Source organism: Choloepus didactylus, chromosome X (assembly GCF_015220235.1).
Source record: "Choloepus didactylus isolate mChoDid1 chromosome X, mChoDid1.pri, whole genome shotgun sequence".
NCBI lineage: Eukaryota > Metazoa > Chordata > Mammalia > Pilosa > Megalonychidae > Choloepus > Choloepus didactylus.
Genome location: NC_051334.1, coordinates 21,863,566 through 21,935,654, shown reverse-complemented (window position 1 = coordinate 21,935,654; position 72,089 = coordinate 21,863,566). Strand labels below are relative to the sequence as shown.

The following is a 72,089-nucleotide window of genomic DNA, read 5'->3' as shown; positions in this document are numbered from 1 at the left end:
GCAACCAGTCTTCTTGTTTCTTCTGTTAATCCCCTCCAGTCTTGCAGCTAGCACAGTCCCTTTAAAATACAACACATCTTTTGACTTTCCCAATCCAGACTCTTCAATGCCCTTCCATCACACCTAGAGCGAAACTTGAAGTTCTTACCAAGGTCTCTATGACTTCATTTTCTACTACTTTTCTAAACCATTCTCACTGTGTTCGGGTGCTTTGGCCTCCTTGCAGTTCTCAAATACATCAAGAATGCTCCCACCTCAGGAATGTTTGCTCTTGCTGTTCCCTCTTCTTTGAATGCTCTTCCCACAGATATCCCCATGGTTCATTCCCTCACTTCCTTCAGGTCTCTGCTTAAATGACATTTTCTCAGAGAAGGCTAGCTTGACTACCCTGTCTAAAATAGCTGTCTACCTTCTCCCAAATCTGATCTCTCTGTATTCTCTCAACCTGCTTTATTTTTCTTTTTTGGCACTTATCATTGCCTGACATTATATATACTTATTTGTTTATTTGTTGTTGCCCTTTTCCTACCCAGAATGTAATTTCTAGAGGGAGAGGAGTTTGACTATTATGTCCACTGTTGAAGCTCCAGAGCTGAGACCATTTGCCTGGCACATAGTAGGTACTCAATAAATATTGATTGAATTAATGAATAAAAGGCATTGTGCTATGTGATCTGAGGAACATAAAAGTAAGACATGGAATTAGTGATGTGCTGATAAATGTTCAATAGCCTGCTTTCTGAACATAGGGGAGTGGGGTAGGGAATACCCTGATTTGTAATGTTTATGACTTCCATGGTATAAATTCACCCACCACGACCCATTTCAAGCTACCAATGTGACATCATTTAACTCCGAGTTGGAAAAAGGAACATTTGGTTCTTGAGAGATGGTATAACCAGCACACTGCTATATGGAATTTATTGGGAGAGATAAGGTCTGTCCACAAAGACCCATAATACAAGATAAAAAAGAATAAGAGTTAAAAGAAAACTGTGAGTTAAAAGGTATGAGAATTCAAAGGAGAGAGACTATTTCTTCCTGGGTGTTTTAAGGTGTCTGCACTTTGGTAGAGCCAACACAGATCCTAGGACTGGTCTTCAACTTGCTGAGGAGCTTCAGTTTTCCAGTTTACCCTGTAATGGTAGGGCACTTGGAAATTGGCTTTAAATAACTGTATTAGTTAGGATATTTTTGACTTTTAGTAACAGAGAACACAATTCAAAATGGCATAAGTAATAAGAAAGTTTATTATATCTTATTTTAAGAAATCCAGAGGTAGGGACTCAGAGTTAGGTAATTTGGTAGCACAAACAATGTCATGAGGGATCTGCGTTTTTCATCTTTCTGCCCTTCATCCTCAAGATGCCAGCTTTTTCCTTCAGGCTTGCTCTCTTCATGGTATTGAGATGACTGCTGCAATTTCTGGGATCATATCCAGACATAATACCCAGTGGAAGAGAGACCCTTACTGAATCATCTTTTTTCTTTTTGAATATTTATTATGAAAATGTTTAATCGCATAGAAAAGGAGAGAGAACAATATAAAAATACTCATACCAATCATGTAAATGTAATCATTTACATTTTGACATATTTGCTGCTTCTGTTTTTTTCTGAAGTATTCTAAAGACATCATGAAATTTCTTTAGTATGCATCTTGTTCTAGTTTGCTAATGCTGCAGAATGCAAAACACCAGAGATGGACTGGCTTTTATAAAAAGGGGGTTTATTTGGCTATACAGTTATAGTCTTAAGGCCATAAAGTGTCCAAGGTAACACATCAGTAATCAGGTACCTTCACTGGAGGATGGCAAATGGCGTCCGGAAAACCTCTGTTAGCTGGGAAGGCATGTGGCTGGCGTCTGCTCCAAAGTTCTGGTTTCAAAATGGCTTTCTCCCAGGACATTCCTCTCAAGCAAGCTTGCTCTTCTTCAAAACATCACTCACAGCTGCACTCCGTCTTCTCTCCTTGAGCCAGCTCATTTATATGGCTCCACTGATCAAGGCCCACCCCGAATGGGTGGGGCCACACCTCCATGGGAGTATCCCACCAGAGTCACCTCCCACAGCTGGGTGGGGCACATCTCCATGCAAACAACCTAATCCAAACATTCCAACTTAATCCCCACTATTCTGTCTGCCCCACAAGATTGCATCAAAGAATATGGCTTTTTCTGGGGGACATAATACATCCAAACTGGCACACATCTCTAAACTATTAAGGATATTTCCTCAACTAATCACAGTTATTATTATCAGAACTAAAAATTGATTCTTATTCCTTAATATTATCTATTAATCCACTCCATGTTTGTATTTCACAATTTTCCCAAAATGTCTTTTGTGGCTGGTTTATTCAGATCAGAATCCAGTCAAGGATTATTCATTGCATCTTGTTGTGTCTTCTAAACCTCTTTTAATTTTGATTCTAGAGCATTACCTTTCTCCTTTTTCCCTGTGAAATGAAATATTGAAGGGCCCAGTCCAGTTGTGCAGTAGACTGTCCCAAATTTAGGCTTTGTCTGGTTCTTTTTTTGAAGTGTTTTCCTGTTCCCCATAGTTCCTGTAGTGTGGATATAAGATCTACAGAGTTGTAAAGATTCAGATTAAGTATTTCTGGAAGAAACACTTTATAGGTGATTGTGCTGGTTTGAATCTATTATGTCCCCCACAAAAGCCATATTCTTTAATGCAATCTTGTGGGGGCAGACTTATTAGTCTTTTGATTAGGGTGGGGCCTTTTGTTTAGGTTGTTTCTGTGGAGATGTGACTTACCCAACTTTAAGTGAAAACTTTTGATTAGATCATTTCCATGGAGGTGTGACTCTACCCATCCAGTGAGTAGTTCACTGGAATACTTTAAGAGAGCTCATGGAGAGAAGGAGCTCAGAGAAATTGAGAGAGACATTTTGAAGGGAAGCTAAGATATGTAATTGAGAGTTTGCCACCAGAAGAAGCTAAGAACTGACACAGGCCCAGACACTTGGAGATGCAGACAGAAAGATGTTTGGAGATGCTAAGGTAAGAGATGAAGCCCAGAGTTTGCCCTGGAGAATCTAAGAGAGGATCTCCAGACACTTAGATGCACAGGAGCTGAAGAAGCTAAGAGAGACAGAAACCCAGGGACATTTTGGAGAAAGCCGTTTTGAAGCCAGAACCTGGGAGCAAAGGACCAGCAGACACCAGCCATGTGCCTTCCCAGTTGACAGGCTGACAAAGGTGTTCCAGATGCCATTGGCCTTTATTCAGTGAAGGTATCCTCTTGTTGATGCCTTACTTTGGACATTTTTATGGCCTTAGAACTGTAGATTTGTAACCCAACAAATCCTCCTTATAAAAGCAAATCCATTCCTGGTATTTTGCATATCAGCAGCTTTAGCAAACTGGAACAGTGATGCTGTTTACTTATTGCATCACATTAAGAGGCATGTAATATCTGATTGCCCCATTTTTAATGATGCTAAAATCAATCACTGGTTAAGGGGATATCAGCTCAATCTGTCCCCCATAAAAACAATTTATAATAAAAGTTTTCTCCTTGCAACTAGTAAATAATTTGGGGGTTGATACTTTGGTACTGGATGTAACTATCTAGTTCCCCCATTAACCTTTTAACCAAATGTCTTTAGCTTCCACAGGAGAAGTTGCCTGAATTAGTTGTCCTTAGAGTTTACAAAATGATATTTTTTGCTGAAATTCTTCTGGGAAAAGGAGCTATAAACTAGGGCTACTTATTATGTTACACTGAAGTAACATTTCTACTAGAATGGGAAGATAAATTTTACCTCTCAACCTTTAATTACCAATTTTCAGGTTTAGGTTTTGGTGTAACAGTCAGCTCCAGTGGTGACAATTAGTTTGTTTGCTTGTTTTTGCTTTCATTTTATATAAAGTATTATTTTGAACTCATGAATTTTTGTATATTTGAAGTGCTTCAGTAATAGCCCTTATTCTTTCAATACTCAAAACAGTTGCTACTGTTTCCTTTTGATGACTCCATTCATCTTTGAAAGCTTCTTTCCTTTCTTAACTAGTACCTTCTCTGTCCCAGACCTGATATCAGCCATTTCTTCAAGGAGCTCTAGTCAGTGTGTTTCTCTTTAAGAATGAAAAAAATTTTCCCAACCCCCCAGACCCCCTGGCACACTGCCCCCTTTCATCTCATCAGTCAGAACTGTATCCCATACCCATTCCTAAACCACTCCCTGGCTAGAGGAATAGGATTCCTGTGTTTCATTTAGTGAAGCATATGGCCATGTAGAGGAGGATTTTAGAGGTTCCATTAAAAGGTTAAAGGCAAGATGGACAAGGTGGAGTAAATATTTGCTGGGTAGAAAATCCAGCATCTGTTACACTAGTAAAAGTCATATGTTGTCAGTTTATCGATTTACATTTAGAGCTCTCTCAGTAATTTATACAGAGGATGTCCATCCAGGAGGCTATGTCACATGCTTGCTTGGTAAGCAGTAGAAATTGGATAGACTTAGGGAATACTTCCATTAGGTTTTGTAGCTGGAATAAGTTGCCAGAGCATTTTGGTCTATACAGCTATGACAGGTTAACAGAATCAGGGCATTCTCTTGTCTGAAATATTTCTGATAAACACTGACATTTACTGTCCGACACTTTGGAATAAGGCAATTGTGGATTGGAATGCCAGCTCCGCCACCTACTAGCTGTTCATTACCTAATTTTTCTAAGGCTCAGTTTCTACATCTATTATGTAATTAAACTCATTTCATGGAGTAGTTTGAAGTTCAAATGATATGACATATAAGCCACCTAACCTGATGCATACATAATATTTAAAGGGTTTGTTTTCATCATATCACCCTTCATTCTTTCCCTTCCAAATATTCCTTTTCAATTATCACCATTTTCTGGCTTTATACACTTCCTCATTTGAGAGAAGTTGATTTAAAAGACTATAGGTGGAGGAGAGGGAAGATGTGGCATAGAGAGGAGTGGAAGCTAAGTAGTCCCCCTGGAGCAACTGAAAAAAACCAGAAACAACTAGTGAATGATCCAGAATAACTGCGGGAGGGGTGGGGCAAATGAGACCGTCCACTCATCATACACCAACTGAATTGGGAGGAATGTCCAAGATCACAGCATAAAATCTGTAAGTAAAACCTGCGGATCCAAGTCATGAGACCCCCTCCCCCATAGCCCAAGCTGCAAAGCCTTGTGGTGCCAGAGAGAGGCTCTCTCCCAACAAGCAAATATAGCTCAGCTGAGCTCCAACTGGGGTTTTAAGTAGCAAGTGTGAACTGCTCACTTTGGGTACAAATCCCCAAAAAATAGACAGAGGCTTTGGGTGACGACTGGCCTCGGAGGGACGGAGGATTGCCTTGGACTAGGTTTGAAGGGGACTATCTGTTTCTTTTTCGGCTCAGTGGAGAAAGCCCCAGCCATTTTCAGTTCCCAGTTCTGTGACTCAGAGAAGGGTGGAGATAACACAAGCAGAGAGAGAGACCATTGAAATGCTAATGACCTCCCTGAGAGGTCTGTCTTCTCCAAGAGGAAAGAGGTGGGGCCCTTTCCATTCAGAACCAGATGCCAGAGCCTGGGGGAACATGGCCATACCTCCTCACACCAGTCAAGAATTACAGGCTAAAAAGGAGAATAAAATGCACAACTTGCAGCCATGTCCCCGGCGGGCGGGGGCACTCCTGCCCAGGGCTGAACCCACAGCACAGAGCCATGCCAAGAAACCCAGTGTAACAGGGAGTCTTTCCCACAGCACCTCTCAGATGCCACAATATCGGCTGTGGACAGTGGCCTTGAATACACCCACAGCTGATTGTCCTGGAGCTGGGAGGGCAGAGCTGTGCAGAAGGGGGAAGTTAACGTGTCCCATTCAACCATCTTTGAAGTGGGCTGGGAATGCCCTTGCACAGCCCGGCATCCCAGGGCTTCCCTGGAGGCCGGTGCGCACTTGTGACATAGCACAGCCCTCCCTTCCTCAGCAGAGGTCCTGGAAGAGCACAGCAGGGAAGGGGGAACCACTCAGAAATCCCAGGGAAACTATGCCAATACCAAGGACTTTTGGGTCAGCAGCAGAGAACAGCCTTAGATCTCTGGGAACACCTGGGAGGTTTGATGATTAAAGCTGCCCTTCCTCCCTAACTGCTCAGATGCACACTCCTCATTTGGGGTGGATGGCACTGATAGCACACCCAAATTAAGTGCACCGAGTGGACCCCATGGGAGTCAGATCCCCACACACCACAAAGACAGGGTTGGGGAGAGCTGACTTGAGGGGAACTGGTGACTCATGGATGCCATCTGCTGGTTGGTTGGAGAGAGTGTATGCCACCAAGCTGCAATTCTGGCAAGTTAAAGATGAAGTAAAGCAAATGCCAAGAGGCCAAAAACAACAGAAAATCTTAAAGCTTATCATAAAACCAGACGATACGGAGAACCCAAACCTGAACACCCAAATCAAAAGATCAGAAGACACACAGTAGTTGGCGCAATTAATCAAAGAACTACAGACAGGCAACGAGAGCATGGCACAGGATATAAAGGATGTGAAGAAGAGCATGGCACAAGATATAAAAGACATAAAGAAGACCCTGGAAGACCATAAAGAAGATATTGCAGGAGTAAATAAAAAGAATAGATCTTAGGGAAATAAAAGAAACTGTTGGCCAAATTAAAAAGACTGTGGATACTCATAATACAAGATTAGAGGAAGTTGAACAACGACTCAGCATCCTCAATGACCACAGAATGGAAAATGAAAGAACAAAAGAAAGAATGGGGAAAAAATTGAAAAAATTGAAATGGATCTCAGGGATATGATAGATAAAATAAAACGTCCAAATTTAAGACTCATTGGTGTCCCAGAAGTGGAAGAAAGGGGTAAAGGTCTAGAAAGAGTATTCGAAGAAATTTTTGGGGAAAACTTCCCAAACCTTCTACACAATATAAATACACAAAGCATAAATGCCCAGCGAACTCCAAATAGAATAAATCCAAATAAACCCACCACAAGACATATTCTGATCAGACTGTCAAATACTGAAGAGAAGGAGCAAGTTCTGAAAGCAGCAAGAGAATAGCTACTCACCACATACAAAGGAAACAACATAAGACTAAGTTGTGACTACTTAGCAGCCACCATGGAGGCGAGATGGCAGTGGCATGACATATTTAAAATTCTGAGAGAGAAAAATTTCCAACCAAGAATACTTTATCCAGCAAAACTCTCCTTCATATTTGAGGGAGAGCTTAAATTTTTCACAGACAAACAAATGCTGAGAGAGTTTGCCAATAAAAGACCTGCCCTACTTCAGATACTAAAGGGAGCCCTACCGACAGAGACACAAAGAAAGTAGAGAGAGATGTAGAGAATTTTAACAGACATATATAGAACCTTACATCCCAAATCACCAGGACACACATTTTTCTCTAGTGATCATAGATCTTTCTCCAGAATAGATCATATGCTGGGACATAAAACAAGCCTCAAAAAATTAAAAAAATTGAATATATTCAAAGCACATTCTCTGACCACAATGGAATACAAATAGAAGTCAATAATTTTTGATTTGTAACTCCACTATTTACTTCCTACATGATATAAAATACACAAACTCTAATGACAAATCAGTGGTTTTGGACTCAATGTAAAATATGTAATTTTTGACAAGAACTACATAAAAGTGGGGGAATGAGGGCATATAGGAACATAGTTTATGTGTCATATTGAAGTTAAGTTGGTATCAAAGAAAAACAAGATTTAAGATGTTAAATTTAAGCCCCACGGTAAACACAAAGAAAGTATCAGAGAATATGACCATAGAGATGAAAAGTAGAGTAGGGGTTCTGAGAAGTGGGGGAAGAGGCAATGGGGAGTTAAGAAATGAGAGTAGGGTTTCTGTTTGGGATGAAGGGAAACTTCTAGAAATGGATGGTGGGAAGGTGATAGCATTGCAACATTCTAAATGTGATTAATCCCACTAATGGAATGCTAGGGAGGGGGTGGAATGGGAAGATCTAGGCTATATATATGTTTCCACAATTGAAAAAAAAAAGACATTCTAAATAGATGACAATTAAATGCCAAGGATGATCCTGGATGGGATCTGTGATCCTGGATGGGATCTGAGGATGGAGGAGAGGAGGCTCAAAGAGACACAGATGGGACATAAGAAAAAAAAGGAAATACAGAATGTAAGCTTTATATCAATGTTGAATTTCTTGAACTTCTTAGCTGTGCTTAATGAAGTTGCATAAAAGAATGTTCTTGTCCATGGTAAAGGTATATGTGAATTATATTGCTTGTTCTAAGATATGTGCAGCTTGCTCTCATGTGTTCAGAGGACAGAGCAATAGATGATGGTTGATAGGGAGGGAGGGAGGGAGAGAGGGAGGGAAAGAAAGAAATGGTGGTGTGACAGGATGTTAAAGGTGGTGGATCCGGGTATCAGGGGAGGGAGGTCAGGGTATGATGGAGTTCTATGTATGGGGTTTGTACTGTTTTTCCAACTGTTCCTGTAAGATTAAATTTATTTCAAAATAACATTCATTAAATTAAAAAAAGACTATAGGTTTTCTCTCAGTAGTTATAGTTTAGATTTCTTTTTTTAATAATTCAATTTTATTGAGATATAGTCACATACCATGCAGTCATACAAAGCATACAATCAGTTGTTCACAGTATCACCATGTAGTTGTGCATCTATCACCAAAATTAATTTTTGAACATTTTCATTACCACACACACAAAAGTAGTAAGAATAAAAATTGAAGTGAAAAAGAACAATTAAAGTAAAAAAGAACACTGGGTCCTTTTTTTTTTTTTTTTTTTTTTGCCCCAATTTTTCTACTCATCCATCCATACACTGAACAAAGGGGAGTGTGATCCACATGGCTTTCCCAATCACATTGTCACCCCCGTAAGCTACATTTTTATACATTCTTCTTCAAGATTCAAGGGTTCTGGGTCATAGTTTGATAGTTTCAGGTATTTACTGCTAGCTACTCCAATTCACTAGAACCTAAAAAGGTTTGTCTGAATTGTGCGTAAGAGTGCCCACCAGAGTGACCTCTCGGCTCCTTTTGGAATCTGTCTGCCACTGAAGCTTATTTCATTTACTTTCACATCCCCCTTTTGCTCAAGAAGATGTTCTCCATCCCACGATGCCGGATCCAGATTCCTCCCTGGGAGTCATATTCCATGTTGCCAGGGGTATTTACACTGGGCAGTGATTTCATCTGTCAAGTTGGCTTAGCTAGAGAGAGAGAGGGCCACATGTAAGCGAAGTTTAGATTTCACTTTAAGGAAGAATCCAAGTGTCTGTTCGAGATTTAGAAAATCTCATTTTTCAGCAGTCAGTGTCTTTAGAAGTTATCTTTTAGATGAATTATCTATTGGAGGGGCATCTATCCTTTACATGCTGACTCTTGTTAACTGTTATTTCAGAGGGGATATTTTCCAACCTTTTACCAAATTCAGCACACTTGTTGGGGCCGCGTTCTTTATATGTGCTGATTACAAATGACTCCCAGAAAGAGGTCTCTAACAACTCAACAGATGATCAGATGCGACATAAGAAGCAACCTAGAGCTCTCTCCACTTAATGCATTTGGTAATTGCCTTTCACAGCTTTAGACATTCCTGGGGAAGTGAATGCACAATCAACCTTGATTATCTGAAGCTAGTTATAGTTCCATCAACTTGGCCCCTGTCCCTTTTTCCCTTTTTCTACTCTTACCTGCTGATTGACCAGTTCACTGTTCATTAACAGTTTTTAGAAAGATGGGCAGAGAAGAAAAAGGTTGCTACATTTTAATCAGCCTATGTAGGTAAAAAAAATCAGCTCATGTAAATCAGTTTTATCAAAGTGGAAGAGAGGGATGAAACTTCTTAAGAGAACAGTACAATGCTGTTTTTGGTGTATTATTTGTTGATTTGATATTATTAATGACTCTCCAGCCCCTTTGTGATCATGTCAAATGGAGAACTGGTGCTACATTTATTTAAAGATATTATTATATAGAATGATACTATTTTTTTTGCAAATAAAATATATGTCTATGTATTTAGAAAGGGGTTGAATATACATAAAAATTTAATGGTGGATTTCTCTGGTGATGTTACTTTTATTTTCTCTTTTCATTTTTCAAATTATCTACAATGAGCCACTATTACTATTATAATAAAAAGTAAAGATATTATGACAGTTGTATCAAAGTGCACTTTGAAAGGTGAAGAACAAATGGGTATAATGATTTAATTTTTGCTAAGTGCATGTTAACTACTACTTGAAGCTTTTATAAGATTAACTAGGCAATGTTCCTTTAGGAAGCCTGTTAAATTTTGTGGAACAGACACAAGCTGAAGGACTAGGGTAGACGAGGATCTTTGATCATCTAGTATTTGGCTCAAAAGTGTTCTTTTAGATTTAACTCTTTGTCAATAAGTCTGAGGCCTTTGAACCCCATGGGCTTCAATTTGCTTTCACACCACCCTTTATAGGAAACAAGGTTTGGGAACTTTACGGTTTCATGTTCTTCTCTGGCTACTTATTTGCTATTTAGATCCAGACTTTGAGGATCCTGTTTCTTTCCTATCTTACCCTGGCTTCCTGACTTGAAGTAGATTGTGAGGCAGAGATTCCAGTGCAAGTGGTTAATTTGGAAGATGATCCCAGGCAGCGCTGGCAGAGGAGTGGGGAAGTGAGTTAGGGAAGGGAAGAGTGTGTTATCAAGCAAGTTAGCACCATGAGTAACTTGAGCATAATTCCACTGAGGACACTGGGAACCAGTGTTGACTGTGGGTTTCAGAGCCAACCCATCCAGTCATCAGTTGAAGGCTGCTCCTGGCAGCATCAATTTCCTGGCTTGTCCAGCATGTTGTAGGTGAAAAACTGGGCTCTGGTGGCCAGAGAAAGCCCTCTGGCAGAGAGATACAGGTGCTGGCAGTTGGCAGTGGGCTAGGTGTTCACCATACTAGTAAGGCTTAAGGGGCTTTAACATACCTGCCATACATCTTCATAGGACATCGTTGTGATGTCACAGTACTTGTGCATATGGGAACAAAAGCAATTGAGTGTTTCCTCCTAAGGATACAAGGATTGTGTTACAAAATGCAAGTGTATATTTTGTAACAAATGCCAATAGAAGTTGCACCATTGAGAAAATCACAATTATAGGCAGAAGAGACTCAATCCTACTGGGGGTCTTTGGGAGATAATATAGAACATGCTTCAGAATAATCCCACCAAAGGGACGAGGAAGCTGGGATGTTTATCCTCCAAATTCCATCATTATTAGCTGAGAACTACTCTTTGGGTAATTCCCTGGCACTTCCAGCCTATCCCTCACAGAGACTAAGAGAAAGCCTCAGGTGGAGTGCTGCAGGTGCTGACAGGAGAAGGCAGTAGGCATGTCTGGGAATGGTGAGAGCCAGAGGCAGTAGGGACAAGGCACTGACTGTGTCTGCTATACCTGCTGTGTCCTGGACAGCAGTTATGAATGTGGTCTCTGTGGTGGGTGGAGGAGGTGTTCTTTTTGTCTGATTTGCAGTGAGCATTGGGGCTTAAGACAGGCACTCTGGTAACTTTTGTGGCTGAGCTAACACAGGGACCATGGCAGGAGGGTAGCAGAGAAGATGAGTGCAGAGCCCACACAGGGTGTCCCTTAGAAACACCTTGACTTTGCAGAGGAGTTAGAAAGAGATTAGACAGCTACAACTTTGGGAAAAGGATATCAGTTACCTTTATTATGGTCTGCTTTTTTGTCCAAAGGCTGTTGTAGCCAGGACAGTCAAGGTTCCAGTAGAATTTTAGTGCTGGAAGGAGCATTAAGCATCAACCTCCCCTGTACAGAGTCCTGCTTCTTTTTCTCCATCTGTTGTGTGGGTTGTGAGTTGTTTGGTTCCAGCTGTACCCCACCCATGCCAAATGGGGCTGAGGCTGGGGCAGAGTTTGAGGATGATGTAGGAATGAGTAAGAACCCTTACATAGTAAAAGCTATGGACCAATTTCAGGGTAGAACATCTGTAGGACAACCTGACCTTTAACATTGCTAAGATTTACTCCTTTTCACATATCTACAGTGTGTGATACTAAAAACATGCCCTTTTCCTAGCCTCTTCCTACTATTATAGCCTCAGTATGGATCAGAATCCTGGAAGGGAAGTGGAAGGGTGTATGTGTGTGTGTGTGTGTGTGTGTGTGTGTGTGTGCGCATGTGTGTGTATGTGGTGAAACTAGTAGAGATAGTAGAAGGTGGGAAAAATAGCCATAGTTCTTATAGAAAATCAAACTCAATATTTTTGAATGGTTAATCAGGGAACTAAGTTCATCTAAGGAGCTTCGTATACCTAATTCAATTTTGCATCTGGTATCCTTTATTCATTTATTTCATCATCAAATATTTATTGACAGCCTACTCTGTGCTTGGTGTAGTTCTAGGTGTTTGGGACTCAGTAGTAACACAGATGGAGTTCTGCCCTTATCAGATTTATTTTCTAGTGAGGAATTAGGGGTTTGCCTGGGCTAGGCTAGCTCTATTGTATATTTTCATTTACTTTCATGTATACTAGTCAGTACCTTCTTCGTATGCTTGTTGATTGCTGCATGTTGAGTCATAAACTTGCTTGGTTCATCCATACAGGGATATTTACTCATTAACGTCATCAGCTTCCATAGTGTGCTTGAATCTGAAGAATCAGGAAAAGTTGAATGTTACTGTGGAATACAGAGGCAAAGTATTGGGCAGGGACTTTGATAAAAACTCAGTAACTTTGGCCTAGCTTTTCTGTTCAATGAAGTTATCAGTGCAGGATAAATTATTGAGAAAAAATAATCCTGACTTAATTTCATGCATGTATTTCAACTTGCATTGTGTATAATATTTTATTAGGAAAACACAGTTCATTTTCTTTAATGAGATTTTAAAAGATTTTAATATGATTTAATTTTGTGTATGGAAAAATATCCTCACCTACACCTCCCAGAAGAACACAAATATCATTTTAAATGGTAATTTCTTCAAAATTAGTATTTGATAAACTTTGTGGGATACCATTTTGTTTCGTTAATTAATCAGCCAATTCGTTGAGTAATACAATCATTCAACAAATACACACTGAGCTCTTACTGTGTGCTCTTCAATGTGCTCAAGTTGGAGATACATCAAGTGGAGCAAAATAGACATAGGCTATGTACTCATGGAGCAGTGAGGTGGGAGGGTGGCTGCAAATGTGTAGCAAATGCAGCTCTTGTGCCTCCTTGAGAAAGTTAAATGTAGAGAGGCAGTTGGTTAAGCTCTGAGCACAGCTCTGTTTTGTCAGTCCCTGCTTCACTCCCAGCTCCTTGATCTTGTTTCCTGTTTCCCTCTGTCTGTCTCAAAGGGATTTTCTGGGCTGCCTTTTCTTTCTGATAGCTGGGTTCCCCTGGCGCTGGTTCTTGTCACACAGCCAGCTCTTGAAGGTTGTGGAGAGAATGTCACCTTGTTTTTCCCCCTAAACTTTCCTTATATATTTAGAAATCCAAGGCGATTTACAGCAATGATTCATACCCTGCAGTCCTGGGAGTGAATGGCTGAACTGCAGGAGCACTGGAGCAAGGAATGGGTTGAGACCCTCAAATTCAGTTAGTTGCTTTAAGCATTTGGGAATTTACGCATTCAAGCAATGCTCTCTTTATCTTGCATTTTACTTGGGGTGTGAGTGGGTGGGTGAAAGCGTGATAGGTGTCATGGGCTAGAAAATGTTGCTATGAAGAATTCCTAACAGCTCCTGCCTAAACCTTCTGACAGTGAAGCTGATTTGCATCAGAGCCTGTAGTTTACTGTCTGTGAGCTGTATTAAGTATGTGCTTATTTAATTACCCTCTTTACACATTTACACATGGTTCCTTTCTATACTTTTGAATTTGGTCTTTTCCCTGCAGAACAGAATTGACTGTTTTTAAACTGGTTGGCTTTGAACACATTGTTGTTTCCCCTTTAAATTTGTCAGTTGGATAAATTAATTTAGAAAAGCCATGGAGATAAATAGTTAAGGAAGGACTTTTAGGGAAAGCCTGGAACTTGATTCACTATCTTTCCAGGCTGCTGTTAATGCAAATTAATTTATTGTAGTCACATTCCTGAGCTTGTCTTCCTCTTGTTGGGATATTATTGTTAAGTACAAATGCTGCAAAAGGGATGATTTTTCTATAATTTGTTCAGAAGAGTGAGAGAAAAATACGTGTTCTCAGCAAAGAAGAAATTGAATTTAAGAATATATTAAAGGGGGAGGCGGGGCAAGATGGCAGACTGGTGAGCTGTATGTTTTAGTTACTCCTCCAGGAAAGTAGGTAAAAAGCCAGGAACTGCGTGGACTGGACACCACAGAGCAATCTGTCTTTGGGCATACTTCATACAACACTCATGAAAACGTGGAACTGCTGAGATCAGCGAAATCTGTAAGTTTTTGCGGCCAGGGGACCCGCGCCCCTCCCTGCCAGGCTCAGTCCCGGGGGAGGAGGGGCTGTCAGCTCCAGGAAGGAGAAGGGAGAATTGCAGTGGCTGCTCTTACCGGAAACTCATTCTACTGATTCAGACTCCAACCATAGATAGACTGAGGCCAGACACCAGAGACTCTGAGAGCAGCCAGCCCAGCAGAGAGGAGACAGGCATAGAAAAAAAACAACACGAAAAACTCCAAAATAAAAGCAGAGGATTTTTGGAGTTCTGGTGAACACAGAAAGGGGAAGGGCGGAGATCAGGCCTTGAGGCGCATATGCAAATCCCGAAGCAAGGCTGATCTCTCTGCCCTGGGCACTTTTCCTTAATGGCCCTGGTTGCTTTGTCTATTAGCATTTCAATAACCCATTAGATCTCTGAGGAGGGCCGTTTTTTTTTTTTTTTTTTAAATCCTTTTTGCTTTTTCTAAAACAATTACTCTAAGAAGCTCAATACAGAAAGCTTCAAAGAATTGAAATTTGGGCACGTCAAGTCAAGAGCAGAACTAAGAGAGCTCTGAGACAAAAGGCAATAATCCAGTGGCTGAGAAAATTCACTAAACAACACAACTTCCCAAGAAAAGGGGGGTGTCCGCTCACAGCCACCATCCTGGTGGACAGGAAACACTCCTGCCCATCGCCAGCCCCATAGCCCAGAGCTGCCCCAGACAACCCAGTGTGACGGAAGTGCTTCAAATAACAGGCACACACCACAAAACTGGGCGTGGACATTAGCCTTCCCTGCAACCTCAGCTGAATGTCCCAGAGCTGGGAAGGGGGAGCAGTGTGAATTAACAGAGCCCCATTCAGCCATCATTTGAGCAGACTGGGAGCCTCCCAACACAGCCCAGCAGCCCAGAACTGCCCTGGGGGGACGGCACTCACCTGCGACATAGCACAGTCATCCCTCAACAGAGGACCCGGGGTGCACAGCCTGGAAGAGGGGCCCACTTGCAAGTCTCAGGAGCCATACGCCAATACCAAAGACTTGTGGGTCAGTGGCAGAGACAAACTGTGGCAGGACTGAACTGAAGGATTAGACTATTGCAGTAGCTTTAAAACTCTAGGATCATCAGGGAGATTTGATTGTTAGGGCCACCCCCCCTCCCCGACTGCCCAGAAACACGCCCCACATACAGGGCAGGCAACACCAACTACACACGCAAGCTTGGGACACCAATTGGGCCCCACAAGACTCACTCCCCCACTCACCAAAAAGGCTAAGCAGGGGAGATCTGGCTTGTGGAGAACAGGTGGCTCGTGGACGCCACCTGCTGGTTAGTTAGAGAAAGTGTACTCCACGAAGCGGTAGATCTGATAAATTAGAGATAAGGACTTCAACTGGTCTACAAACCCTAAAAGAACCCTATCAAGGTCAGCAAATGCCACGAGGCCAAAAACAACAGAAAATTATAAAGCATATGAAAAAACCAGACGATATGGATAACCCAAGCCCAAGCACCCAAATCAAAAGACCAGAAGAGACACACCTAGAGCAGCTACTCAAAGAACTAAAGATGAACAATGAGACCCTAGTACGGGATATGAAGGAAATCAAGAAGACCCTAGAAGAGCATAAAGAAGACATTGCAAGACTAAATAAAAAAATGGATGATCTTATGGAAATTAAAGAAACTGTTGACCAAATTAAAAAGATTCTGGACACTCATAGTACAAGACTAGAGGAAGTTGAACAACGAATCAGTGACCTGGAAGATGACAGAATGGAAAATGAAAACATAAAAGAAAGAATGGGGAAAAAAATTGAAAAACTCGAAATGGACCTCAGGGATATGATAGATAATATGAAACGTCCGAATATAAGACTCATTGGTGTCCCAGAAGGGGAAGAAAAGGGTAAAGGTCTAGGAAGAGTATTCAAAGAAATTGTTGGGGAAAACTTCCCAAATCTTCTAAACAACATAAATACACAAATCATAAATGCTCAGCGAACTCCAAATAGAATAAATCCAAAAAAACCCACTCCGAGACATATACTGATCACACTGTCAAACATAGAAGAGAAGGAGCAAGTTCTGAAAGCAGCAAGAGAAAAGCAATTCACCACATACAAAAGAAACAGCATAAGACTAAGTAGTGACTACTCAGCAGCCACCATGGAGGCGAGAAGGCAGTGGCACGATATATTTAAAATTCTGAGTGAGAGGAATTTCCAGCCAAGAATACTTTATCCAGCAAAGCTCTCCTTCAAATTTGAGGGAGAGCTTAAATTTTTCACAGACAAAGAAATGCTGAGAGAATTTGCTAACAAGAGACCTGCCCTACTGGAGATACTAAAGGGAGCCCTACAGACAGAGAAACAAAGACAGGACAGAGAGACTTGGAGAAAGGTTCAGTACTAAAGAGATTCGGTATGGGTACAATAAAGGATATTAATAGAGAGAGGGAAAAATATGGCAAACATAATCCAAAGGATAAGATGGCCGATTCAAGAAATGCCTTCACGGTTTTAACGTTGAATGTAAATGGATTAAACTCCCCAATTAAAAGATATAGATTCGCAGAATGGATCAAAAAAAATGAACCATCAATATGTTGCATACAAGAGACTCATCTTAGACACAGGGACACAAAGAAACTGAAAGTGAAAGGATGGAAAAAAATATTTCATGCAAGCTACAGCCAAAAGAAAGCAGGTGTAGCAATATTTATCTCAGATAAAATAGACTTCAAATGCAGGGATGTTTTGAGAGACAAAGAAGGCCACTACATACTAATAAAAGGGGCAATTCAGCAAGAAGAAATAACAATCGTAAATGTCTATGCACCCAATCAAGGTGCCACAAAATACATGAGAGAAACATTGGCAAAACTAAAGGAAGCAATTGATGTTTCCACAATAATTGTGGGAGACTTCAACACATCACTCTCTCCTATAGATAGATCAACCAGACAGAAGACCAATAAGGAAATTGAAAACCTAAACAATCTGATAAATGAATTAGATTTAACAGACATCTACAGGACATTACATCCCAAATCAACAGGATACACATACTTTTCTAGTGCTCACGGAACTTTCTCCAGAATAGATCATATGCTGGGACATAAAACAAGCCTCAATAAATTTAAAAAGATTGAAATTATTCAAAGCACATTCTCTGACCACAATGGAATACAATTAGAAGTCAATAACCATCAGAGACTTAGAAAATTCACAAATACCTGGAGGTTAAACAACACACTCCTAAACAATCAGTGGGTTAAAGAAGAAATAGCAAGAGAAATTGCTAAATATATAGAGACGAATGAAAATGAGAACACAACATACCAAAACCTATGGGATGCAGCAAAAGCAGTGCTAAGGGGGAAATTTATAGCACTAAACGCATATATTAAAAAGGAAGAAAGAGCCAAAATCAAAGAACTAATGGATCAACTGAAGAAGTTAGAAAATGAACAGCAAACCAATCCTAAACCAAGTACAAGAAAAGAAATAACAAGGATTAAAGCAGAAATAAATGACATAGAGAACAAAAAAACAATAGAAAGGATAAATATCACCAAAAGTTGGTTCTTTGAGAAGATCAACAAGATTGACAAGCCCCTAGCTAGACTGACAAAATCAAAAAGAGAGAAGACCCATATAAACAAAATAATGAATGAAAAAGGTGACATAACTGCAGATCCTGAAGAAATTAAAAAAATTATAAGAGGATACTATGAACAACTGTATGGCAACAAACTGGATAATGTAGAGGAAATGGACAATTTCCTGGAAACATATGAACAACCTAGACTGACCAGAGAAGAAATAGAAGACCTCAACCAACCCATCACAAGCAAAGAGATCCAATCAGTCATCAAAAATCTTCCCACAAATAAATGCCCAGGGCCAGATGGCTTCACAGGGGAATTCTACCAAACTTTCCAGAAAGAACTGACACCAATCTTACTCAAACTCTTTCAAAACATTGAAAAAAATGGAACACTACCTAATTCATTTTATGAAGCTAACATCAATCTAATACCAAAACCAGGCAAAGATGCTACAAAAAAGGAAAACTACCGGCCAATCTCCCTAATGAATATAGATGCAAAAATCCTCAACAAAATACTTGCAAATCGAATCCAAAGACACATTAAAAAAATCATACACCATGACCAAGTGGGGTTCATTCCAGGCATGCAAGGATGGTTCAACATAAGAAAAACAATCAATGTATTACAACACATTAAAAACTCGAAAGGGAAAAATCAATTGATCATCTCAATAGATGCTGAAAAAGCATTTGACAAAATCCAACATCCGTTTTTGATAAAAACACTTCAAAAGGTAGGAATTGAAGGAAACTTCCTCAACATGATAAAGAGCATATATGAAAAACCCACAGCCAGCATAGTACTCAATGGTGAGAGACTGAAAGCCTTCCCTCTAAGATCAGGAACAAGACAAGGATGCCCGCTGTCACCACTGTTATTCAACATTGGGCTGGAAGTGCTAGCCAGGGCAATCCGGCAAGACAAAGAAATAAAAGGCATCCAAATTGGAAAAGAAGAAGTAAAACTGTCATTGTTTGCAGATGATATGATCTTATATCTAGAAAACCCTGAGAAATCAACGATACACCTACTAGAGCTAATAAACAAATTTAGCAAAGTAGCGGGATACAAGATTAATGCACATAAGTCAGTAATGTTTCTATATGCTAGAAATGAACAAACTGAAGAGACACTCAAGAAAAAGATACCATTTTCAATAGCAACTAAAAAAATCAAGTACCTAGGAATAAACTTAACCAAAGATGTAAAAGACCTATACAAAGAAAACTACATAACTCTACTAAAAGAAATAGAAGGGGACCTTAAAAGATGGAAAAATATTCCATGTTCATGGATAGGAAGGCTAAATGTCATTAAGATGTCAATTCTACCCAAACTCATCTACAGATTCAATGCAATCCCAATCAAAATTCCAACAACCTACTTTGCAGACTTGGAAAAGCTAGTTATCAAATTTATTTGGAAAGGGAAGATGCCTCGAATTGCTAAAGACAGTTTAAAAAAGAAAAACGAAGTGGGAGGACTTACACTCCCTGACTTTGAAGCTTATTATAAAGCCACAGTTGCCAAAACAGCATGGTACTGGCACAAAGATAGACATATAGATCAATGGAATCGAATTGAGAATTCAGAGATAGACCCTCAGATCTATGGCCGACTGATCTTTGATAAGGCCCCCCAAAGTCACCGAACTGAGCCATAATGGTCTTTTCAACAAATGGGGCTGGGAGAGTTGGATATCCATATCCAAAAGAATGAAAGAGGACCCCTACCTCACCCCCTACACAAAAATTAACTCAAAATGGACCAAAGATCTCAATATAAAAGAAAGTACCATTAAACTCCTAGAAGATAATGTAGGAAAACATCTTCAAGACCTTGTATTAGGAGGCCACTTCCTAGACTTTACACCCAAAGCAGAAGCAACAAAAGAGAAAATAGATAAATGGGAACTCCTCAAGCTTAGAAGTTTCTGCACCTCAAAGGAATTTCTCAAAAAGGTAAAGAGGCAGCCAACTCAATGGGAAAAAATTTTTGGAAACCATGTATCTGACAAAAGACTGATATCTTGCATATACAAAGAAATCCTACAACTCAATGACAATAGTACAGACAGCCCAATTATAAAATGGGCAAAAGATATGAAAAGACAGTTCTCTGAAGAGGAAATACAAATGGCCAAGAAACACATGAAAAAATGTTCAGCTTCACTAGCTATTAGAGAGATGCAAATTAAGACCACAATGAGATACCATCTAACACCGGTTAGAATGGCTGCCATTAAACAAACAGGAAACTACAAATGCTGGAGGGGATGTGGAGAAATTGGAACTCTTATTCATTGTTGGTGGGACTGTATAATGGTTCAGCCACTCTGGAAGTCAGTCTGGCAGTTCCTTAGAAAACTAGAGATAGAGCTACCATTCGATCCAGCGATTGCACTTCTCGGGATATACCCGGAAGATCGGAAAGCAGTGACACGAACAGATATCTGCACGCCAATGTTCATAGCAGCATTATTCACAATTGCCAAGAGATGGAAACAACCCAAATGTCCATCAACAGATGAGTGGATAAATAAAATGTGGTATATACACACGATGGAATACTACGCGGCAGTAAGAAGGAACGATCTGGTGAAACATATGACAACATGGATGAACCTTGAAGACATAATGCTGAGCGAAATAAGCCAGGCACAAAAAGAGAAATATTATATGCTACCACTAATGTGAACTTTGAAAAATGTAAAACAAATGGTTTATAATGTAGAATGTAGGGGAACTAGCAGTAGAGAGCAATTAAGGAAGGGGGAACAATAATCCAAGAAGAACAGATAAGCTATTTAACGTTCTGGGGATGCCCAGAAATGACTATGGTCTGTTAATTTCTGATGGATGTAGTAGGAACAAGTTCACTGAAATGTTGCTATAGTATGTAACTTTCTTGGGGTAAAGTAGGAACATGTTGGAAGTTAAGCAGTTATCTTAGGTTAGTTGTCTTTTTCTTACTCCCTTGCTATGGTCTCTTTGAAATGTTCTTTTATTGTATGTTTGTTTTCTTTTTAACTTTTTTTTTCATACAGTTGATTTGAAAAAAGAAGGGAAAGTTAAAAAAAAAAAAAAAGAAAAAAGACAAACAAGGAAAAAAAAAAAAAAAAAAAACGATGTAGTGCCCCCTTGAGGAGCCTGTGGAGAATGCAGGGGTATTCGCCTACCCCACCTCCATGGTTGCTAACATGACCACAGACATAGGGGACTGGTGGTTTGATGGGTTGAGCCCTCTACCATAAGTTTTACCCTTGGGAAGACGGTTGCTGCAAAGGAGAGGCTAGGCCTCCCTGTATTTGTGCCTAAGAGTCTCCTCCTGAATGCCTCTTTGTTGCTCAGATGTGGCCCTCTCTCTCTGGCTAAGCCAACTTGAAAGGTGAAATCACTGCCCTCCCCCCTACGTGGGATCAGACACCCAGGGAAGTGAATCTCCCTGGCAACGTGGAATATGACTCCCGGGGAGGAATGTAGACCCGGCATCGTGGGATGGAGAACATCTTCTTGACCAAAAGGGGGATGTGAAAGGAAATGAAATAAGCTTCAGTGGCAGAGAGATTCCAAAACGAGCCGAGAGATCACTCTGGTGGGCACTCTTACGCACACTTTAGACAACCTTTTTTAGGTTCTAAAGAATTGGGGTAGCTGGTGGTGGATACCTGAAACTATTAAACTACAACCCAGAACCCATGAATCTCGAAGACAGTTGTATAAAAATGTAGCTTATGAGGGGTGACAGTGGGATTGGGAATGCCATAAGGACCAAACTCCACTTTGTCTAGTTTATGGATCGATGTGTAGAAAAGTAGGGGAAGCAAACAAACAGACAAAGGTACCTAGTGTTCTTTTTTACTTCAATTGCTCTTTTTCACTCTAAGTATTATTCTTGTTATTTTTGTGTGTGTGCTAATGAAGGTGTCAGGGATTGATTTAGGTGATGAATGTACAACTATGTAATGGTACTGTAAACAATCGAAAGTACAATTTGTTTTGTATGACTGCGTGGTATGTGAATATATCTCAATAAAATGATGATAAAAAAAAAAAAAAAAAAAAAAAAAAAAAACAAACAAAAAAAAAAAAAAAAAAAAAAAAAAAAAAAAAAGAATATATTAAAAATAAAATGGCCTGGAATTGTGGTGAAGAAAAGGAAAACATTCACTAGATAGGCAGAACACATACTCATAGTAGTATAATTAATTTACTAGTCATTCTTCTGATTACCACAGATTGATTAACAATGACAAGAGATTTAACACAGAACCCTTTAGAGTGCCCTACTTACAGGAGAAAAAAGGGGAACATGTTTGTCAATTAAAGTGTTGCTTTGAATATTAGTTTTTTCAGGATCTCTTTTTCAAGGTGGAGATGTTTGAAACCAAGAACCCAAATAAAATAAATATGAAATGGTGCATTGTGCTATCACCCTCCTGGGTGGTTAGTGTATCTGCTTCAAATTAAGGATTTGGTGTCATGGAAACAGCTTGTTCATTTGGAAAGCTGCTGCTGCTCTGTGGGAAGGCAAAGGACCAGTATGTGCATGTGTTTGTGTTTAACATTCCCTTCCAACCCTCAGCAAAACAAATATCCGTTTCTGCCAGCAAGTATGGAATTACATAGGAGAGTTGGACTTCTCTTTTACTTTTGGCAGAAGAATTTTAGAACAGAGCATATGAGTCATCTGGAGAATAATGCTAGAATAAAGATTTTGATTCCATAGGTCTGGGATGGGGGCTGAGATTCTGCACTTCTCACAAGCTCCCCAACCATGACAATGCTGTTGGTCCAGGGATCATTCTTTGGAAGCCACTGTTCCGGAGTGGTTCTCAATTTGGGTGATCATTAGCCTCACCTTCCTCTTTGATTAGTGTGAGTTACTTAATTACTTTGTGTTAGGCCAGAATTTTCAAAAAGAGTCTAGTTGTAAATTGGAGCTTTTGCTGGTTTCTAAGTCAATTTGAACATTGACCTATGGCTAAGATAATGTCTGGGCAAATATAAGAAGGTAAAAATTATACCATGTTTAATACATTGTTTTGGGTTGGGCATTGTTGTTTGCAGACTATCAAATTAGTTGGACTTCTACTGGAGTTTGGAAACTGAAGGTAAAACAAAGTTTGCAGTCTCCTGCCCATACATAGAACCAAGAATCCTTATAGGATATCAGTCTGTTAAGAGCTGTGAGTCTTTGGTGCTGTGGCAAATTGAGAATGCCCACCATAGCATAGTGAACTGCCCTGAAACCTGAACTCAATAAGGGTTAAACAAGACATGTTTTCCTTTCTTTAGGATGGACAGGCACTGTGCTTCCTAGCGGAGAGTGTGTGATTTTCATTCTGTTGAACCATAAATCTAAATCCGTTAATAAATTCAAGGATCATCTATTGTCCTGTGATTTTGAATAGCCACTGGTTAAGTACATGGCTCTGGTCACAGATATGAAATAATAATATCAAGTAGTGTGTGCATCTTTCATCCAGCTTTTTTCAGCATCCTTAGGTTATACTTGAGGAATGCTATACTATTTGTACAACTGATTTCTGCATGATTCTCCATAACTACTTAGATGCTTATGGGATCAAGGTCAGGGTTTAATTCCGTGGTGAAACAATTAGCTTCGTTCTAGTTCTTGGCTATAGACTGCTCACTTAACCCTGGCTGGTGTCCTTGAAAATGTTGGTTGGGATTAGAATTGAGTGAAGATGTATGGAGCAAATTCAATACCCTAATGGACAAAACACTAAAAGTGGTTCAGTACATGTGAACTTCTTGTGCAAAGAACAGGATTAAGATGGTGATGCTGTAAATGACATTTAATCTAATAGGGATGTTTGGGTCAGAAGTTCACTCTCCATCAGCATTGAATTTATAGTTTGGAAAATTGAATTGTGTCCTAGGTTTGATCTCAATCTGTGCTAGATTTGTAGGCACAATTGAGATGGCTTTGAAATGTATAAAGTTAATTATTAATGCAGCTGCTTTGATTTTGAGAATGAAATTAATTCTGTGGACTTTTTAAATTAATTTTATTTTGAAATAAATTCAAACTTACAGGAACAGTTGCAAGAATAATACAAACCCCATACACAGAACTCCAGCATACCCCAACCCCCCTCCCCGATACCCCGATCCACCAACTTTAATATCCTGTCACACCGTTTCTTTCTTTCCCTCCCTCCCTATTATCCATCATCTATTGCTCTGTCTTCTGAACATATGAGAGCAAGCTGCACACATCCTTGAACAAACAATATAATTCACATATACATTTCCCATGAACAAGAACATTCTTTTATGCAATCCCATTAAGCGCAGCTGAGAAGTTCAAGAAATTCAACATTGATATAAAGCTTACATTCTGTATTTCCTTTTTTTCCTTATGTCCCATCTGTGTCTCTTTGAGCCTCCTCTCCTCCATCCTCAGATCCCATCCAGGATCATCCTTGGCATTTAATTTGTCGTCTATTTAGAATGTCTTTTTTTATTCAATTGTGGAAACATATATACAGCCTAAATCTTCCGATTCCACCCCCTCCCTAGCATTCCATTAGTGGCATTATTCACATTTAGAATGTTGCAATGCTATCACCTTCCCACCATTCATTAATAGAAATTTCCCTTCATCTCGAACAGAAACCCTACACTCATTTCTTAACTCCCCATTGCCCCTTCCCCCACTTCTCATAACTCATACTCTACTTTTCATCTCTATGGTCATATTCTCTGATACTTTCTTTGTATTTACCATGGGGGTTAAATTTAACCTCTTAAATCTATAACAATCTTGTTTTTCTTTGATACCAGCTTAACTTCAATCGGACACATAAACTGTGTTCCTATACTCCTCCATTCCCCACCTTTATGTGGTTCTTGTCAAAAATTACATATTTGACATTGAGTCCAAAACGACTGATTTATCATTACAGTTTACGTATTTTAGATCCAGTAGGAAGTAAATAGTGGAGTTACAAATCAAAAATACAGTAGTATTGGTATTTATATTTACCATGTGATCTTTATTGGAAATCTTTATTTCCTCATGTAGTTTCAGTCAATTGTTTAGTGTCCCTTCCTTTCAGCCTGCTCAGCTCCCTTTAGCATTTCTTATAGGACTGATCTACTGGTGATGAAGTCCCTCAGCCTTTGATTATCTGGGAATGTTTTCATCTCCCCCTCATTTTTATCCTTCAGTTGTTTGTGAATTTTCTAAGTCTCTGATGGTTATTGACTTCTATTTGTATCCCATTGTGGTCAGAGAATGTGCTTTGAATAAATTCAATTTTTTAAAAAATTTATTAAGGCTTGTTTTATGTCCCAGCATACGGTCTATTCTGGAGAAAGATCCGTGATCACTAGAGAAGAATGTGTGTCCTGGTGATTTGGGATGTAATGTTCTATATATATCTGTTAAATTTCTCTCTCTCTCTCTCTCTCTCCTTTCTTTGTTTCTCTGTCGGTAGGGCTCCCTTTAGTATCTGAAGTAGGGCAGGTCTTTTATTAGCAAAATCTCTCAGCATTTGTTTGTGAAAAATTTAAGCTCTCCCTCAAATATGAAGGAGAGTTTTGCTGGATAAAGTATTCTTGGTTGGAAATTTTTCTCTCTCAGAATTTTAAATATGTCATGCCACTGCGTTCTTGCCTCCATGGTGGCCTCTGAGTAGTCACTACTTAGTCTTATGTTGTTTCCTCTGTATGTGGTGAATTGCTTTTCTCTTGCTGTTTTCAGAACTTGCTCCTTCTCTTCAGTGTTTGACAGTCTGATCAGAATGTGTCTCAGAGTGAGTTTATTTGGATTTATTCTATTTGGAGTTCACTGGGCCTTTATGCTTTGTGTATTTATATTGTGTAGAAGGTTTGGGAAATTTTCCCCAAAAATTTCTTTGAATACTCTTTCTAGACCTTTACCCATCTCTTCCCCTTTTGGGACACCAATGAGTCTTAAATTTGGATGTTTTATTTTATCTATTGTATCCCTGAGATGCATTTCAATTTTTTCAGTTTTTTTCCCCATTCTTTCTTTTGTTCTTTCATTTTCCATTCTGTGGTCATCTAGGACACTGAGTCGTTGTTCAACTTCCTCTAATCTTGTATTATGAGTATCCACAGTCTTTTTAATTTTGCCAACAGTTTCTTTTATTTTCATAAGATCTCCTATTTTTTTATTTACTCTTGCAATTTCTTCTTTATGTTCTTCTAGGGTCTTCTCTATGTCCTTTATATCCTGTGCCATGCTCTTCTTCATGTCCTTTATATCCTGTGCCATGCTTTTGTTGTTTGTCCTTAATTCTTTGATTAATTGCTCCAAGTACTGTGTCTCTTCTGATCTTTTGATTTGGGCATTTGGGTTTGCGTTTTCCATTTTGTCTGGTTTTATGATAAGCTTTAAGATTTTCTGTTGTTTTTGGCCTCTTGGCATTTGCTTTGCTTGATAGGGTTCTTTCAAGGTGTAAAAAATACCAATCTAATTTTTAAGATCTACAGCTTGGTGGTGTACACTTTCTCTAACTAACCAGCAGATGCCGTCTGCAAGTCACCTATTTCCCTCAAGTCAGTTCTCCCCAACTTTGTCTTTGTGGTGTGTGCGGATCTGATTCTTGTGGAGTTAATTGGTGCACTAAGTTTGTGTGTGTTGTTGGTGCTGTCCGCCCTGAATGTGGGGCGTGTGTCTGGGTGGTTAGGGAGGCAGGGCAGCTTTAATAATCAAACCTCCCAGGTGTTCCCGGAGGTTTAAGGCTCTTGCAAGAGTCTAAGCCTTCATTTCAGTCTTGCCTCAGATTGTCTCTGCCGCTGACTCCCAAGTCCTTGGTATCAGCATAGGGCCCCTGGGATTTCCAAGTGGGCCCCCTCTCAGCCGTGCTCTTCCAGGACCTCTGCCAAGGGAAGGCTGTGCCACGTCACAAGTGCACGCTGCCCGCCAGGGAAGCCCTGGGCCGCCGGGCCGTGCAGGGGCACTCCCAGCCCACTGCAAATATGGCTGAATGGAGTGTGTTAATCTCCCCCTCCTCGCACAGCTCTGCCTTCCCAACTCCAGGACAACCAGCTATTGGTGCACCAAAGGCCACTGTCCATGGCTGATATTGTGGCATGTGCGTGGTGCTGCAGGAAAACTCCCTGTCACACTGGGTTTCTTGGCGTGGCTCTGGGCTGTGGATTGGGCCCAGGCAGGAGCATCCCCCGCCCGCCGGGGAGATGGCTGCAAGGGGCGTGGTTTCTTTCTCCTTTTGGCTCCCCTCTGGCACCCTAGCCCTGAGACAATCAGCAGCAGAGTATCCTCCATGCCAGACACCAAGAGGTTGGCACAGCCCGCTCCTGCCGTGCTTCACTGCACAGTTCTCACCATCTTAACCACAGCTGATCCAGGGTTTTTTTTTTTTTTTTTTTTTTAAAGAACTAGTCTGTCTCCAAACACCAACCCACAGTTTCCTGACACTGCAGCATGGCTGCCAGACTTTCAGCTGGCTCACTCACTCGTTTCAGAATGCGGATTCCCGGTTTCACCAAGTGCATGGCCCTTGTGGATGTAGCAGACTTTGTCCAGCTGGCGCATTGCTGAGAACTGGTGTTCTGGGTCACTTTCTGGTTTTTATCTAGTATTTTCCATGGAGGTGTTTTTTTGCCCTGTCTCACCTAGCCATCATCTTAGGTTCTCTCAATTCCATGGACTTTTATATTTGTCTCAGATATGGCTTAGGAAATTCCTGGGAGACTATGAAAACGTTGCCCATTTATTTATTTTAAGTCTTAGAATCTTATCCCATATCTGACAAATTTGGTTAGTATCTTGTGACAATTCTTAGTAAGCAACTTAACCTGTAGATGTTTGTATCTGTGCATATTAACTGTTACAGTTTACATTCTAATAGAGGTTATGGTGATATGCTATGCTCTCAAGAAAATAGTTCAGTGGAAAACTTTTCTGGATACAGTGATACAACAGGCCAACTCTTTACAGCAAATATTAATTGGTAAAATGATTCAGAGGGCAAGGAGAGGAAACATGCTTTTCCAAGGTTTCAATAATGATTTTATTGCCCTAAGATGAAAGAAGAAAGTAGATCTCTCTTAAAGCATTTGGGATTTGAGAGAAAAAAAATTTTAAATGTTCTATCATAATGCAGCATTTCACAGTTTCTCAAAGGTTAAATAAACTATGCAGGAAATTTAGTCAGGGAATGGAGAATTTGGCAAGATACCAGCTGATTACATTAACAAGATTCCTATCACCATGACTGCCTGGTCTGTTTTATTTAGTGTCATTTATTAGAGGGATGGGTGCATCCCTAGACATCTTTCCTATTTTTGATTTCCCTTCCATCAGGAAAAGCCCAGGTTCTTCATCATTGTTAAGGGGAGTAATTAGCGTCTGCCCAACAGGGTTGTGGTGTAGACAGAATGAGCATAGAACAGTCTCTGATACATGGTGGGGACTAGGTTAGTATTTATCATTAAGCCTCAAGATAACTCTATTTTACAGCTGAGTAACTAAATTACTTGGGGTGGCGCAGCTAGAAGGGAGGGAAATAGGGGTTTGAGCCTAGCCTGATAATATGTCCAGGGCTCTTTCCACTTCATCTCAAGTGAAAATTAGCAGGAGGAATTAGCGAGTACTCTACTTAGAGTCCCTGCAACATTTACATTGGTCTCTGAGGGGGGGGAAAAAAAACAAAGAAAAAAATCATGCAACAAATGTTCTCAAGGATAAGTGAAATACAGTGTCCACAACCAGAGGTCTCTGATTTCCAGTTACAGCTCAGGAAGCCAGTTGTTAATAAGGCTCTGGTAGCTTCCTCATCCAGTACTTTCCCATAGATTCATGACTCATGGCAGCCTGCATCTCCTGTCCCCAACACACACGCCCTAGAATTGCTGTGGCAGCAGCAAAGATCTGATCACTGTAAAGTAATCATGGTTTCAGTCCTCTTGCACAGCTAATCTTTGCATTGGTTCTTGGGTAGTTGAAGCTTTGTAGAAAATGGCTTTGTAGAAAATGGCTTTTTAGAAAATGGCTTTTAGAAAATCTTTGCATTGGTTCTTGGGTAGTCGAAGCTTTGTAGAAAATGGCTTTTTTTGTAGAAAATGGCTTGGGTAGTCGAAGCTTTGTAGAAAATGGCTTTTCTGTTGCATATGGATATCCAGTTCTCCCAGCACCATTTATTGAAGAGACTAGTCTTTCCCAATTGACTGTACGTGTGAAGGTCTATTTCTGAACTCTTGATTCAGTTCCATTGGTCTATATGTCTATCCTTGTGCAAGTGTCATGCTGTTTTGACCACCGTAACTTCATAATACGTTTTAAAGGCAGAAAGTGTGTGTCTTCTGACTTCATTCTTTTTAAAGATATTTTTGGTCTTCAGGGCCCCTTCCACTTCCAAATAATTTGATAATTGCCTTTTACATTTCTTCAAATAGTCTGTTAGAATTTTGATTGGGATTACATTGAATCTGTAAATTGTTATGGGTAAAACTGATGTCTTAAAAATATTTAGTCTTCCAGTTTATGAGCATGGAATGTCTTTCCGTTTATTTAGATTTTCTTTGATTTCTTTTAGCAAAGTTTTGGAGTTTTCCATGTATAAGGCCTTTGCATCCTTTTTAAAATTTATTCCTAGACATTCGATTCTTTTAGTGCTATTATAAATGGATTTTTTCTTGATATCTTCTTCAGGTTGCTCATTGCTAGTATATCGAAACAATACTGATTTTTGGGTGTTGATCTTTCATCTGCCACCTTGCTGAATTTGTTTATTAGCTCTTGTAGCTTTTTGTATATTTTGGGGGACTTAAAATATCTAGAATCATGTTATCTGCAAATAGTTAAATTTTACTTCTTCCTTTCCAATTTGGATGCTTTTTTTTTCTTTTTCTTGCCTAATTGCTCTGGCTAGAACTTCAAGTGCAATACTGAATAGCAGTGGTGACAGTGGGGCATCTGTGTCTTGTTCCAGATCTTAGAGGGAAAGCGTTTCAATCTTTCATTGTTGAATATGATGTTAGCAGTGCGTTTTTCATATATACCCTTTATCATGTTGAGGAAGTTTCCTTCTATTCTTATTTTTCTAAGTTTTTTTTTTTAATCAAGAAAGGATGCTGGATTTTGCTAAATGCCCTTTTCTGTATCAATTGAGGTGATTATGTGTTTTTCCCTTCATTTTTTTAATGTGGTGATTTACATTAATAGATTTTCTTATGTTGACCACCCTTCCATACCTGGGATAAATCACACTTGACCATGGTGTGATGATTATTTTATTGTGCTGTTGGATTGGATTTGCAAAATTTTTTTGAGAATTTTTCCATCTTTATTCATAAGAGAAATTGGTCTGTAATTTTCTTTTCTTTTGGTATCTTTATCTGGCTTTGGTATGAGGAATGAATTGGGTTGTGTTCCCTCTTCTTCAATTTTTTGGAAGAGTTTGACCAAGATCGGTATTAATTATTTTAGGAATGATTGCCAGAGTTCACCTGTGAAGCACTCAAGTTCTGGGCTTTTCTTTGTTGGGAGGTTTAAAAAAAATTTTTTTTATTGTGATCATTCACATACCATACAATTATCCAAAGATCCAAACTGTGCAAACAATTGCCCCTGGTACTGTCATACAGCTGTGCATCCATCACCACAATTTTTTTTTCAATTTTTAGAACATTTTCATTACTCCAGAAAAGAAATAAAGACAAAAAAGGAAACTCAAATCCTCCCATATCCCTAACCACCCTCCTCCATTGCTGACTCACAGTATTGGTATAGTACTTTTGTTACTGTACCTGTAGTGAGCAGTTCACACTCGCTACTTAAAACCCCATTTGGAGCTCAGCTGAGCTGTATTTGCTTGCTGGGAGAGAGATTCTCTCTGGCACCATGAGGCTTTGCAGCTTGGGCTATGGGGGAGGGGGTCTCGCGACTTGGATCTGCAGGTTTTGCTTACAGATTTTATGCTGTGTTCTCGGGCATTCCTCCCAATGTAGGTTGGTGTATGATGAGTGGATGGTCTCGTTTGTCCCCCCGCAGTTATTCTGGATTATTTACTAGTTGTTTCTGTTTTTTTTAGTTATTCCAGGGGGACTAGTTAGCTTCCACTCCTCTCTATGCTGCCATCTTGCCCGAGTCCTCTCCCTCATATTTGAAGGAGAGTTTTGCCAAATATAGGATTCTTGGTTGGTGGTTTTTCTTTTTCAGTATCTTAAATATATCACCCCACTTCCTTCTTGCTTCCATGGTTTCTTCTGAGAAATCCACACATATCTTATCAAGCTTCCTTTGTATGTGATGGATCACTTTTCTTTTGCTGCTTTCAGGATTCTCTCTTTGTCTTTGATGTTTGATAATCTGATTATTAAGTGTCTTTGTGTATGTCTATTCAGATCAATTCTGTTTGGGGTATGCTGTACTTCTTGGATCTGTAATTTTATGTCTTTCATAAGAGATGGGAAATTTTCATTGATTATTTCCTCTAGTATTGCTTCTGCCCCCTTTCCCTTCTCTTCTCCTTCTAGGACACCCATGACACATACATTCATGCATTTCATGTTATCCTTCAATTCCCTGAGTCATTGCTCATATTTTTCCATTCTTTTCTCTATCTGTTCTTTTGTGTGTAGGATTTCAGGTGTCTTCTTCTGCTGCTCTTGAGTGTTTTCTTCTGCCTCTTGAGATCTGCTATTGTATGTCTCCATTGTGTCTTTCATCTTTGTCTAGTGCCTTTCATTTCCATAGATTTTGCAAGTTGTTTTTTTGAACTTTCAATTTCTAGTTTATATTTGCCCAGTGTTTTCTTTATAGCCTTCATCTCTTTTACCATATCTTCCCTAAACTTTTTAATTGATTTAGCATTACTTGTTTCAATTCATGCATCTCAGTTGTAAGTGTAAATTAGTTCCTTTGAATGGGCCATAACTTTGTTTTTCTTACTATAGGTAGTAGTTTTCTGTTGTCTAGGTATCTGATTTCCTTGGTTACTCCAATCAGGTTTTCCCAGACCAGAACAGGTTCAGGTCCCAGAAGGAAGAAATATTCAGTATCTGATTTCCCTGAGGGTGTGTCTTAGAGGATTGACACACCCTGTGCAGCCTCAAGTTGCTGTACTTTTCTGCCCAGCAGGTGGTGCCTGTCAGCCTGTCACTCCTGACTAGTTTAAGGAGTGTGGCCCATGGCTGTTTTCCCCAAGGCTCTGGGGTCTGGTTCTGAATGGAAGGCAGGGAGTAGATCTGGGCACCACCTCTTTCCCTTTAGGGAAGATATGCCCCCTAGGGAGTTTTCATTTGCATATAAACAGGTTCTTTGTATCTCTGACTCTGCTATCTCCAGCTTTGTCTGGGTCAGAAAGCTGCAAGCTAAAAATGGCTGAGGCTTTCTCTACTGTAGAACAGTGCAAGCTGAAAATGGCTGAGGCTTTCTCCACTGAGCCGCTCAGGTTGAGAGAGAAAAAAAGGGACAGAGAGCCCCCTTTCAGGTTCAGTCCATGGCCCCCAGTTTCAACCATCAGCCAGAGACAGCACCCAGTCTTCTGGGCTCCTCCTCCCAAGACAGAGACGTCCCCTGGCTCTTCAAGTTAGGTCATCACTAAGAGCCTCTGTCTGCTTGTTGGGGATTTGTAGCTTGCATTGATCAGTTCACATTTGCCAATTAAAACCCCAGTTGGAGCTGGACTGACATATATTCACTTGTTCAGAGAGTGCTGCTTCATCACAGTGAGGCTTTGCTGTTCAGGCTGCCATGGGGTAGGGGTCTCCCACCTCAGATCTGCAGTTTCTACTCACAGATTCCATGCTGCAATCTCAGGCATTCCTCCCAATCCAGATTGCTGCATGATGTTTGGACAATCTTGCTTCTCCCCCAAAAGTTATTCCAGATCATTTACTAGTTGTTCCTGGTTGTTCATTAGTTGCTCCAGGGGGAGTAACTAACTTCCACTCCTTTTTATGTCACCATTTTCCTGTTGGGAGGCTTTTGATGACTGATTCAATCTCTTTACTTATGATTGGTCTGTTGAGATCTTTTATTTCTTCTAGAGTCAGTGTAGGTTGTTTGTGTGTTTCTAGGAATTTGTCCATTTCATTTAGATTGTCTAATTTGGTGGTGTACAGTTGTGCATAGCATCCTCTTATGATCCTTTTTATTTCTGTGGGGTCAATAACTATGTCTCCCCTCTCATTTCTGTTTTTATTTATTTTTGTCTTTTCTCTTTTTTCTTTGTCAGTCTTGTGAAGTGTTTGCCAATTTTATTGATCTTTTCAAAGAACCAACGTTTGGTTTTGTTAATCTTCTCTATTTTTAATTTTTTTTAAAAATTTCATTTATCTCTGCTCTAATCTTTGTTATTTCTTTTATTTTTCTTGCTTTAGGTTTGGTTTGCCATTCTCTTTCTAGTTTCTCTAGGTATGCAGTTAGGTCATTGATTTTAGCTCTCTCTCCTTTTTTAGCATAAACATTTAGAGCTGTAAATTTCCCTCTGAGCACTTCGTTGTATCCCATAAGTTTTGATATGTTGTGTTCTTGTTTTCATTCATCTCAAGATATTTAATGATTTCCCTTGTAATTTCTTTTACTTATTGATTGTTAAGGAGTGTGATATTTAACTTCCATGTATTTGTGAATTTTCCAGTTCTCTGCCTGTTACTGATTTCCAGCTTCATTCCACTGTGGTCAGAGAAGATGCTTTGTATAGTTTCCATTTTTGAAATTTTTGAGACTTTTTGTGATCTAACATGTGATCTATCTTGAGAAGAAGGTATATCCTGCTCTTTTGGGATGCAGTGTTCTGTATATGTCTGTTAGATCTAGTTCATTTATCATGTCATTCAAGTGCTGTTTCCTTATTGAGCTTCTGTCTAGATGTTCTGACTTGATAAGAGTGGTGTATTGACATCTCCAACTATTGTTATAGAGGTGTCTCTTTTTCCTTTCAATTTTGCCAGTGTTTGCCTCATGTATTTTGGGGCACCATGATTAGGTGCATAAATATTTATGATTGTTATTTATTTTTGGTGGATTGCCCCTTTTATTAAGAGATAGTGTCCTTCTTTGTCTCTTGTAACAGCTTTTGGATTAATGTCTGTTTTGTCTGATATTAATGTAGCTACCACAGCTCCTCTTTTTTTTGGTTACTATTTGCATGGAATATCTTTTTCCATCCTTTCGCTTTCAAACTATTTGTGTCTTTGGGTCAAAAGTGTGTCTCTTGTAAACAACATGTAGTTGGATTGCACTTTTTTATCCATTCTGCCAATCTGTGTCTTTTGATTGGGGAGTTTAATTGATTAATATTCAGTGTTATTACTGTAACTACAGTACTTATTTCAGCCATTTCATCCTTTGGTTTTTATATGTCATATCTTTTTTGTGTTGTATCTGACTAATTCCTTTCTCATTTCTGTTTTTGTATATTTTAAAAATACTTTCTTTGTGGTTATCCTGGAATTGGTATTACATAACCTACATTTATAACCTACTTATTTGAAAAGATACCAACTTAATTTCAATAGCATGCATGTCTCTGCTTCCATGTATCTCCATTTCCCCTCTTTATGTTGTTTTTGTCCCACATTACCTCTGTATATTTTTCATGTTTTTTATCAGGATATAATGATACACTTAAAATTCAAGTGTATTCTGACTCTTACAGGAATTTAGTGTTACATTGAGGATACAGTACTATTGGGTTTTGCATTTCCATTTAGTTACTTTTACGAGAGATCTTCACTTCTTCACACTACTCCAAGCCATTCTCTCCTGTTTTCCTTTCAAGTTGAAGAACTCCCTTTAGTATTTCTTTTAAGACAGATCTTTTGGTGATGAACTCTGTTTCTGTTTATTAGTGAAGATTTTAAATTCTGTCTCTTTTTTTGAGACTTTGGATACTTTTACAGTTTAATTTGAAAACAGAATTTTTTTTTGGCTTTTATAAATTTACGGTCCTAAGGCCATAAAAAGTGTCCAAATTAAGACATCAACAAGAAGATGCCTTCACTGAAGAATGGCCGATGGTGTCCAGAACACCTCTGTCCGCTGGAAAGGCACGTAGCTGGCATCTGCTGTTCCTTTGCTCCCAGGTTGCATTTTAAAAATGGCATTCTCAAAAACGTCTCTGCGTTTCTCTCAGCTTAGCATCTCTAAATGTCCGTCTGTCTGCATCTCCAAGCATCAGCAAGCATCTCAGTGTCTCCAAAATGAAAACAGAATTTTTATAACAAATTGTTTCTAACCAAATCATACCTTGAAACCTGCTTATATAGAATAAACTAAACCACTCATTGTGGAAGGCCATAAATTACATTATTACACTGGAAAATATAGGAGGTGGAAGATAACTAAAAAGACAAATGCAACATTAGATTCAAATCTGTAGCTCTGGTAGCTAATTAAAGCATGGTTTTAGAAACTAAACCCAACATTTTCAGTAACCATAGAAACAGTTAAAATAAAATTTGCCATGAAAGCCCTTATATCATGCTTGATATAGAGAAGTAGGAAGATGTAAGAACCGGGACATGAGACCTGACATTTTGTCTGCAACTCCTGTTTGCTTTACTGAGGGTGTAGTTTCAAAAATTCAGTCACCTTCTTCAGCTTCAGACACAGATTTTTCTTCAGCATTTTTGAGCCATTCTACAAACTTTTACATTTGCTCAAGGAAGACGTTTTTCCCCTTTGCAACATGTGCTCTTTATACCACTTCAAAATGGGCTCTACATTCAGGACATCAGCTTTATAAAAAAGTATCACCATTTTCTGGAAGGCTTTCATGAAATGAATGTTGTCATATACTCCTGAATCTTCAGTAATGAAGTCCGCTCAGACTGACCTTGAGTAGTAAAGGCAGCAAGTAGAGGGCTGTATTGCTTCAAGCGCTTGATGGCTTGCTCTGCTACAGAGAGCTCTTTGTTGTTCCATTCCACTGTACTCATTACACTTGATGAGACTATTCGAATGACATCTGGTTCTGGGATGTTTGTATTGCATTTTTTAAAATCTTTTTCCTGACAAATAAAATGATATCCTTAAATGGATCGCCACGTGACATCTGTTCTTGAAGTTCTGTAGCTCTTTATGAACTCCTATGGTTTGCTGATTCTGAGCATACTCTGAAAACTCTTTCAAGCCTGCTTCAGTAAAATATTTTATGAAGTGTTTGTTGCTTTGCTTATTTGCAGGAAAAAGTTCCATCAGTCTGTTATCCATGCTTACTTTGTGAAGACTTGTAGCTACTGCATTGATATATTTTTCATTTATCCATGCTTTAAAGAGCTTTAAAGCAAAAGCTGCTGAAACCCCCTTTTTTAAAACAAAATTCTCCTTATAAATGTGATTAAGAATGGATGCATTAAGTGTCCCATTAGCCAGAACACCTCATGTCAACATAGCCAGCTGTTCCTGTCTGACTCTGAAAAACCCTTTAAGAGCAACAGATTTTTAACTTCATCTTCAAAACCTTTCTCCTGGTATTTGTAGCACCTGGTTAACTTGTTAAATAATCTGAGCAAATGGCTGCATGGTCTCTTGGTCTTCTTGTGCTGCAAACACACAGACATCTGTATACATCATGTCATCTGCCAGTGTACCACCTAGAACCAGCATTCCATAGGCCACCAGAATATCAAAGAGTGGTTCTGTATATCAGCAGTAATCAAATTTTGCTCCAGAAGCATCAAGAAACTTTGCTACTGCTTCCAAGTCAGTACTAGTTTCAGTTAAGTCTTGAATAATACAGTCCTGAAACTGAGTGGGGTCAAAGCTCTGTTTTTCATCTCTTTTCCTAGTTTTGAGATGCTGACCTGATAGCATTGGGTTTTGCTGCTTTTTATTATTCATAAAAGACAACTTCTGCTGGTGCTGGGGCACATAACCAGGCCCCACATCTTGGCAGGAGACACCACCACCACTCCTTGACTTTCCACTGAAGCAGCAGCCCCAGCTGTCAGATACAGGCCCTGAGTCTGTCCTGGCCTCATGAGATGGCTTCCATTCAGGCCCATCCAAGCTGGGCTGCACTGGGCCTGCTGACTTCCTTGCCCTTGGCCCAGCGATGAGGGGCTGAAACGGCCCAGTGTGAGCCAGGCACCACGCCTCTCCGATCTCCCTTATTTTATTTTATGCAATTTGATTGAGATACATTCACATACCATACAGTCATCCAAAGTGTACAATCAATTGTTCACAGTATCATCACATAGTTGTGCTTTCATCACCACGATCAATTTTTTGAAAATTTTCATTACTCCAAAAATAAGAATAAGAATAAAAGTAAAAAAAGAACACCCAAAACATCTCATACTCCTTCCCCCACCATTATTCATTTACTTTTTGTCCCCCTTTTTTTATACTCCTTTGTCCATACACTGGATAAAGGAAGTGTGAGTCACAAGGTTTTCACAGTCAAACCGTTACACCATCATCTTCAAGAATCAAGGACACTGGATTGCAATTCAACAGTTTCAGGTATTTCCTTCTAGCTATTCCAGTACACTAAAAACTAAAAAGAGATATCTATGTAATGCATAAGAATAACCTCCGGAATGACCTCTCAACTCCGTTTGAGAAATCTCAGCCACTGAAACTTTTATTTTGTTTCATTTCTGTTCCTTCTTTTAGTCAGGAAGTCTTTCTCAATCCCACGGTGCCAGGTCCAGGTTCATCCTTGGGGTCATGGCTCACTTTGCCAGGGAGATTTACACCCCTGGGAGTCATGTCCCATGCAGGGGGGAGGGCAGTTAGTTTATCAGCTAAGTGGGCTTAGAGAGAGACAGGCTACATCTGAGCAACAAAAGAAGCTCTCTGGGGGTGACCCTTAGGCATCATTATAAGTAGGCTTAGCCTCTCCTTTGCAGTACCAAGCTTCATAAGAGCAAGCCCCAAGATGAGGACTTGGCTTACTACAATGGTAGTCCCCAAGGCTTGTGAGAATATCATTAATTCCCCAGGTGGGGAAGTTTAATGTTTCCACATTTTTCCCAGGCCCTCAAGGGGGATTTGCAAATACTTTTTATTCTCTACCCAAATTACTCTGGGATATATCGGGGTTTCACACTAACCTGTACAAACCACCCAGATCTCACCCCCTATTCAAGGTTCCATGTAATTATGGTGTTTGAATAAACTGACCATACAAGTTAGATTATATAGCGTGCTACAGAAAATATAGATTTTGCACCAAATAAACATTTCTTCTTTGGTCTCACACTGAAATTGAAGTTTTAAAACACAGTCAGTATCATCCTTTTCCCTTGAGTCTGGTTTACCTTAGTGCTAATCAAGTCCCTTTCTTTCCTATCTCTAGTCTGCTCTCTTTTTTAGCTTTTTTTAACATTTGCTGTATGAGGGTATGCGGACGTTAATAGCTGCCAACCTCTGGCTCTATCTCAAATGTCATACAGATACCTGAAGTTACAGGGACTGACCAGCTCAGCATCTCAGAATTTAGAGATATCCATTACAACTCATGAATAGATGTGACTTGTGTAAGACCTTACAATCTAGGAACCTTTACCATAAGCCTTCCCCTGATAACCTGTGCTCTCAGATCCAATTCTCAGAGTTTGCACATTATAGCTAGTCCATATTAGTGAGGCGTTATGTTTGTCTTTTGATTCTGGCTTACTTCACTCAACATACTGTGCTCAAGGTCCATTCACTTAGGTGCATACCTTACAACTTCATTTCTTCTTGCTGCCACTTGGTATTCCATTGTATGTATACACTGCAGTTCATTATGCTGTTCATCAGTCGATGTACCCTTAGGCCACCTCCATCCATTGTGAATCATGAATATGGCTGCCATAAATACCAGTGTGTAATGTCCACTCATGTTCCTGTTCTCAGTTCTTCCAAGTACATACCCAGTAACAGGGTTGCAGGGTCATATGGCAACCGCATAGTTAGCTTCCTGTGGAACCACCACACCGCCCTTCAGCAGGGCTGTGCCATTCCGCTTCCCTACCAGTAGGGAATAGATACATATCTCTCTCCATGTTTTATCCATCACTTGCTTCCCTCTGTTTACTTTTTTCAACAGTTTTATTCACATACCATACAATTCACCCTAAGTAAATAATCAGCGATTCCCAGCATAGTCATATAATTATGAATTCACCACCATAATCTATATGAGGACATTTCCATCTCTTCCCCAGAGAAAGAGGAAAAGGAGAAAAAATGAAGAACAAAAATACAAAAGGTAGAAGAATAATAAAAATAATACAGTGAAAAGGTCAGGCAATAACACCACCACCAAGAATCCCGTATCACTCCCTTATATCCCCCTGTTATAGACATCTAGCTTTGGTATATTGCCTTTGTTACAATTAATGGAAGCGTCTTACAGTGTTACTGTTAACTATAGACTCTAGTTTGCATTGACTGTATTTTTCCCCTATAGCATCCAATTTTCAACACTTTGCAATGTCGAAATTCATTTGTTCTCCCTCATGTAAAAATATTCTTATTTTCGTAAATTTATTCACCATCATTGACCACTCTATGTTTTTCTAAGTTACACAATCCCATTCTTTATTTCTATCTTTCTTTCTGGTGTCATACATGCTCCTGGCCTTCCTCTTTCAACCCTACCCACACTCATCTTTGTTCAGAGTACTTACAATATTGTGCAACCATCACACAGTATTACGCTCTCCATTAATCTTTACAGTCAATCCTGTTGAACCTTCTGTACTATTTCAGCATCAAATACCCGATATCTAACCTCTTTCTATCTCCTGATAACCTGTGTTCTGAACTCTCAAATTTTGCTCATCAATTTTAGTCCATATTAGTGAGACTATACAGTATCCTTCCTTTTGTTTCTGACTAATTTCACTCAATGTAATGTCTACTGTCTACCATTTTGTCTTTTGGATTGTATATGCCATATCTTATTTTATTTTTATTTTTTCCCCTCTCTCTCTTTTTACCCTTACTGATATTCTTCATTTCTACAGTCTTCTCCAAACCTCTTTCTCCTGTCTTTTCCTATCTGCCTTTAGTGCTCCCTTTACTATTTTTTGTAGAGCCGTTATCTTGTTTACAAACATTCTCAGTGTCTCTTTGTCTGAAAATATTTTAAACTCTCCCTCATTTTTGAAGGACAGTTTTGCCAGATATAGAATTCTTGGTTGGAAGTTTTTATCTTTCAGTATCTTAAATACATCATACCATTGCCTTCTCACCTCTATGGTTTCTACTGAGAAATCTGCACATAGTCTTATTGAGCTTCCTTTGTATGTGATAGATCACTTTTCTCTTGCTGCTTTCAGAGTTCTCTCTTTGTCTTTGATGTTTGATAATCTGATTGTTAAGTGTCTTGGAGTCAGTCTACTCAGATCTATTCTGTTTGGGGTATGCTGCACTTCTTGGATCTGTAATTTTATGTCTTTCAGAACAGATAGGAAATTTTCAGTGATTATTTCTTTCATAATTCTTTCTGTCCCTTTTCCCTTCTCTTCTCCTTCTAGGACACCCATGACGTCTATATTCATGTGCTTCATGTTGTCATTTTTTTCCCTGAGACCCTGCTTATATTTTTCCATTCTTTGCTGGTTTGGATATATTATGTCCCCCAGAAAAAGCTGTATTCTTTAATGCGATCTTGTGGGAGCAGATTAACTAATGTTTTTGATTAGGGTGTGTCCTTTTGATTGAATGTTTCCATGGAGATGTGGCCCTGCCAAATCAGCCTGGGTCTTGATTAATTTACTGGAGTCCTTTAAAAAGAGCCATCACAGGCCCAGACTGCTGCAGCTGAGAGAGACATTTTGGAGATGGCTGTTTAAGCAGACTTTTGCTAGCCCACAGTTTGCCTGGGAGAAACTAAGAGAACTTAGAGAGAAATATCCTGGGAGAAAGCCATTTTGAAACTGGAACCCCAGAGTAGACGTCAGCCATGTACCTTTCCAGCTGACAGAGGTGTTCTGGATGCCATTGGCCATTCTTCAGCGAAGATATGCTTTAATTTGGACACTCTTATGGACTTAGAACTTTAAATTTGTACCCAAATAACCCCCCTTTATAAAAGCCAATCCATTTCTGGTGTTTTGCATAATGGCAGCATTAGCAAACCCAAACACATTCTTTTCCCTATCTGTTCTTTTGTGTATGGAATTTCAGATGTCCTATCCTCCAGCTAATGAATCCTTTCTTCTGCCTCTTCAAATCTCCTGTTGTATGTCTGCATTGTGTTTTTCATTCTTCTATTGTGCCTTTCATTCCCATAAGTTCTGCCAATTGTTTTTTCAAACTTTTGAGTTCTTCCTTATGTTTGCCCATTGTCTTCCTTCATCTCTTTTGCCATATCTTCCCTCAATTGATGTTTTAATTGATTTAGGAAATTTGTTTGATTAATAATTAGTTTCAATTCCTGTATCTCAGTTGAAGTGTAAGCTTGTTCCTTTGGGCCATATCTTTGTTTTTTCTTGTGTGATTTGTTAATTTTTTGTTGTCTAGGCATCTGGTTTCCTTGATTACCCCAATCGGATTTTACCAGACCAGAGGGCCTGGGTCTCAGGAGGAGGCTGTATTCAGTATCAGGTTTCCCTGAGGCCGAGACCTAGGAGATTGTCGGACTTTCCTTTGAGGCCTCTAGACACTGTGCTTTTCCTATCCTGCCCGGCAGGTGGCACTTGTCAGCCTGCAGCACTCCACCAGTGTAAAGAGGTGCAGTCTATTTAATTCTCAGTGGAACATGTCCCAGCCAGGGACTGAGGGTATCAGAAGCCAAGCTTAGGCTGTTTCTGTTTGTTTTTCCCCCAGGCCCTGGGGTCTGAGTTCTCTGAGGGAGGGCCACCACCTGAGCTGGGCCCCGCCCTCCCTTTTCTTAGGAAAGATAAGCTCTTTAGGGAATTGTCTCCTACACTTGAGTTTTTCCTTTGATTCTCTATCTTTACTCCACCCTTGTCTAGGTTAGTGCTGACAATTGAAACTGCTTGAGGCTTTCTCTAATAAGCTACTTAGAGTGAGAGAAAAAAACTAATGAAGCAAGATATCCCCCTTTCAGAACCAGTCCCCAGCCCTCTAGATCACCAGGCAAGAAACGGAGTTGGTACCCAGTTCTTTGTGCCTCTTTTCTTCAGACACAGCCCCTTCCCAGTATTCTGAGCTCAGTGGACTCCAGAAGCCTCTGTTTTTATTTATTTATGTATTTTTTTCCCCATCAGCCCTGCCTCCTCTCTGCCAGGATAAACCTCCAGATTCCTTTCATGGTTGCTCCAGGTTTATCTGTGCTTGTAGAATGTATTCAGTAATCCAAATTTGTAATTAAAACCGCAGTTGGAGCTTTGTTGAGCTACATTCCCTTGCTCCTGGCAGGGACTGCTTCTTTTTCCCCACAGCGAAGTTTTGCAACTTAGCTTGCCATGCCGGTGGGGTAGGGGCACCAGCTCTGCAGTTTGGGGAGCTTTGCTTACAGTTCTATGCTGTGATCTCAGCCATTCCCCCCATTCCAGACTGGTGTATGTTATTGTCTAGTCATAGATATCCCCCCATCAGTTGTTCCATGCTATTTTCTAGTTGTTCCTGACGATTTACTAGTTGCTCTAAGGGGCTAACTTCCCTTATTTTTAAAGGAAATTTTTGCTTGATAAAGAATTTTGGGGTGGCATTTTTTCCTCTTTCAATACCTTAAATATATCATACCACTGCCTTCTTGCTTCCATGCTTTCTGCTGAGAAATCAGCACTTAGTCTTATTGAGGATCCCTTGTATGTGAGAAATTGCTTTTCTCTTGCTGCTTAAGAATTCTCTCTTTATGTTTGGCATTTGACATTCTGATTAGTATGTGTCTTGGAGTGGGTCTATTAGGGTTTATTCTATTTGGAGTGCATCATGCCTCTTGGATATGTATTTTTATGTTTTTCATAAGGGTTGGGAAATTTTGGGCCATTATTTCCTCAGATATTCTTTCTGCCCCTTTTCCATTCTCCTCTCTTCTGGAACTCCTATGAAGTAAATGATTGTACACTGCATGCTGTCACTCGAGTCCTGGAGACATTGCTCAATGGTTTGTATTCTTTTTTTCTGACTGTTCCTCTGATTTTATGATTTTGATTGCCTGTCTTCTAGTTCATTGATTCTTCCTTCTGCCTGTTCAAATATGCTTTTTTATGTCTATAGTAAATTTTTAATCTCCATTATTTTGCCTTTCATCCCCGTAATTTCTGTTAGGTTTCTTTTTAACCTTTCTAATTCTTCTTTATGATCACATATCCTTCAGCTCCATAGCCACCATTAGTTTATTTCTATTCATGTTTTCCTTCATCACCTTGAATTGATTTAGGAGATTTGTTTGAACAACTTTCATTAGGTCCAGCAAATGACTGAGGTATATCATCTTACTTCTTAGTATGACTTGTAATTTTTTACTGATTTCTAGGCATCTGATTATTTTAATGGTTTACTTTGAAGATCTGTTTCTCCGTCTTGCCTTGGGTGTTATTGATTGGCTTTGTGTTAAGGCTCTTCTTTGACTCTTGGTCCAACTTATTCTGGACCTTTAGAGTTCTCTGTGTTTATCTGTTCATATTTTCTCATCTCTTCTGCATGTAATTCTCATCCTGAATATGCAGTACAACTTTTAATATTGCCCTTTTATATGCAGTTGTTTCATCTCCAGGAGAGAGCTTTGTTCCCTCTATTCCTTCTCCAGGAATCCTGATCTGTTTGTTTTTGTGAACAATTTTCTACCCTGATTCTATGATTTATTTAATGTCTCTCTCTCTCACTCAGTACCCCCTTTTCATGGCATTTTTCAGTTCTGGAACCCATTCTGCCTTATATCAGTTTGCCTCTCACTTTTGCATTCAATAGTTTGATCATTATCTGACAGAGAATATTTTTCTTCAGGTTGATCCTGTTTTGTGCTCTCTGGTCTTCTTGGGTATGTATATTCTTGTCATTTGCTAAGTTTGGGAAGTTTTCTCATTATTATTTCTCTGACTATTCCTTCTCCCCCTTTCTCTCTTTTTTCTCCTTCTGGGACTCCTGTACTGTGTATATTGGTATGCTTGAAGGGGTCCCAGAGTTCTCTTATGCTCTTTTTGCTTTTTGTAATTATTTTTTCTCTCTGCTCCTCAGCCTGACTTATTTCAACTGTCTTGTCTTTGAGTTTGCTGATTCTGTCTTCTGCCAGTTCCAATCTGATGTTGAAACCCTACTGAGAATTTCTTGTTCAGCTTTTGTGGTCTTTGACTCCAGTAGTTTTGTTTGGTTCCTTTTTAATGTTTGATATTCTCATATTGTTTGTTCGTTGTTTTCCCAATATCCTTTAAAAGATTTTTCTATGTATTTTCCTTCATCTCCTTGAGCATATTCATGATCATTTTTTTAAAAGTCTAGGTCTGTTATGTTCACAGTCTTATCTTCTTTGTTGATTTTTTTCTGAATTTTTATCCTCCTTTTCCAAATGGGCCATCAGTTCCTGATTCTTTGTTTGCCTTGTAATCTTTTGTTGCGCAGGGTTCGTTTTAGTATTTTAAATTGTTAACTCTGGTGTTTATTCCTTGAAATGTCTGTTTCTTTAGTTTGTATCCTGCTGTTGATATTACAGATACCTTTCACTGTCTTTGCAAATTGGCTTTGCATAGGCTGGTGCTCTCTCTCAGAGTTCAGCCCTCCTACCAGAAAGGTGAACCCAAGGTGAGTATGAAGTGCAGGGTCCTCCCAGTCTTTTCTGGGCCTGTGTCTTTTCCTAGGCTTTTGCTTGCTAGTGGCCTTAGGAGTTCCCCTGTTTACTGGAGTTTGAATGCCCCCTCTACTTTCCACGAAATAGACCTTTTCTCTCCTGGTTGTTCCACTGCATGTCTTAAAGCAGGTAACCCTTTGTCCCAGGCTGTCCAGTTGTTTCTTACACTGCTATCATTGTCTCAAGTTGCTTTTGCTTGGAGGGCAAATTCTGGGAGGTGGGGGGAGTACGCTGGTAAGAAGTTTCCCAAGTCAGTCTTTTCCAGCCAGAACAAGGCTAGGGACACATAAAGGGAATGCTGGCTGGCTCCAAACTCCCCCTGGGGAGGGGATCAGGAAGGGGCCAAGAAGGGAGCCAGGAATTTTTTCTGTGGCTCCCCAAAGCTGTGTTTTCTTGACTTAGCCACTGCCCAGCAAATGCAGCCCTTCAACTGTGCTCCACAGCTCTGATGAAGTGTACTATCTTTAAGCCTCTTCTGCTGCCTTTGTCCTTGGTAGACTGAAACAATGACTGCCCTCAGAGCCAGACCCTCAACTATCTGAAGTAACTAATTAAAAGCCATCATTAGTTATGCGCCCCCCTCCCCATGCTGATCTTTCGGAATTGGATTTTTATGTCCCCTTTTGGCACCAGCAAGCTATGCCAAGGGTCAGACCCCATTGCTACCTGCTGTGAGAGTGGAGGATGGGTGACGGTAACCACCACATGGAGAGAACAATTCACTGGTATTTGCTGTATTGTACTGACCTCTTCCTCCTGCTCTTCCCTGGATGCTGTACAGTGTTCTGTCTGGAGTTTTGAAACAGGTTTTTCAGATATTTGCTGTTTGTTTAATAGTTGTTGTGGTGGAGGGAATCATTGCTGGAGCTTCCTACTCTGATATCTTCCCACAATCCATCCACAAAAATTCTTTACAGTTTATTTCTCTTGGTTTTTAATTGGAGTACTAACCAAAATAAAGGAAACGGTGTTATGGTGATACAAATTCAGAGATGATACATTGCCTACTGTTCAGTCTTAGCCATATTAGGTGATCCTTTCAACAGAAAACATATTCATAGTTCCACAGTGCTGAAGAATTAAATGTCATTTTTTCATGTTCTCATTCATTCTTTGTCTGTATTCAGACACTTTGTAACAGATGGCAGTCAGAGCAAAGATGCAATTTTGAGTTCTTTTTTTAAAAGTTATCACTGTACTATGTACATGTTTTCATTTTTTAGGCAGTCTTCATAATTATTGTGAATAACTGCAAAGTACTGCATTGAGCTTATGTGACATTAATTATATAATGTTTTTCATAGGTGGAACATTTATACTGTTTACAAATTTTCACTATTATATAAAATACCTCAGTGAACATCTGCTAACATATACTCTTTTTCTCCCTGTTGAAATAATTCCTCTTTAGAAATTCTCAGAAATGGAATAAAAAGCCCCCAAAAGTCTGAATATTTCTGTGGCTCTTCTTGTCTCTGACACATCTGTTTTTTATAGTATCTAGAACAGAGAGCTGTTTAAGTCTACATGATGTGAAATGTGATGAAATGGAAACAAAGATACTGGGTGTCCCTTAAAACTTTTTCTCATTATCACAATAGCATGGATTATTGTGAGAGACTAAGTAATGATCACAGTGGCAGTTACTGAGAGTCTGGCCTTGGGGAGCCAAGATATAGGCATATCTGGGCTTGAGAGCAAGGGTCCCATCGTACTTTGTGTTGGCATGTGTGATGTGCAGCAAGTAGCATGAGACAGACAGATGGGAAAACTGCTGGCCTAATACAGGCAGGTTTTGACTAGGGCTGTCCTTGCCTGCTGAGCCTGAAGGACTTATTCAGGCCAGCCAGGAGCTCACTGCAGCTGTTGCTTGCCCAGAGCTGTGCTTTGATGTGAATGTGTCACTACCTGCTCCAGTGGTCCCTGACTCACCAGGTGTCATGCTAATTGCTGGTTAGAAGGAGGAATTCTGGGTGCTCCTCACCTATTGGGCCATAGCTGGGAATGTTCATCTGCTTCAGAAAGTCTGACACCCCGAACTCTATGGTTTTAGTTTAAACAATGCACAGGACAAAATATACAGTGAAAGACAGTTTCTGTATACCTATTTGATTAACTAATTGATTTAGTTACTTCACTCATTATATTTTTATTTTACTTCATTTTTATTTTTTCTCTTTATTTTCTTACTCATCTGCTCATACAGTGGATCCAGGGAGTATCAGTCACAAGGTTTTCACAATCACACGGTCAGATGATAAAAGCTATATGGTTATACAATCATCATCGAAAATCAAGGCTACTGCATTACAGTTCAACAGTTTCAGTTATTTCCTTCTAGGTATTCGAATATGCTGGAAACTAAAAAGGAATATCTATATAATGCATAAGAATGACTTCCAGAATGACCTCTCAAGTATTTGAAATCTCTTAACCGCTGAAACTTTATTTTGTTCCATTTCTCTTCCCCCTTTTGGTCAAGAAGGCATTGTCGATCCTGTGATGCCAGGTGCCAGGCTCATCCCTGAGAGTCATGTTCCACATTGCCAGGGAGACTTACACCCCTGGAACTCATGTCCCACATAACGGGGAGAGTAGTGAGTTAATTTGCAGAGTTGGCTTAGAGAGAGAGGCCACATCTGAGCAACAAAAGATTCTGGGGGTGACTCTTAGGCATAGTTATAAGTAGGCTTAACTTTGCCTTTAGAGCGATAAGTTTCATAAGGGCAATCCTCTAGATTGAAGGCTTGGCTTATTAAATTGGGAGTCCTTATTGCTTAAGACAATAGCAGGAATTCCCCAGGTGGGGAAGTTTAATATTTCCACATTTTCCCCCAGTCCCTCAAGGGGACTTTGCAAATAGTTTTTTATTTTCTGTCCAAAATATTCTGGGATGTATTGGGGTATTACATTAGCTTGTACAGAATAACCAGAACTCATCCCCTGTCCTAGATTCCTTGTAATTATGTTGTTTAAATAAACTGATCACACAGGTTAAATTGGGTAGTGTGCTACAGAAAATATAAATTTGGTATCAAATAAACCTCTTTTCCTTTGGTTTCACAAGAAGTTGGAGTTTTAAAATACAGTCAGTAACATCCTTTACCCTGTATTCTAATTTACCTTAGTCCTAACCAAGTCTGTTTCATTCACAGCTCTAATTGTAGTCTGATCTCTTTTACAGCTTCTTTAACAATTGCTGTGTGGTGTAATGCTGACTTTGAGAGCTGCAGAACTCTAACTCCGAGTCTCAGGTGTCACATAGATACCCAAATTTCCAGGGAACTACCGGGTTATACACAAAGAGCTCAGCATCTCAGAATTTAGAAATAACAGTTAAAACTCAGAATAGATGTGACTGCTGTAAGAGCTTCCAATCTAGGAACCTTTCCAATAAGCCTTATTGAACATTGTGTACTCTTCAATCATCGATTGCCCAATTTCTGCCCCCATTCTATCCCCAGATAACCTAAGCTCTTGAGTTCAATTCTCAGCGTTTGCTCATTATAGTTAGTTTATTTTAGTGAGGACTTAAAATATTTGTCCCTTCGTTTTTGGCTTATTTCACTCTACTTAATGTCTTCAAGATTCATTTGTCTAGTCGCATGCCTTGTGACTTCAGTCTTTCTTGCAGCCACTCAGTATTCCGTTGCATGTATACACCACAGTTCACCCTTCTGTTCATCCATTGATGTTCCCTTAGGCCACCTCTATCCGTTGCAAATCATGAATAATACCACCCTAAACATCAGTGTGTAAATTTCTATTTGTGTCCTTGCTTTCAGTCCTTCCAAGTATACACCACATAATGGGGTTGCAGGATCATATGGCAGCCCTTCACCCAGCATCCTGTGGAACTACCACACTGTCCTCCAGAGGGGCTGCAACATTCTACTTCCCTACCAACAGTGAGTAGGTTTTTCTCTTTCTCCACATCTTCGCCAGCATTTGTATCTTTCTGTTTGTTTTTTAGACAGTTTATTCTCATACAGTCCATCCTAAGTGAACTGTTAATGGCTCCTGGTATAATCACATAGTTATACATTCACCTCCACAATCTATATGAGAACATTTCCACTTCTTCTGCAGGGAAAGAAGAAGAGGGAAAAATAAAGAGTAATGTATTAGTTAGGGTTCTCTAGGGAAACAGAATCAGTGAGAGGTGTCTCTGACTATCAGATTTGTAAAAGTGACTCACACAACTGTAGGTATGCATGAGTCCAAATTCTGTAGAGCAGTCAGCAAACTGTCAACTCCAAGGAAGATGTCCGATGAACTCCTCAGGAAACGAACCAGCAACGTCGATGAACTCCTTAGGAAATGAGCTGGGATCTTCGATGAACATGTTCGATGAACTCCTCAGGAAATGAACCGGCAACTTCGACGAACTCCTCAGGAAATGCTTCACTGGGCAGCCGAAGAAGAAGTGAAGGTCCTCTAACTGTCTTGCTTATAAGTCTTCAAGTGAGTAACTGGATTAAATCCAGCCAATTGCATTCTCTCATTGTGGAAGACACGCCCTTTGGTGAGTCATCAGCCACAGCTGCAGTCAATTGACTGATGATTTAATAAACCAGCCTGTTGGTTTATTAACCAGCCACAAACGTCCTCGCAGCAGTTGTTAGGCCAGTGTTTGCTTGACCAGACAGCTGGGTACTATCACCTGGCCAAGTTGACACATGAACCTAACTGTCACAAATAATAAAAAAATAAAAGGAGAGATAACCACATCAAAACATGTATCCTGTACCCCTCCATTATTATCCCCCTCTTATTTGCATTTAGCTTTGGTATGTTGCTTTTGTTGCAATTAATGGAATAATGTTACAGTGTTACTGTTAATTATAGACCCTAGTTTGCATTGATTATAGTTTTGCCATATACCTATTTTTGCCTGTTTTCAACACCTTGCAATGTTGGCATTCATTTGTTCCCCCTCATGTAAAAACTTTCTGTTATTTGTACATTTAATCACCATCACTTTCCACTGTAGGTTTCGCTAAGTTACTCAGTCCTAGTTTTTATCCTCTGTCTATCCTTCTGGTGTCTTACATGCCCCTAGCTTTCCTCTTTTAACTATACTTGCACTCAACTTTGTTCATTAGACTTACATGTTGTGCTACCATCAGATAGTATTGTCCCATCCATTTCTGGATCTTTATAATCAAACCTGTTGAACATTCTGTACTCCTTCAGCATCAAGTGCTCAATCTCCACCCTCTTTCTATCTCCTGATAACCTGTGTTCTTAACATTAGCTCTCAGAATTTGCTCATTATAGTTAGTTCATATTAGTGAGACTAGTATAGTATTTGTCCTTTTGTTTCTGGCTAATTTCGCTCAACATAATATCCTCAAGTTTCATTCATGTTGTTATATGTGTCATAACTTTATTCCATCTTACAGCTGCATAATATTCCATCTCTCTCTCTCTCTCTAACACACACACACACACACCAGTTTATTTGTCCACTTGTCCGTTGATGGACATTTGGGTTTTTCCATTTCTTGGTAATCATGAACAGTGCTGCTATGAACATTGGTGTACAAGTGTCCATTTGTGTCCATGCCTTCAGTTCCTCTGAGTAAATACCTAGTAATGAGATTACTGAATCATACAGCAATTCTATACTTAGCTTCCTGAGGAACAGCCAAACTGCCTTCCAGAGCAGTTGCACCATTCTACATTCCCACCAACAGTGAATAAGTGTACCTCTTTCTCCCAATCCTCTCCAGCACTTGTAGATTTCTGTTTTTTTGATAATGGTCATTCTAGTAGTTATGAGATGATATCTCATTATGGTTTTTATTTGCATTTACCTAACAGCTAGTGAATTTGAGCATCTTTTCATGTGTTTTTGAGCCGTTTGTATTCCCTCTTTGGAAAAGTGTCGGTCCATGTCTTTTGCCCATTTTTAAATTGGGTTGTGTGTCTTTTTGTTGTTGAATTGTAGGATCACTTTATGTATTCTGGATATTAAACCCTCATCTGATATGTAGTTTCCAAATATTGTCTCTCATTGTGTAGGCTGCCTTTTTACTTTCCTGACAAAGTCCTTTGATGCACAAAAGTGTTCAATTTTGAGGAGATTCCATTTGTCTATTTCTTATTTCATTGCTTCTGTTTTGTTTATAAGGTCTAGGAAACCACTACCTATTGCAAGATCTTTAAGATATTTCCCTATGTTTTTTTCTAATAGTTTTATGGTCTTAGTTCTAATGTTTAGGTCTTTGATTCATTTTGAGTTAATTTTTATATAAGGCATGAGATAGGGGTCCTATTTCATTCTTTTTTTATGGATATCTAGTTCTCCAAGAACCATTTGTTGAAGAAGCTGCTCTGTTTCAGTTGAATTGAGTTGAGCACCATATCAAAGGTTAGTTGTCCATAGATGAGAGTGTCTTTTTCTGAACACTCAATTTTATTCCATTGGTCAGTATATCTGTCTTTATGCCAGTGCCATGCTGTTTTGACTGCTGTAGTTTTGTAATATGGTTTAATGTCAGGTAATGTGAGAGCTCCCACTTCATTTTTCTTTCTCAATATATTCCTAGCTATTCCACACACCCTGTCCTTCCAAATAAATTTGATTATAGGTTTTTCTATTTCCATAAAGTAAGTTGTTGGGATTTCAATTGGTATTGCATTGAATCTATAAATCAGTTTAGGTAGAATTGACATCTTAACTACATTTAGTCCTCCAATGCATGAATGTGGTATGTTCTTCTGTGTATGTAGGTCTTCCTTGATTTCTTTTAGCAATGTTTTTTATTTTTCTGTGTATAAGTATTTTATGTCCTTGGTTAAATTTATTCCTAAATATTTGATTCATTTGGTTGCTGTTGTAAATGGAATTTCTTTCTTCATTTCCTCCTAGGATTGCTCATTACTAGTGTATAGAAACACTACTGATTTTTGTGCATTGATCTTGTATCCTGCCACTTTGCTGTACTCATTTATTAGCTCTCATGGCTTTACTTTAGATTTTTCAGAATTTTCTATGTATAGGATCGTGTTGTCTGCAAACACTGAAGTTTTACTTTTTCTTTTCCAATTTGGATGCCCTTTTTTTCCTTTTTCTTGCCTAATTGCTCTTGCTAGAACTTCCAGCACAAGGTTGAATAACAGTGGTAACAGTGGGCATCTGTCTTGTTCCTTATTTTAGAGGGAAAGTTTTCAGTCTTTACCCATTGAATATGATGTTTGCTATTTTTTTTTTCATGATTCTGTTTATCATGTTGAGGAAGTTTCCTTCTATTCCTATACTTGCAAGTATTTTCATCAAGAAAGAATGCTGATTTTTTTCAAATGCTTTTCTGTGTCAATTGAAATGATCATGTGGTTTTTCCTCTCTGATTTATTGATGTGGTTTATTATGTTAATTGATTTTCTCATGTTGAACCAGCCTTGCATACCTGGAATAAAACCCACTTGGTTGTGATGTGTAATTCTTTTAATGAGGTGCTGTGTTTGATTTGCAAGTATTTTATTGAGGATTTTTGCATCTGTATTCATTAAAGAGATTGGGCTGTAATTTTCTTTTCTTGCAGTATGTTTGTCTGGATTTGGTAATTGGTTGATGTCGGTTTCATAGAATGAGTTAGGTGGCTTTACCTCCTCTTCAGTGTTTTGTTTTTTTTTTTTTTTTGAAGAGTTTGAGTAGGATTGGTATTAAGTCTTTCTTGAATGCTTGGTAGAATTCATGTGATGCTGTCTGGTCCTGGACTTTTCTTTTTTGGTGGTTTTTTGATGACTGATTCAATCTCTTGTCATTGGTTTGTTGAGGTCTTCTATTTCTTATTGAGTCAATGTTGGTTATGCTTTTTTAGGGAGCTTTCTATTTTGTCTAAGTTGCCTAGTTTGTTGGAATATAGTTATTCATGGTATCCTCTCATTATCTCCTTTATTTCTGCAGGGTCAGTAGTTATGTCCACCTTCCCATTTCTGATTTTGTTTATTTGCATCCTCTCTTGTTTTCTTTGTCAGCCTAGCTAAGGGTCCATCAATTTTGTTGATTTTCTCAACAAACCAACTTCTGGTTTTATTGTTTCTCCCTATTGTTTTCATGTTCTCAATTTTATTTATTTCTGCTCTAATATTTGTTATTTCTTGCCTTCTGTTTTCTTTGGGGTTAGTTTGCTGTTCTTTCCATAGTTCCTATAGGTGAGCAGTTAATTCCTCAATTTTTGCTCCTCCTTCTTTATTGATATAGGCGTTTATGGCCACAAATTTCACTCTCAGCAGTGCCTTTGCTGCATCTCATAAATTTTGATATGTTGTGTTCTCATTTTCTTTTGCCTTTAGATATTTACTGAATTCTCTTGTAATTTCTTCCTTTACCCACTTGTTCTTTAAGAGTGAATTGTTTAGCCTCCATATATTTGTGAAATGTCCTGCCTTCCACCTTTTAATGATTTCCAACTTCATTCCATTATGATCTGAGAAAGTGTTTTATATAATTTTGATCTGTTTCAATTTATTGAGATCTGCTTTGTGACCCAACATGTGGTCTCTCCTGGAAAATGATCCATGAGCACTTGAAAAAATATGTTTCCTGCTGTTGTTGGGTGCAGCATTCTGTAAATGACTGTTAAGTCTAGTTCATTTATCTCATTATTCAAAATCATTGTTTCCTTATTGATCCTCTGCCTATATGTTCTGTCCATTGATGAGAGTGGTGTATTGATATCTCCAACTATTATTATAGAGGTGTCTACTCCCTTCAGTGTTGTCAGTGTTTGCCTCATGTATTTTGGGGCACTCTGGCTTGGTGCATAGATATTTATGATTGTTATGTCTTCTTGATAGATTTAATACATAGTGTCCTTGTACATAGTGTGTGTTTTAATTGTTTTACATTTGAAGCCTAATTTGTCTGATACTAGTATAGCTACTCCTGCTCTTTTCCGGTTATTGTTTGCATGAAATATGTTTTTCAAACCTTTCACTTTCAACCTGTTTTTGTTCTTGGGTCTTAAATTAGTCTCTTGTGGACAGCATATAGCTGGATATTGATTTTGTTCTCCATCCTGCCAGTCTGTGTCTTTTGATTGGGGAGTATAACCCATTAACATTTAACACTACTATTATAAAGGCAGTACTTTCTTCAACCATTTTGCCTTTTGGATATTATCTGTCATATGTTATTTTTCTCTCTTTTTACCATGTTAGTTTCCCTTATTGTTAATCTTCATTTCTACACTCTTCTTCAAACCTCTCTGTCCTGTCTTTTCCTATCTTTCTGTAGTTTTCCCTTTAGTATTTTATAGAGCAGGTCTCTTGTTCATGAACTCTCTCAATGCCTGTTTATCTGTAAACATTTTAAACTGTCCCTCATTTTTGAAGGACAGTTTTGCTAGATACAGAATTCTTGGCTGGAAGTTTTTCTCTTTCAGTATCTTAAATGTATCATACCAGTGCCTTCTTGCTTCCATGGTTTCTGCTGAGAGATCTGCACTTGGTCTTATCAAGCTTCTCTTTTATGTGATAGGTCACTTTTCTTCTGTTGCTTTCAGAATTCTCTTTTTGTCTTTGACATTTGACAATCTGATTAGTAAGTGTCTTTGAGTATGTCTGTTTGGATCTATTCTGACTGGCATATGCTGTGCTTCTCGGACCTGTAATTTTATGTCTGTCTTAAGAGTTGGGAAATTTTCAGTCATTATTTCCTCCATTATTCTTTCTGCCCCTTTTCCCTTCTCTTCTCCATCTGCAACACCCATAACACATTTATTTGTGCACTTCATGTTGTCATTCAGTTTCCTGAGACTCTGCTCGTAATTTTCCATTTTCCCCCCATCTTTTCTTTTTTGTGTAGGATATCACATGTCCTGTCTTCTAGTTCATTAATCCTTTCTTCTTCCTCTTCAAATCTGCTATTGTATGTCTCCAATGTGTTTTTTAATCTCTTCTATTGTGGCTTTCATTCCCATAAATTCTGCCATTTGTTTTTTCAATCTTTCAACTTCTTCTATTTGGACGCCCTGTGTCGTCTTTATATCCTTCATCTCTTTTGCCACATTTTCCTTCACTTCATTGATTTGATTTAGAAGATTTGTTCAAACATCTTCAATTAGTTGTTTCAACTCCTGTATCTCAGTTGAGCTGTTAGTTAGTTCCTTTGGCTGGGCCATATCTTTGTTCTTCCTGTTACAAGTCATGATTTTTTGCTATTAGCTAGGCATCTGATTTTCTTGCTTAGTTTATTCTGGATGTCACTTTCTCTCTTTTGCCTAGGGTTCTCTTGTTGGTTGACTCTGTTCTCTATCTTTTCTTTGTCTTTCAGTTTTCCAACCTCAGGTCCAAATCTGTCTTCTTCAAGTGTCTGGTAAAATATATACCTCTGTTGGAATTTGAAATAATGTGTTCCAAAGGCTCACACAGTCATTGTTAAGGTTGTATGTTACCCTGGAATCCATCTAGTGGGGTTTGTTTACCTAAGCTCCAGAAATGACTTTCAGAGAATATGCACTCTTTGAAACGGAATGAAAATTTTTCTCAAGACAACCAATTCAACTCATAGTAGAGCTTGGGCCAGAACCCCAATCTCATTTCTATGTTTTTATTCTTTCTAGTAAACTACTTGGTATTTACTCTGGCCTTCGACAAAAGATAAAGCCTTTCAAAGGCTTTCCACTCCTTTCAGGCTTCTGGTCTGAGTGGCATTTCTGTTTCTGGGCTTTCTGGGCATGTGCCATGGATACATTAAATGCTGTTGTTCTTCTTGTCTCAAGTAAGTTCCTCCCTCATCACAGAGATATAGTCATATCTAAGAACACCACTTGGAAGTATCATCTGATGGGGGTTAGATGAAAGTCCTTTCATTGATCCTCAAATTATATCAGAGCTTGTGATCTTCTGGCAACTTTGCAAAAATGAACTTGGTATTAAATACATTTTATAATGGAAATGTAGATTTCCAAAGTATAACACTTTCCACTGATTAGGGCTACAAAGTGAAAAGTGTGTTCCAGGCATAGTTATTTAACTTTGTTTAACCAACATGTTTATGCTTTTTGATGATCTGAGCATTAAGAATGGGATCCATGATCATGTTTGACATATATAATTGCTACTCACCAAGAAAATTAATCATTAAATAGGTGAAAGAAAACTCTTATGATTGAAGTGCTATACTTTGAAAGGAGAATATTTTTAATTTACTTTTTAAATTTAATTTTAAGATTGATTTAATTTATGCCATGTTCTGTGTTGCAAGATTGAAATCTGTTTATTTATATCCTCAATTGATTTTACTTTCTCTAAAGAGGTGAAAAGCTTTGCTTGGTGACAACAGTTTCCAAACTGGGTAAACCTTGCATAGTCTTTTTCCTGATTATGGCAAGAAGAGGCTTTGATATTTGTTGATGTTCTCACCTGAGAAACCATCATTTCCTAGTAGTAGGCAAAATACGGAAATGGATATTATTAGGCACATTAAACTTGGCTACAACGGTATAGGAGGATTTTTTAAATATATTTTTTATTGTGGTAAAATATACATAACATAAAATACATCATTTTTAACCACTATTAAATTTCAATTTATTGACAATAAGTATACTCACAATGTTATGTAATCATCACCACTATCTATTTCCAGAACATTTTTATCATCCCAAACAGAAACTATATACCCATTAAGCAGTAACTTCCCATTCTCCCCAACCCCACCCCCTGCCCTTGGTAACCAGTATTATATCTGTTTCTATGTATTTGCCTATTCTAGATACCTCATATAAGTGGAATCTTACATTATTTGTCATTTCTGTCTGGTTTATTTCACTTAGTGTAATGTTTTCAAGGTTCATCCATGTTGTAACAGAATTTCATTCCTTTTTTATGGTTGCGTAATATTCCATTGTATGGCTGGAACACATTTTGTTTATCTAGTCACTTTTTAATGGACACTTGAGTTGCTTTTACATTTTTGCTTGTGTGAATATGCTGCTGTGAACACTGGAATTCCAACATCTGTTCAAGTTCCTGCTTTAGGGTATATATCTGGTTGTTAAAGTCTTGGGTCATATGATAATTACATGTTTAACTTAATAAAGAACCACAAACTCTGTTCCATAGTGGCTGTGCCAATTTACATTCCCATGAGCGATGCACAAAGGTCCCAATTACACTGCATCCTCACAAACACTTGGGATTTTCTTCTTTTTTTTAGTAATGGCCATCCTAGTAGGTATGAAGTGGCATATCACTGTTTCCTACTTGCCTTTCCCTGATGACTAATGATGTCAAGCATAATTTCATGTGCCTAATGCCCATTTGTATGTTTTCTTAGGATAAATATCTATTTGAATCTTTTCCCATTTTTAAATTGGGTTGTTGTTTGTCTTTTTGTTGTTGAGTTATAGGAGTTCTTAATATTTTCTTGATATTAAACCTTTATTATCTGATATCTGATTTCTAAATATTTTTTCCCATTCTTTAGGTTGTATTTTCACTTTTTAAAGTAAAGTCCTTAATGTGCAAAAGTTTTAAATTTTGATGAAATCTAATATATCTATATTTTTCTTTTGTTGCTTATGCTTTCAGTGTCGTATCAAAGAATGTATTCTTTGCCAAAAACAAGGTCTTGAAGATTACCTTAAGTTTTGTTCTAAGAACTTTATGGTGTTAGCTCTTATAATTAGGTCCTTAATTCATTTTGAATTAATTTTTGTATGTGGTGAGAGGTAAGGGTCCAAGTTCATTCTTTTATTTCCATTTCTCCCAGAAAACCATTTGTTGAAGGGACTATTTTTTCCCATTGAATGTATTTGGCAACCTTAGAAAAAATCAAAAGGATATATATATATATATATATATATATACACACATATATATGTTTATTTCTAGACTCGCAGTTCTATTCCATTGGTCTATATGTCTCTCCTTATGCCAACACCACACTGTTTTTTATTACTCTGGCTTTGTATTAAGTTTTGAATTCAGAAAGTGCGAGTCATCTACAACTTTGTTATTTGTAAAGATTGTTTTGGCTATTCAGGGCCTCTTGTAATTTTCTATGAATCTTAGTATTTGTTTTCCCTTTTCTACAAAAAAGGCTGCTTGAATTTTTTTTTTTACTCCCATTTTTCTACTGATTTTTTTTTCAATTTTTTAAGTTTGTTTATCAAATAATTAAAAACAAACAGGCAAACAACAACCAAAAAAACCCCACAACATTTCAAACAAAGCAATGGATTAAGGAAAACAAATAACATAAAATAACTACTTTGCTTCCAATATGTTCCTACCATACCCCAAGAAAATTAATAAACCATGTCCAAACAGAGGTGTAAGAAAAACAAATAATCTAAAATAACTACATTGCTTCCAACATGTTACTTCCATACCCCAAGAAAATTAACAACCCCTAAGAAAACAAAGGAATAAGAGAAAAAAAAAAAACCTAAAATAACTCTATTGTTTCCAACATGATCTTACTATATCCAAGAAAGTTTACAAACCATAATCATTCCTGAGCATTCCCATAACATTGAGATTACCCTCCATAGTTTATCTGTTCTTATTAGATTATCATTCCCCCTCCACTAATTCGTATCTCTAGGTCCCCTACATTCTACAGTATAAAACATTGTACATTTTTCACAGAATTCACATTAGTGGTAACATACAATATCTCTCTTTTTGTGCCTGGCTTATTTTGCTCAGCATTATGTCTTTTTTTTTTTTTTAAATCTTCATTTTATTGAGATATATTCATATACCACGCAGTCATACAAAACAAATCGTACTTTCGATTGTTCACAGTACCATTACATAGTTGTACATTCATCACCCAAATCAATCCCTGACACCTTCATTAGCACACACACAAGAATAACAAGAATAATAATTAGAGTGAAAAAGAGCAATTGAAGTAAAAAAGAACACTGGGTACCTTTGTCTGTCTGTTTCCTTCCCCTATTTTTCTACTCATCCATCCATAAACTAGACAAAGTGGAGTGTGGTCCTTATGGCTTTCCCAATCCCCTTGTCACCCCTCATAAGCTACATTTTTATACAACTGTCTTCGAGATTCATGGGTTCTGGGTTGTAGTTTGATAGTTTCAGGTATCCACCACCAGCTACCCCAATTCTTTAGAACCTAAAAAGGGTTGTCTAAAGTGTGCGTAAGAGTGCCCACCAGAGTGACCTCTCAGCTCCTTTTGGATTCTCTCTGCCACTGAAGCTTATTTCATTTCGTTTCACATCCCCCATTTGGTCAAGAAGATGTTCTCCATCCCACGATGCCGGGTCTATATTCCTCCCCGGGAGTCATATTCCATGTTGCCAGGGAGATACACTCCCCTGGGTGTCTGATCCCACGTAGGGGAGGGCAATGATTTCACCTTTCAAGTTGGCTTAGCTAGAGAGACAGGGCCACATCTGAGCAACAAAGAGGCATTCAGGAGGAGGCTCTTAGGCACAACCATAGGGAGGCCTAGCCTCTCCTTTGCAGCAACCGTCTTCCCAATGGTAAAATCTGTGGTAGAGGGCTGAACCCATCAAACCACTAGTCCCCTATGTCTGTGGTTATGTTAGCAACCATGGAGGTGGGGTAGGCGAATACCCCTGCATTCTCCACAGGCTCCTCAAGGGGGCACTACATCTTTTTTTTTTTTCCTTCTTTTTTTTTTAACTTTCCCTTCTTTTTTAAATCAACTGTATGAAAAAAAGTTAAAAAGAAAACAAACATACAATAAAAGAACATTTCAAAGAGACCATAACAAGGGACTAAGAAAAAGACAACTAACCTAAGATAACTGCTTAACTTCCAACATGTTCCTACTTTACCCCAAGAAAGTTACCTAATATAGCAACATTTCTGTGAACTTGCTCCTACTATATCCATCAGAAATTCACAGACCATAGTCATTCCTGGGCATCCCCAGAACGTTAAATAGCTTATCTGTTCTTCTTGGATTATTGTTCCCCCTTCCTTAATTGCTCTCTATTGCTAGTTCCCTTACATTCTACATTATAAGCCATTTGTTTTACATTTTTCAAAGTTCACATTAGTGGTAGCATATAATATTTCTCTTTTTGTGTCTGGCTTATTTCACTTAGCATTATGTCTTCAGGGTTCATCCATGTTGTCATATGTTTCACGAGATCGTTCCTTCTTACTGCTGCGTAGTATTCCATCGTGTGTATATACCACATTTTATTTATCCACTCATCTGTTGAAGGACATTTGGGTTGTTTCCATCTTTTGGCAATTGTGAATAATGCTGCTATGAACATTGGCGTGCAGATATCTGTTCGTGTCACTGCTTTCCGATCTTCCGGGTATATACCGAGAAGTGCAATCGCTGGATCGAATGGTAACTCTATATCTAGTTTTCTAAGGAACTGCCAGACTGACTTCCAGAGTGGCTGAACCATTATACAGTCCCACCAACAGTGAATAAGAGTCCCAATTTCTCCACATCCCCTCCAACAGTTGTAGTTTCCTGTTTGTTTAATGGCAGCCATTCTAACTGGTGTTAGATGGTATCTCATTGTGGTCTTAATTTGCATCTCTCTAATAGCTAGTGAAGCTGAACATTTTTTCATGTGTTTCTTGGCCATTTGTATTTCCTCTTCAGAGAACTGTCTTTTCATATCTTTTGCCCATTTTATAATGGGGCCGACTGTACTATTGTCATTGAGTTGTAGGATTTCTTTATATATGCAAGATATCAGTCTTTTGTCAGATACATGGTTTCCAAAAATTTTTTCCCATTGAGTTGGCTGCCTCTTTACCTTTTTGAGAAATTCCTTTGAGGTGCAGAAACTTCTAAGCTTGAGGAGTTCCCATTTATCTATTTTCTCTTTTGTTGCTTGTGCTTTGGGTGTAAAGTCTAGGAAGTGGCCACCTAATACAAGGTCTTGAAGATGTTTTCCTACATTATCTTGTAGGAGTTTTATGGTACTTTCTTTTATATTGAGATCTTTGGTCCATTTTGAGTTAATTTTTGTGTAGGGGGTGAGGTAGGGGTCCTCTTTCATTCTTTTGGATATGGATATCCAACTCTCCCAGCCCCATTTGTTGAAAAGACCATTATGACTCAGTTCAGTGACTTTGGGGGCCTTATCAAAGATCAGTCAGCCATAGATCTGAGGGTCTATCTCTGAATTCTCAATTCGATTCCATTGATCTATATGTCTATCTTTGTGCCAGTACCATGCTGTTTTGGCAACTGTGGCTTTATAATAAGCTTCAAAGTCAGGGAGTGTAAGTCCTCCCACTTCATTTTTCTTTTTTAGAGTGTCTTTAGCAATTCGAGGCATCTTCCCTTTCCAAATAAATTTGATAACTAGCTTTTCCAAGTCTGCAAAGTAGGTTGTTGGAATTTTGATGGGGATTGCATTGAATCTGTAGATGAATTTGGGTAGAATTGACATCTTAATAACATTTACTCTTCCTATCCATGAACATGGAATATTTTTCCATCTTTTAAGGTCCGCTTCTATTTCTTTTAGTAGAGTTATGTAGTTTTCTTTTACATCTTTGGTTAAGTTTATTCCTAGGTACTTGATTTTTTTAGTTGCTATTGAAAATGGTATCTATTTCCTGAGTGTCTCTTCAGTTTGTGCATTTCTAGCATATAGAAACATTACGGACTTATGTGCATTAACCTTGTATCCCTCTATTTGCTAAATTTGTTTATTAGCTCTAGTAGCTGTATCGTCGATTTCTCAGGGTTTTCCAGATATAAGATCATATCATCTGCAAACAATGACAGTTTTACTTCTTCTTTTCCAATTTGGATGCCTTTTATTTCTTTGTCTTGCCGGATTGCCCTGGCTAGCACTTCCAGCACAATGTTGAATAACAGTGGTGACAGCGGGCATCCTTGTCTTGTTCCAGATCTTAGAGGGAAGGCTTTCAGTCTCTCACCATTGAGTACTATTCTGGCTGTGGGTTTTTCATATATGCTCTTTATCATGTTGAGGAAGTTTCCCTCAATTCCTACCTTTTGAAGTGTTTTTATCAAAAACGGATGTTGGATTTTGTCAAATGCTTTTTCAGCATCTATTGAGATGATCAATTGATTTTTCCCTTTTGACTTGTTAATGTGTTGTAATACATTGATTGATTTTCTTATGTTGAACCATCCTTGCATGCTTGGAATGAACCCCACTTGGTCATGGTGTATGATTTTTTTAATGTGTCTTTGGATTTGATTTGCAAGTATTTTGTTGAGGATTTTTGCATCTATATTCATTAGGGAGATTGGCCGGTAGTTTTCCTTTTTTGTAACATCTTTGCCTGATTTTGGTATTAGATTGATGTTAGCTTCATAAAATGAGTTATGTAGTGTTCCATTTTCTTCAGTGTTTTGAAAGAGTTTGAGTAAGATTGGTGTCAGTTCTTTCTGGAAAGTTTGGTAGAAATCCCCTGTGAAGCCATCTGGCCCTGGGCATTTATTTGTGGGAAGATTTTTGATGACTGATTGGATCTCTTTGCTTGTGATGGGTTGGTTGAGGTCTTCTATTTCTTCTCTGGTCAGTCTAGGTTGTTCATATGTTTCCAGGAAATTGTCCATTCCCTCTACATTCTCCAGTTTGTTGCCATACAGTTGTTCATAGTATCCTCTTATAATTGTTTTAATTTCTTCAGGATCTGCAGTTATGTCACCTTTTTCATTCATTATTTTGTTTATATGGGTCTTCTCTCTTTTTGATTTTGTCAGTCTAGCTAGGGGCTTGTTAATCTTGTTGATCTTCTCAAAGAACCAACTTTTGGTGATATTTATCCTCGCTATTGTTTTTTTGTTCTCTATGTCATTTATTTCTGCTTTAATCCTTGTTATTTCTTTTCTTGTACTTGGTTTAGGATTGGTTTGCTGTTCATTTTCTAGCTTTTTCAGTTGATCCATTAGTTCTTTGATTTTGGCTCTTTCTTCCTTTTTAATATATGCGTTTAGTGCTATAAATTTCCCCCTTAGCACTGCTTTTGCTGCATCCCATAGGTTTTGGTATGTTGTGTTCTCATTTTCATTCATCTCTATATATTTAGCAATTTCTCTTGCTATTTCTTCTTTAACCCACTGATTGTTTAGGAGTGTGTTGTTTAACCTCCAGGTATTTGTGAATTTTCTAAGTCTCTGATGGTTATTGACTTCTAATTGTATTCCATTGTGGTCAGAGAATGTGCTTTGAATAATTTCAATCTTTTTAAATTTATTGAGGCTTGTTTTATGTCCCAGCATATGATCTATTCTGGAGAAAGTTCCATGAGCACTAGAAAAGTATGTGTATCCTGGTGATTTGGGATGTAATGTCCTGTAGATGTCTGTTAAATCTAATTCATTTATCAGATTGTTTAGGTTTTCACTTTCCTTATTGGTCTTCTGTCTGGTTGATCTATCTATAGGAGAGAGTGATGTGTTGAAGTCTCCCACAATTATTGTGGAAACATCAATTGCTTCCTTTAGTTTTGCCAGTGTTTCTCTCATGTATTTTGTGGCACCTTGATTGGGTGCATAGACATTTACGATTGTTATTTCTTCTTGCTGAATTGCCCCTTTTATTAGTATGTAGTGGCCTTCTTTGTCTCTCAAAACATCCCTGCATTTGAAGTCTATTTTATCTGAGATAAATATTGCTACACCTGCTTTCTTTTGGCTGTAGCTTGCATGAAATATTTTTTCCATCCTTTCACTTTCAGTTTCTTTGTGTCCCTGTGTCTAAGATGAGTCTCTTGTATGCAACATATTGATGGTTCATTTTTTTTGATCCATTCTGCGAATGGCTGGGGGCGGACACCCCCCTTTTCTTGGGAAGTTGTGGTGTTTAGTGAATTTTCTCAGCCACTGGATTATTGCGTTTTGTCTCAGAGCTCTCCTAGTTCTGCTCTTGACTTGACCTGCCCAAATAGTAAGTCTTTGAAGCTTTCTGTATTGGGCTTCTTAGAGTAATTGTTTTAGAAAAAGAAAAAAGGATTAAAAAAAAAAAAAAAAACGGGCCCTCCTCGAAGATCTAATGGGTTATTGAAATGCTAAGAGACAAAGCAACCAGGGCCATTAAGGAAAGGTCCACAGGGCAGAGAGATCAGCTTTTCTTCGGGATTTGCATATGCGCCTCAGGGCCCTTCCCCTTTCTATGTTCACCAGAACTCCAAAAATCCTCCGCTTTTATTTTGGAGTTTTTCGTGTTGTTTTTTTTCTATGCCTGTCTCCTGTCTGCTGGGCTGGCTGCTCTTAGATTCTCTGGTGTCTGGTCTCAGTCTATCTATGGTTGGAGTCTGTATCAGTAGAATGAGTTTCCGATAAGAGCAGCCACTGCAGTTCTCCCTTCTCCTTCCCGGAGCTGACAGCCCCTCCTCCCAAGGGACTGAGCCTGGCAGGGAGGGGCGCGGGTCCCCTTGCCGCAAAAACTTACAGATTTCGCTGATCTCAGCGGTTCCACGTTTTCATGAGTGTTGTATGAAGTATGCCCAAAGTCAGATTGCTCTGTGGTGTCCAGTCCCCGCAGTTCCTGGCTTTCTACCTACTTTCCTGGAGGAGTAACTAAAACATACAGCTCACCAGTCTGCCATCTTGCCCCGCCTCTGCTTGAATTTTGATAACAAATGCATTGAATCTGTAGGTGGGCTGGGTAGTATTAGCATTTTAACCTTAAGCCTTCCAATCCATGAACACAAGATACCAACCATTATTTAGGTATTTCATATTCCTTTCAGCAATGTTTTGTAGTTTTCCATGTGTAAGACTTTCATCTCCTTGGTTAAATTTATTCATGGGTATTTTATTCTTTTAGATGCTGTTGTAAATGTAATTGTTTTCTTAATTTCCTTTTTGGATTGTTCATTACCGGTGTGTAGAAACAAAACTGATTTTGTGCATTGATATTGTACCCTGCAAATTTGCTGAATATGTTTATTAGCTCTTTTAGCTTTCTTTTGAATTACTGGGGATTTTCTATATATTGAATCATGTCATCTGCAAGTAGAGATATTTTTAGTTCTTTCTTTCCAATTTTTATGACTTTTATTTCTTTTTCTTACTTAATAGCTGTGGAATGAACTTCTAGTACAAGGTTGAATAGCAGTGATGAGAGTAGGCATCCATGTCTCATTCCTGATCTTAGGGGGAAAGCTTTCAGTGTTTCGTCATTAAATATGATGTTAACTGTGGGTTTTTCATAAGTGCCGTTTATCATGATGACAAAGTTCCCTTATATTCCTAGTTTTCTGAGTGTTTTATCATAAAAGGATGTTGGATATTGTCAAATGCCTTTTCTGCATCAATCAAGATGATCATATATATTTTTTTAATCTTCGTTCTATTAACCTGGCCTACCCTGTCAACAGCAGGCTGTACCAATAATTCTGGCTGCAGTCCCCACAGCTACCTGCTATGAGGTTGGGCAAAGTGTATGATAAATACTATGTGAGAGGTGAAATTTACTGAAATTTACCAAAATTCACCAGCCTCTTTATCCAGCTCTTCTTTGGATGATGGAAATATTCCACTAGACTCCAGAGTTCCAAAATAGTTGGAACTAGTTCAGTATTTGTTTTCGTGGAGAGATTCCTGGAGCTTCCTACTCTCTCATCTTCCCACAGTCCTCTGTGTTATACTGAGATTTTAGGAAACGTAAGTTAATTGGGGTTTAGGAAGAAGGGAAGAATTCAGTAAAGCACCATTTCTGTCCCTGAATTTTGGGACCAAGTGCACTTGCTTCCTTTTTTCTTCTTTCTCCTCCTACCCTTTTCTTGTACTCTTGGGACATTTATTCCTTAAGCTCTTTATGGGTGTCTGTATCCAGTATTTCACTAATGTTTCATTTCTTCATCTAAAGTTTCAATGTGTGCATGGAAGGGATTAGATGACATTGAACCCAATGGGAAAACAATTTGTGGAAAAGTGTCTGTAGAGTCATCTGTTATAGATCAATCACCAAGAAACAGTTCCTTCAAGTCCCCTCTGATGTGAGGAGTCAATAAAAACATGTTTGGTTACACATTTTTTTGTGTAATTTTCAGATAACTTTCAATTTTAAATTTAAAAAAATGTAGTTCTGGTTTTGTTTTTAAGCACCTTAGGGTCTTTGCAGTTGTGAAGTTAAACCAGAAGTAAAGAGAGAGAAACTGAGTTACAGTAGTGCTCAATAAGTTGTTTTGACTTGGAGGATGAATTGGTCACAAATAGATTAGGTCTTCAAGACAGAAGGGGCCTGATAACAATTAACTTAAGCCACTTAAACGTGTTTCCCCTACTTGTAAAAGTTAAAGGAATATGCAAATGGCATGTTCTTTTTGAGGAATAATTTGAAATATGACATATGAAATTCTGGAGCATGGCTAGATCAGTGATTTCAGAGTCAGTGATGATTCTGAAAAGATAGTCCACCTTTATTAATCACAAAACAAATAAATAAATAGCATGCCTCACTGTTAATTCTGGGATTGTATGGATTTGGAGTTAAGATTATAGTCTCTGGATTCAGATTTTCCGGGTTTGAAAGTCTAATTTGTAAATGATCTTTAACAAAAGAAATTTTAGGGGGTTAATAAAATGGACCATTGCCATAAAGAGTGCTTTATAGAACCTTTGAGATTTGATCACTGAGTATCTCTCTTGCAGAATTCAAACAAAAACAAACAAAAAGCTGTGATTTAAGGGTGGTTTATTTGAATCCTTCAGCCTATGGGCTCTTAAGACTTCGGGGTATTTATTGGGTACAGCTATATAATGACTACTTGGTTCTCTTTGATGACCTATATTTAATGTGATAATAATGAGAGAATGCACAACAGAAGAGTAAGTAAAAACCTGGTCCCTTTTGAACTCTTAGGTCCACAGTTGTCTCTAAGATATTGTATTTGACAGATTCTTTGGATTGCAAGTGATAGAAACCTATTCAAATTATCTTAATGTGAAATGAACTTTATATTAGGTAAATACAAATTACAGGGTTTCAGACATAGTTGGATCTGGGGCTTCGAATGGTGCCATAAGGAACCATTTTCTTCATCTCTTGGTTCTGTTTTCTGCTGTTGTAGGCTTTATGCTCAGGGACTTTGCTTGTGTGGTAGCAAAAATGGGTTCCAGCAAGTCTAGGCTAAGATTGTTCCCAATGATAGTGATTACAGAGAATTGAGAACATCTCTTTTCTAATGGCTCCAGCAAGTCTCAGGGGAAGGGCTCTGATTGACTTCACTTGAATCACATGCCCATTCCTGGAGCAATCACTGTATTCTGGAGTATGGTAGGTTGAATTATTTATCCCCCTCCCCCATAAAAAAACATGTTCTTAGTCTTAATCCCATTCCTGTAGGTGTGAGCCTGTTACAAATAAGAACTTTTGAATATGTTATTTTAGTTAAGGTGTGGTCCAACTGAATGAGGTTGGGCCTTAATTCAGATTACTGGAGCCCTTTATAAGCAGACTGAAATTCAGACATAGAGAAAGGAAGCCATGAGGAGGAACTGGGAGACAGAAATCAACAGAATTCAGAAGAGGAAAAGAGAGGACATCACCATATGACAGGAAAGCCAAGGAACCCAGGGATTGCTGGCCAGCGAAATGCTACTGACCCTGGGAGGAAGCAAACCTTCTAGCCTCTGAAACCATGAGCCAAAAAAGTCCTGTTGTTAAGCCAACCCATTGTATGGTATATGTTTGAGGAGCCTGGAAAATAAGACAAGGAAGAAGGGGTATCTGACTTACTGTACAATGATGAGGGAGGCATTAGCTCCACAGAACCAAATGTAACATGCTCTTCAACAGAAGGTGGCTATTGCTGGAAGAAGCTTTGGGGAAAGCATGATAGGAAGACAAAATCTGTAGTGATCACAGTTCTCTAGATATATATGCAGGTAGAATTTCAAATCTGGAGGGGATCTTAGAAATCTAAACCAGTCAGTCCCAACCTGAGTAGCATGAAGAATGGTTCTCACTTAAGATCTATCCCAGAGCTTTTGGCTGGGGTGGGGCTTGGGCATTGGAATTTTAAAAAAGATCCCCAGAAATTCTAAGGTACAGCCTTGATTGAACACCACTGATATAAACCAATTATAACTTTTCTGAAGTGTGGAGAGGTTAAATGGCTTGCCCAAGGCTAATATGTGGTTCTGGCTCCAGCCCTAGTGCTTTTGCTGTTAACACCATGCTTCCTGAGGCAAATTCTATCTCCCTGCCCCTATCCCCCTCCAAATACATAGTCCTACTTTTGACATAACAAAGCAAACAGTCTTATTCTGGGAGTGAAATGGTGTGTTTTGACTCCAAGAGGTAAATTAATTCTTATGGACAAGAACTTTACCTCCAAGGGGAGCATATTTTACTTACCCTACTTCACAACACCATGTGGGGCCCACAGAGATGTTAAGCAGCAGGAATTCTTTGGGGAATAAAGAAGGTATTGTAGTAAAAGGGCATGACAGCTCTTTGGAAACACAAAAAGAAAACAAGTTTAGAGGCCTCCTAAATCTGGTACATTATGGTTTGGAAATGGATTCTGAGGTTTGGTTTTTTTCTGGAACATATGACTTATTTCTAAGAAAAAAAGCTTTTTAAAAAGTTGGCTTTATAGGACTTAAAGGTTTCTGATGAACTTTTTTTTTTTTTTTTTTTCTTAATCATCATTTTATTGAGATATATTCACATACCACGCATTCATACAAAACAAATTGTACTTTCGATTGTTTACAGTACCATTACATAGTTGTACATTCATCACCTAAATCAATCCCTGACACCTTCATTAGCACACACACAAAAATAACAAGAATAATAATTAGAGTGAAAAAGAGCAATTGAAGTAAAAAAGAACACTGGGTACCTTTGTCTGTTTGTTTCCTTCCCCTACTTTTCTACACATCCATCCATAAACTAGACAAAGTGGTGTTTGGTCCTTATGGCTTTCCCAATCCCATTGTCACCCCTCATAAGCTACATTTTTATACAACTGTCTTCGAGATTCATGGGTTCTGGGTTGTAGTTTGATAGTTTCAGGTATCCACCACCAGCTAACCCAATTCTTTAGAACCTAAAAAGGGTTGTCTAAAGTGTGCATAAGAGTACCCACCAGAGTGACCTCTCGGCTCCTTTTGGAATCTCTCTGCCACTGAAGCTTATTTCATTTCCTTTCACATCCCCCTTTTGGTCAAGAAGATGTTCTCCGTCCCACGGTGCCAGGTCTACATTCCTCCCTGGGAGTCATATTCCACGTTGCCAGGGAGATTCACTTCCCTGGGTGTCTGATCCCACGTAGGGGGGAGGGCAGTGATTTCACCTTTCAAGTTGGCTTAGCCAGAGAGAGAGGGCCACATCTGAGCAACAAAGAGGCATTCAGGAGGAGACTCTTAGGCACAAATACAGGGAGGCCTAGCCTCTCCTTTGCAGCAACCGTCTTCCCAAGGGTAAAACTTATGGTAGAGGGCTCAACCCATCAAACCACCAGTCCCCTATGTCTGTGGTCATGTTAGCAACCATGGAGGTGGGGTAGGCGAATACCCCTGCATTCTCCACAGGCTCCTCAAGGGGGCACTACATCTTTTTTTTTTTTTCCCTTGTTTGTCTTTTTTCTTTTCTTTTCTTTTCTTTTTTTTTAACTTTCCCTTCTATTTTCAAATCACCTGTATGAAAAAAAAGTTAAAAAGAAAACAAACATACAATAAAAGAACATTTCAAAGAGACCATAGCAAGGGAGTAAGAAAAAGACAACTAACCTAAGATAACTGCTTAACTTCTAACATGTTCCTACTTTACCCCAAGAAAGTTACATAATATAGCAACATTTCAGTGAACTTGTTCCTACTACAACCATCAGAAATTAACAGACCATAGTCATTTCTGGGCATCCCCAGAACGTTAAATAGCTTATCTGTTCTTCTTGGATTATTGTTCCCCCTTCCTTAATTGCTCTCTACTGCTAGTTCCCCTACATTCTACATTATAAACCATTTGTTTTACATTTTTCAAAGTTCACATTAGTGGTAGCATATAATATTTCTCTTTTTGTGCCTGGCTTATTTCGCTCAGCATTATGTCTTCAAGGTTCATCCATGTTGTCATATGTTTCACCAGATCGTTCCTTCTTACTGCCGCGTAGTATTCCATCGTGTGTATATACCACATTTTATTTATCCACTCATCTGTTGAAGGACATTTGGGTTGTTTCCATCTCTTGGCAATTGTGAATAATGCTGCTATGAACATTGGCGTGCAGATATCTGTTCGTGTCACTGCTTTCCGATCTTCCGGGTATATACCGAGGAGTGCAATCGCTGGATCGAATGGTAGCTCTATATCTAGTTTTCTAAGGAACTGCCAGACTGACTTCCAGAGTGGCTGAACCATTATACAGTCCCACCAACAATGAATAAGAGTTCCAATTTCTCCACATCCCCTCCAGCATTTCTAGTTTCCTGTTTGTTTAATGGCAGCCATTCTAACCGGTGTTAGATGGTATCTCATTGTGGTCTTAATTTGCATCTCTCTAATAGCTAGTGAAGCTGAACATTTTTTCATGTGTTTCTTGGCCATTTGTATTTCCTCTTCAGAGAACTGTCTTTTCATATCTTTTGCCCATTTTATAATTGGGCTGTCTGTACTATTGTCATTGAGTTGTAGGATTTCTTTGTATATGCAAGATATCAGTCTTTTGTCAGATACATGGTTTCCAAAAATTTTTTCCCATTGAGTTGGCTGCCTCTTTACCTTTTTGAGAAATTCCTTTGAGGTGCAGAAACTTCTAAGCTTGAGGAGTTCCCATTTATCTATTTTCTCTTTTGTTGCTTGTGCTTTGGGTGTAAAGTCTAGGAAGTGGCCTCCTAATACAAGGTCTTGAAGATGTTTTCCTACATTATCTTCTAGGAGTTTTATGGTACTTTCTTTTATATTGAGATCTTTGGTCCATTTTGAGTTAATTTTTGTGTAGGGGGTGAGGTAGGGGTCCTCTTTCATTCTTTTGGATATGGATATCCAACTCTCCCAGCCCCATTTGTTGAAAACACCATTATGGCTCAGTTCGGTGACTTTGGGGGCCTTATCAAAGATCAGTCGGCCATAGATCTGAGGGTCTATCTCTGAATTCTCAATTCGATTCCATTGATCTATATGTCTATCTTTGTGCCAGTACCATGCTGTTTTGGCAACTGTGGCTTTATAATAAGCTTCAAAGTCAGGGAGTGTAAGTCCTCCCACTTCGTTTTTCTTTTTTAGAGTGTCTTTAGCAATTCGAGGCATCTTCCCTTTCCAAATAAATTTGATAACTAGCTTTTCCAAGTCTGCAAAGTAGGTTGTTGGAATTTTGATTGGGATTGCATTGAATCTGTAAATGAGTTTGGGTAGAATTGACATCTTAATGACATTTAGCCCTCCTATCCATGAACATGGAATATTTTTCCATCTTTTAAGGTCCCCTTCTATTTCTTTTAGTAGAGTTATGTAGTTTTCTTTGTATAGGTCTTTTACATCTTTGGTTAAGTTGATTCCTAGGTACTTGATTTTTTTAGTTGCTATTGAAAATGGTATCTTTTTCTTGAGTGTCTCTTCAGTTTGTTCATTTCTAGCATATAGGAACATTACTGACTTATGTGTATTAATCTTGTATCCCGCTACTTTGCTAAATTTGTTTATTAGCTCTAGTAGGTGTATCGTTGATTTCTCAGGGTTTTCTAGATATAAGATCATATCATCTGCAAACAATGACAGTTTTACTTCTTCTTTTCCAATTTGGATGCCTTTTATTTCTTTGTCTTGCCGGATTGCCCTGGCTAGCACTTCCAGCACAATGTTGAATAACAGTGGTGACAGCGGGCATCCTTGTCTTGTTCCTGATCTTAGAGGGAAGGCTTTCAGTCTCTCACCATTGAGTACTATGCTGGCTGTGGGTTTTTCATATATGCTCTTTATCATGTTGAGGAAGTTTCCTTCAATTCCTACCTTTTGAAGTGTTTTTATCAAAAAGGGATGTTGGATTTTGTCAAATGCTTTTTCAGCATCTATTGAGATGATCAATTGATTTTTCCCTTTCGAGTTTTTAATGTGTTGTAATACATTGATTGTTTTTCTGATGTTGAACCATCCTTGCATGCCTGGAATGAACCCCACTTGGTCATGGTGTATGATTTTTTTAATGTGTCTTTGGATTTGATTTGCAAGTATTTTGTTGAGGATTTTTGCATCTATATTCATTAGGGAGATTGGCCGGTAGTTTTCCTTTTTTGTAGCATCTTTGCCTGGTTTTGGTATTAGATTGATGTTAGCTTCATAAAATGAGTTAGGTAGTGTTCCATTTTTTTCAATGTTTTGAAAGAGTTTGAGTAAGATTGGTGTCAGTTCTTTCTGGAAAGTTTGGTAGAATTCCCCTGTGAAGCCATCTGGCCCTGGGCATTTATTTGTGGGAAGATTTTTGATGACTGATTGGATCTCTTTGCTTGTGATGGGTT

At 38.7% G+C, this 72,089-nt stretch overlaps 1 pseudogene; it reads right to left on the bottom strand.

Moving 5' to 3' along the window:
- Positions 1-35,586: 35,586 nt before the first annotated feature.
- Positions 35,587-36,845, bottom strand: LOC119523357 (annotated as a pseudogene).
- Between the last annotated feature and the right edge of the window lie 35,244 nt (positions 36,846-72,089).